The sequence below is a fragment of the Psammomys obesus genome, unplaced genomic scaffold (genome assembly GCF_907164565.1).
Source record: "Psammomys obesus unplaced genomic scaffold, mPsaObe1.curated_primary_1811, whole genome shotgun sequence".
Lineage (NCBI taxonomy): Eukaryota > Metazoa > Chordata > Mammalia > Rodentia > Muridae > Psammomys > Psammomys obesus.
The window spans coordinates 4151034-4223122 of NW_026585687.1; the positions used below are offsets into that span (position 1 = coordinate 4151034).

The 72089-nt window shown below is 37.1% G+C and overlaps 1 protein-coding gene across 1 annotated transcript; it reads left to right on the plus strand.

The window, feature by feature from the left end:
- Nucleotides 1-18868: 18868 nt before the first annotated feature.
- On the plus strand, nucleotides 18869-31342 carry LOC129665860 (putative P2Y purinoceptor 10). Its single transcript, XM_055592753.1, has 2 exons — nucleotides 18869-18919; nucleotides 30307-31342. Exon 2 carries the CDS (start codon nucleotides 30356-30358, stop codon nucleotides 31340-31342), a length of 987 nt encoding a protein of 328 aa, XP_055448728.1. The 5' UTR covers nucleotides 18869-18919; nucleotides 30307-30355.
- The last annotated feature ends 40747 nt before the right edge of the window (nucleotides 31343-72089 follow it).

Sequence of the window (72089 nt, forward strand, 5' to 3'; positions counted from 1 at the left end):
CTAATACAAACTTAGAGGACAGAAAAGAAAGAAATAGATTGTCCTAACTTGTAAAAGGAATTAACTGTGAACCAAAAAATAAAAATATTTTAAGAGAAGAAAAAGAGAACCAATGACCACCAGGCCAGCCTTAAGAAGATGATTAAGAGATTACTATAGCCAGAAGCAAAACTTAACTATTTTCAGAACATACATGAAAATATGAAAGTCACTGAGAATAATCAAGCCTTCAGATGCTATCTTCACAACCAGGCCCAACTCCAGACACTCAAAAGCTTCTGTTACAGCTAAAAAACTTTATTGATTGAAGGGAAAGACTAGGAGAGAGTCTTTCCCAACCATACATCTGACAGGGTATTAATATCCATAATCTATAAAGAACTAAAATAAGAGAATCAAGAAAATGATCTATGAATTTGAATAGAGTTATCAAAAGAAGAAAAAAGGCTGCGAAGCATCTCAAAAAGTGCTCATCATTCTTAGCAAATAGGGAAATTCAAATAAAAACAACTTTGAGATTTCATCTTACAATTGTCAAAATGGCTGAGATTAAGAAAGCAACAAACAATAAAGGATGTTGAAGATGTAGGAAAAGGAGAACTCTCATTTACAGTCGGTGGAATTGCAAACTGCTGCAGGTACTTCTGTGGAGAGTTCTCAAAAAGCTAAAAGCAAATCTTCCTTATGATTCAGCTAACTTCTGGCATACGCCCAAACAATTTCATATCCTACTTTATACATACTTTGTAGACTGTCCTCATTGTCACTCAAGTTAGGTGTGGTAGTTTGAATAAGAATAGCCCCATAGGCTCATATATTGAATACTTGATCCCCAGTTGGTAGAACTGTTTGCAAGGATTAGGAGGTGTGGCCTTGTTTGAAGAGGTAGGTTGGAGGAGGTGTGTTTCTGAAGATGGTCTTTTCAAAAGACTGGAACCATTCCCAGTGTGTGTGTGTGTGTGTGTGTGTGTGTGTGTGCGCCTCTTACTTGTGGGTTAAGATGTAAGCATCCAAATACTACTGCCACTAAGTCTTTGCTCTAACACCACGAACTGGAAGTCCACCTTAAACATTTTTTTTTAATCTTATCATTTCATGTTTATTAATCTAAACTCAGTGCTGGGCTGTATATACAAATAAATGCTATTGCATATTTGGGTTTTTTTGCATCTTTTTTTCTCTATTAATTACACTTTATTCACTTTGTATCCCCCCCCATTGTGGTTCCCTCCTTCCTCCTGTCCCAACCCTTCCCTTCCTCCACCCTCAGCATGCATGCCCCTCCCCAAGTCCACTGATAGGGGAGGTCATCTTTTCCTTCCTTCTGATCCTAGTCAATTAGGTCTCATCAGGAGTGGTTGCATTGTCTTCCTCTGTGGCCTGGTAATGCTGCTTCCCCCTCAGGGGGAGGTAATCAAAGAGCAGGCCAATCAGTTCATTTCAGAGACAGTCCCTGTTCCTATTACAATGGAACCCACTTGGATACTGAACTGCCATGGGCTACATCTGTGCAGAGGTCTTAGGTTATCTCCATGCATATTCCTTGGTTGGAGTATCAGTCTCAGGAAAGACCCCTGTGCTCAGATTTTTTGGTTCTGTTGCTCTCCTTGTGGAGTTCCTGTCCTCTCCAGATCTTACTGTTTCCCACTTCTTTCCTAAGATTCCCTGCACTCTACCCAAAGGTTGCCCATAAGTCTCAGCATCTACATTGATAGTCTGCAGGGCAGAGCTTTTCAGAGGTTTTTTAAGTTGCCTTGGTTTTGTTGTCATATTACAGCAAAAAAAAAAAGTAACAAAGACAATAGGAAATGGAAACAACACAAATGTCCTTCACTAATGAATGGATAATTAATATGTGGTACATACATACAATAGAATACTAGTCAGCTATAAGGAAAGATGAAATATTGAAAATTAAAAGTAAATGAATGGAACTAGAAAATATATTGAGTGGTATAACTTAGACTCTGAAAAACGAACACTGCATGTCTTGCTTGTCTGTGGTTCCTAACTGAAAATGCTCATATGTTGAGTATATAACCTAGATTAACCACGGAAACCAGGAATATAGAAAGGGACCTATATTAAAGGAAATAGCAGGATACAGGTGACATGTAGGGGAAAATGCAAAAAATGATTAAGCTTTAATTAGAGAAGAGGAGGGAGGGCAATACAGAAGGAGAGAAAGAAAAAAAGAGATAAGTAAAACTAAGGATGTCTGGAAAAGTTACAGTGAATCATTTTATACTTATGTAAATTTAAATATAATACTCACATATATTAATTAAATGAAATTTTGTCACTTGCGATGATAAGGCCTCTTCCAAGAGCCATAGACTATCTAATGAAACTCAGGTTATGGGCACCAGATATCTTCTTTTGTGTTGTTCAAGAAGGTCTAAAAGACTAACAAAACAATATAGGCTATTGCTGTTATCCTTGGTTTTCTCCCAGAAGCTGAATGTACTCAGTATTTCTTCCCAGTTGTGATATTTACAAATGACAGTAGTGGCCATTATAGCAACATATCTCTAAAAATTCAAAAGTGGCACCTATATCTTGACAGTAACTAATAGCATTCTAACTAAACGTAAAGCCCATTTAACAGGAAGGAAATAATATTTGGTACTGGAACCTCGCCCAATTGTGCAGGCCTAGTATTGTCCTGGATCTTAGAGGAGGACCTACTACTGCCACTTTCCTAAACCAATATCATTTCTATATGTATTCTAAACACTTATGTTTATATTCACCAATGAGTATAGCTTTCACCTCTCACCAAAGAAGATTCTTTTTTCTTACAGAAAACCAAAAGTAGCCATTAAGTTCTGGTAGACAACCAAAAGCAGTTACAATAGCCTGTACCATTTTGGTAGGCATCTCTTGAACCTCTAGATAAAAATAAAACTCAAAGGGAGGTATACTATACCCAGATTTGGGTTTCGTTTTAAAGCCTATGATTTCTGGGAGGAGTATTATCTTTCCATTCAGGGTATTATTTTTTTTCAGATTTGGTACTAGGAATAGAGTCTTTTGGTAATAGGCTTGACCAATCTTTTGTTTGGAGGAATGTAGACTTTGGGATTTTTTTTATTAGAAAAGCTGCTGAATGCTATAAGTAGGGCTTAATGGGCCATCCTAGTAGGAACATGGAAGACAATGGTGCTGAGGGTGATTAGAACTCTGGGGGCCTGGATCAAGAGGTTTCAGAGGAGTGGAATGTTACTATGTGACCAAGAGATCATTTTTTTGTGAGAATTTGGAGGATAATGTGGCTGCTTTCTGCCCTTGTCTAAAAAGTCTGCCTGAAGCTATATTGAAGAATTGCATATTCAGAGGAGAATTCAAAACAGCCTACTACTTACTGTGATGAATGATTATTAGTGTCCATGCTTGTGCAGATCTATAATGAAAAGGAGCAAACTGAGCAAGTAAAGTTACAAAATGTACAGTTTGAGGAAAAAGGGGATTCCAGGAAATAGAATGGAGCTAAGTCCCATGTTCCAGGAGATAAACAGATTAAAGAAAATCCTGATGTTAAATAAATAAATAAATAAATAAATAAATAAATAAATAAATAAATAAATAAATAAATAAAAAACCAAAGGAGCGGAGACCTCATGGCAAGATCTCACTCAACTAAGCTTCCAACTTGTGAAATGGAATTAAAGAAAATTTTAGAGCCTGGTGTGATAGTGCATGGCTTTAATCCCAGTGCTCCTGAGGTAGATTCAGGCAGATCTCTGAGTTTGAGGCCAGCTTAGTCTACAGAGCTAGTTCCAGGAGAGCTGAGTTTGGGCAGTGAAGGAAGCCATTGAAAACGGCTGAGGTAGAGGTAATTGAATGAGGGGGTCATGGTCCAGCCACAGCCAACAGTGGAACTTGGCAGCTTTGACTACATTGTTCTGGCTTTAGAGTCAAGAATATGAGAAAGGGATTATAGAATTTCTTTCTGTGGCTAAGAAAAGTTGCTGAGGCAAGGCATGTGTCAGGTGTGTCTTAGAGGCCATTATGTAAAGCTGTGAAGGTGAAGCCTGGATTTCCTTGGAGATCTTCAAATGTAGATGCCAGAGTCATGGGATACTTGCTGAGGAGAGATGCTAACAGGAATTTTAAACAGACCAAGAGAAAGAAGGGTGTTGCTGTCAACGAAGCTGAAAGGAGTTGGAGATGTGAAGATAGCTTTGATATCAGACCTGGAGATACAGTTGGAGTTTGCCTTGCTAGAGTTCCATCTTGCTTTGGTCCAGTATTTTCTCACTATGTTCCTTTTCCCCCTTTTTGGAACAATAATATATATTCTGTTCCATTATATGTTGGAAGTATGTTATTGGCTTTTTGATTTTGATTTTACAGGGTATTATCGTTAACATGAGTCTCAGAAGAAATTTTGGATTTTGAAATAGGACTGAGACTGTTATAGACTATGAATGGGACCTTTTGAAGTTGGAGAAAATGCTGTTTGCATTGTGGTACATGTTTAATTGTATACTCAAAATGCTTATGTTGAATGGCCTAGGCAAAATAGGCTATTATCATTCAGCTGTTCTGCACAGTGGGAAGTTTTAGCTAAGGGTTTTTATTTTGGTTTGCCTTGTTTGTTTGTTTTGGTTGGATCTGAGATAACAGGAAGGAGGCCACAAGTGCGGTATACTTGTAGGGTGCAGTGTTCATGGTGGTTACAGGCACAGACCCTGAGCTTAGAGGTTTTGGGAACTACGGCAACACCTGGAACTTAAGCTGTGCATTTACTTTCTAAAACACAACTGGATGTATATAACCCACAAAACCAAGGTCTTTGATTCTGAGGCATACCCTAGCAGTTGAATCTAGGAGGTAAAAATGTAGCTGTAGCTGACGTTTGAACACAGCAGTGATACAGCACTGAGAAAGATGGAGTGCCCCAAAGCTGTTTATTTGGGTCCCAGAACAAATAGTACATAGTGGCAACTTAGGCACATGGGATGAGCCACCACATAGTGGTAACTTACTATATTGTGATACTGTGACATTGGTAGTAGATCATGTTCTTTGAGATTAAATAGAGTGACAACAGAGACTTAATGATAGAGTGCACCTGTGGTTTTGGTGCTGGCAGGCAGGCAACAACACAGTGATGACCTTATTTTATGGTGAAGTAGAGCACCCCAACCACTCAGCCCCTGGAGCCAACTTCATCCAGTGAAGCAAAGCATCCCAAATATTTGTCACTGAGGGTATGGTGGTCCCTCGCATAGATAATGCTTTGCTTATCTGGGAACTGAGACAATGCACAAGTTTCCCTAGGAAGGTACAATTGTTCAATTGGACCAAAACAACAGTTTCCTTGGAGGCAGAATACTGTATCAGCTCAAGAACCAGGTCAATAGCTGTTTTCTTCAACTGAGGCTCTGGCTCCTCAGAATGTGGGTCACTGCGTCAGCTAATTGGGCTTTGTATTTGATGTCTCCTTAACAATTATAACTTAAAATTACATATCAACATTCATGACATATATATGAATGGAATAAAATGTGATATTTTAACACACACATACATCATGAACTAGTTAAATCTAGCCTTCATTTATCTACCCAGCCCAACATTGCCCCAGATATTTAGTAATCATATGTAGTTTGCATACATGTGGAGGCCAGAGATAGACGGCATCAGATAGAGGTCTGCTCTATTGCTCTCCAACTTACGCTTTGAGACTAGATACTTCATTTTCACTAAACCTGGAGCTCATCAATTTAGCCGGACATGCTGGCCATAAAGGTCCAAGTATCATTTTGTTTTTACCTTCCCAGTGATCGGGCTACAGGCATGAACCACAAAACTGAAGGGCTGTTTTGCTGTTTTTGTTTTTACATGGCTGCTGGATATCTAAACTCACGTTCTTGCGCTTGTATCATCTATCAAGGCCATAAATTTTCATTACTCATCTGTGTATGATTTGCTAAACTCATTCTCTGTCTTAGTTCTTACAAGTAGTCTTGCAAAAAAAATGGGTATACAAGTATCTTTTTTGTGCGCTTATTTCAGGGACTTTAATTTATGCCTAGAAGTAGGATAATTAGACCATATCACAATCCATTTTTAGTTTATATAAACTCCCATACATTGTCTGTAATATACTTATTTACATTTTCCCAATAATATATAAAAGTTTTTTTTATTCATGTATTCAACGGCACTTACTATATTTGTTTTGATCATAGCAATTATAACTGGCATGAGATACTATCTCTCACAACTGCATCTAAGTCTACAGTTGGCTCAAAAGTATTTTTTAAAACCACCGTGACCACATTACTATAGCAATGAACCTTCAATAATTCTCCAGTGCTACCCACGCCCACAGTGTTGAGACTGCTTGGTGTGGTACTTAAGTTCCTCTGACAAGTCTCAGTCTCTATTGCTTTTCAGTTTGTGTAAATTATATTCAACCCAGTCAAACCTTATTAATGTTTTTGTAGATTCATAAAACTAATAATCATTATCCAGCCATTGTTTCAAGAAACCACAATTGGTACTCCTGAAAAAAATACAGAATGTCCAAACAAAACTGCTAAGATTGAAGTGCTAATATCTTTGTCGGTTTCACTGTTTCCCTTTCCCTTACCTTAAATGGAACAGATGTTGGTTGAAAAGTTCTTATCTAGTTGAATTATTTCATATTAAAGATGTAGCTAATTTCCGTATTTCTTGGCACATGTGTTCAGGTTCCCTATTAAATTATTGTGATTTCACTTCCTGCTTTACAGTACCAAAATAAATATTCTCATCATTATTTACAGCCTGCTCTATCCTGTTTCTGTGTCTTTGTTTAGGCCCCTATCTTTACACATATGTAGTTTCTGATGAGAAGTGGTTACTTTCAAGATTTTTGTTTTATTTTATTTTTTGCTTAATCATGCTGATATAGTCATGTATCTCTATATTTATCCTACTTAGAGTTTATATAGCTTCCTGCCATTTTTTCTCATGAGATTAATGCCTTCTGCCATTATTTCATCAAATATTTACTTGAAGACTTTTTGCCCCCTCTTTTTTTCCTTTCTGAAATTCCCATTATGTACACATTGGTTTGCATAATAATTCTATGTATTTTCTTGATTCTTTTATTCTTTCTTTTTATTGTTGTTTATTTAATTAACTATAGGATTAATTTTAAAAACTGAAATACAATCACATCATTTCCCCTTTTCTGTTCATCTCTCTAATCCAGCCTGTATGCTTCCCCTTTCTTTTGAAAAATGTTGTTTTACAAAAGCATATAACACACACACATACTCACAAGTAACAAATACACAAATTCAAGTTGCCCAGTTCAATTAGTGTTACTTAGACTTTAGAGCTGACCAATTAGGGGGCTAATCTCAGTGAGAACTGTTGAGATTGGCAATCTCAATCATTCTATCTCAAATTATACTGATTCCTTGATGTTTTGAATCTTCTTACTTCTATTTATAATGAGGTGTACTTCGGTTTGTACTTACACTTTTAACATTGCATTTGACTTTTTTGAAAAGTGTTTCTTTGCTGATGTTGTGCCTTTACTGCGATATTATTTCCATCCCTTTAGGTTTTAATGAAATGATCCTCCTTGAACCTTTGAATATATTCAAGCTCTCTGCATAACAAAGCCACACTCTAGGATTCCTTTATTTATTTATTTTTTCTGGTTTTCCTCCTGAGTCCCATGTTTTTTGCTTCTTCACATTTGGCATTTTTTTTTTCTTGCGGAACTACTACAATTATACAATGCAAGAATTCTTTTGTTTTTTTATTTTTATTAATGACAGTTTATTCACTTTGTATCTCCCCTGTGTCTCCCCCTCCTTCCCTAACAATCCCACCCTCTCTCTTCTCTACCCATGCCCCTCCCTAAGTCCACTGATGGGGAAGTCCTCTTCCCCTTCCCTCTGATCCTAGTCTATCAGGTCTCATCAGGAGTGGCTGCATTGTCTTCCTCTGTGGCCTGGTAATGCTATGCTGCTTCCCCCTCAGGGGGAGGTAATTAAAGAGCAGGCCAATCAGATTATGTCAGAGGCAGTCCCTCTTCCCATTACTATGGAACCCACTTGGACACTGAACTGCCATGGCCTACATCTGAGCAGGGGTTCTAGGTTATCTCCATGAATAGTCCTTGGTTGGAGTATCAGTCTCAGAAAACACCCCGCCTAGATTTTTTTTAGGAATTGGATTCTTGTTACGTCCCACTAGTGTCCTTGTTGTTCCTTGCGCTTTTGTTTCATTGACTTCAGCTCTGAGTTTGATTATTTATTGCTATTTTGGGGGTATTAGTACTTGTTTTTATTTTTGAGTTTCAGGTATGTCACTGAGTTACTAATGTGAGTTCTCTCGAAACTTTGTGGAAGTACTTAGTGCTATGAGCTTTCCCTTTAGAACAGCCATCACTGTGCCTCATAGGTTTTAGTATACTGTGTTTTTTTTCCATTCAAATATAAAATGTTTTAAATTTCCTTCTTTATTTCCATCTCAACTCATTTTTACATTCAGTAGTAAGTTGTTCAGCTTCCATGAGTTTGTGAGTATTTTGCTATTTCTATTGTTTCTGATAGCCGGCTTTAATCCAAAGTGGTTAGATAAGATGTAGGGTGTTATTTTGATTTTTAAAAATATCTGTTAAGACTAGCTTTTTTAAATTAAATTTTTATTTTTTATGTTAATTAAAGTTTATTCACTTTGTATCCCAGCTACAGCCTCCTCATTCATTCCCTCCCAATCCCACCCTCCCTCATCTCCTCCCATGCCCCTCTCCAAGTCCACTGACAGGGGAGGTCCTCTTCCCCTTCCATCTGAGCCTAGCTTCTAAGGTCTCATCAGGACTGTCTGCATTGTCCTCCTCTGCGGCCTAGCAAGGCTGCTTCCTGATCAGGGCGTGTCCTGATACACGGTCAATATTAGAAAAAGTTTCAGGGACTGCTGATAAAAAAGTATATTTTTTAGTATGTCTCTAGTTGTGCGTTAGGTGCATTTTATTTATGATGCTTTTTAACTTCAGCATTTTTCTGTTTAGTTTTTGTCTGAATAACCTGTCTTTTGGCGACAGTGTGGTGTTAAAGTTAACAACTGTTGCCATGTTAGTGTCAATATAGAATTTTATCTGTAATAGGTTTTTTTTTTCTTTTTCTTTTTATCGAAATTTGGATGCTCTTGTGTTTAATGAATAAATACTTAAAATTGTCATTTCCTCTTAATGAATTTATTCCTTTAATGACTATATACTTACTTTTCTTTTTCTTATTTTTTGATTAGTTTTGGTTTGAAGTTGTTTTGTCAGATGTCAAAGTATATACATCAGCTTGCTTCTTGATTTCATGTACTTGAAACACCTTTTCCATTTTTGTAACCATAGATAATGATGTGTATTTTTTTAAATAATAAATTTTTATTTTTTATTTTTGGTTTTTCGAAACAGCGTTTCTCTGTGTGTAGCCCTGGCTGTCCTGGAATCACTCTGTAGACCAGGATAGCCTCAAACTCATAAAGATCCATCTGCCTCTGCCTCGCAAATTATTTTTTTTTCATTTTTTTCTTTATTAATTACACTTTATTCACTTTGTATCCCCCCTGTGGTTCCCTCCCTCCTCCTGTCCCAATCCCTCCCTTCCTCCACCCTCTGCATGCCAGCCCCTCCCCAAGTCCACTGATAGGGGAGGTCTTCTTTTCCTTCCTTCTGATCCTAGTCAATTAGGTCTCATCAGGAGTGGCCACATTGTCTTCTTCTGTGGCCTGGTAATGCTGCTTCCCCCTCAGGGGGAGGTAATTAAAGAGCAGGTTCAACCATGTTTGTAGCAGCCTTATTTGTAATAGCCAGAAGCTGGAAACAGCCCAGATGTATCTTTTTTTAATGAAGCACAAATATGGATATCCTTTCTAATCCAATCTGGTAGCCTATACTTTTTTATTATGGAAATAAGACTATTAATATTGAGGGGTATTATTGAGCAGTATTTATTAATTTCCATTATTTATTGTACTGTGTTTTCCCCCTCCTTTGACTAACTGTTATGGGTTTACTCTTTGACATAGTTTACCTTCTCTTCAGATTGGAATATGTGCTTCTAGGTAATGCCTTCTATAGAGCAGGATTGGTTGAACAACAGTTGTTTAAATTTGTTTTACCATGAAAAGCTATTTCTTTCTTCATCAACTGTGATACCTAGTTTCACTGGATATAGTAGTTTGCACTGGCAGCTGTAGTCTGAATTTGTGGAAAAGCTTCTATCCAGGAACATCAAAATTTCCATCAAATTTTCTTTCCATCAAAACGTCTGCTGTTATTCTAACGGCCTTGCCTTTGTATGTGTCATGGGGTTTTACTCCGTAACTGTTAATATCTTTTGTTTGTTCTGTTTATTTTGTTTTGATCATTACCTGTAATGGAAAGTTTCTTTTCTTGTTCCAGTTTATTTGGTGTTCTGTGTGTCTCTGTATCTTGATAGTGATTTATTTTTTTTAGGAGGAGAAAATTTTCCTCTTTGATTTTGATAAAAAATATTTTCTGTGCCTTTGACCCTTCTTCCTCTGTGTCTAATATATATATATATGTTTGATCTTTTAATGGTATCCATATTTCCTGGATATTTTCTGTCTGGATTTTCATTTAAATTTATTTTTTTGCTTGATGGAGCTGTACATTTTTTCCACCTTGTCTTTAAGACCTGAATCTTTTTCTTCCATGTCTTTTAATCTGTGAGTAAGGCTTACTTCTGAGGTATTTGTTTGACATTCTGGGTTTTTCATTATTAGTTTTTAGATCAGTTTGCGCTTTCTTTATTGATTTTATTTTTTTGTTAATGTTTACTTTAGTGTTTTAACTTGTTTTTTAAAATCATTTCATTTAACTGCTTGTGTTTTCAATAAGGCATTTATTCATATCCTCTTTAAGGTTTTTGAACATATGTATGATTGCTGTTTTGAAATCCTTGTCTTGTGCTTTGGCCAAATTGTTTCACTTGGAGCCTATCATAATAGGGTTTCTGACTTCTGGAAGAGGCACATTGTCTTGGTTGTTCATGTCTGTGTTTTTGTACTGGTACCTCGACATCTGGAAAAACAAAACAAAACAGAATTGCTTAAACAATCCTCTACAATAAAAGATCTTCTGGAGGTTTCTCCATCCCTGATCTTAAACTGTACTATACAACAACAGTAATGAAAACTGCATGGTACTGGCATAGAAACAGAATGCTGGATCAATGGAACTGAAAAGAAGACCCAGAAATAAACCCACACACCTATTGATACTTGATTTTTGACAAAGAAGCCAAGACCCTGCAATGGAAAAAGACAGCATCTTCAATAAATGGTGCTGGTCTAACAAGATGTCTACATATGGAAAAATGCAAATAGATCCATACTTATCACCCTGCACAAAACTAAAGTCCAAGTGGATCAAATACCTCAAAATAAAACCAGATACACTAAATCTGTTAGAAGAAAAAGTAGAGAAGAGCCTTGACCTCATTGGCACAGGAGACAACTTCCTGAACAGAACACCAACAGCACAGGCTCTAAGTCAACAATCAATAAATGGGATCTCATGAAACTAAAAGGCTTTTGTAAAGCAAAGGACACTGTCGTCAGAACAAAGCGACAGCCTACAGATTGGGAAAGGATCTTCACCGGCCCTATATTTGACAGATGGCTAATATCCAATCCAGAATATATATAAACACTAAAGAAATTAAAAAGTAACAAAACAAATAATCCAATTAAAATATTGGATACAGAGCTAAACAGAGAATTCTCTGTAGAGGAATTCAAATGGCAGAGAGACACTTAAAGAGATGCTCAATGTCCCTAGTCATCAGGGAAATGCAAATCAAAAGGACCCTGAGTTTTCACCTTACACCCATCAGAATAGTTAAGATCAAAAACTCAAGTAACAATACATACTGGAGAGGATGTGGAGAAAGGGGAATCCTACTCCATTGCTGGTGGGAATGTAAACTTGTACAACCACTCTAGAAATCAATCTGGCACTTTCTCAGACTATTAGAAACAGTGCTTAATCAAGATCCAGCTCCACTACTCCCCGGCATATATCCAAAAGTTGTTCAAGTACACAACAAGGATATTTGCTCAACCATGTTTGTAGCAGCGTTATTCATAATAACCAGAACCTGGAAACAACCCAGATGCCCCTACACTGAGGAATGGACACAGAAATTGTGGTATATTTACACAATGTAATACTACTCAGCTATTAAAAACAAGGAAATAATGAAATTTGTGAACAAATGATGGAATCCAGAAAAGATCATCCTGAGTGATGTATTCTAGAAGGAGAAAGACACACATGGTACATACTCACTTATAAGTGGATATTAAACATATAATATAGGATAAACATGCTAAAATTTGTACACTTAAAGAAGCTAAGCAAGTGCACCCTGGGAAAAGATGAGCAATCCTCACTAAGAAAGGCAATTGGGATGGATATCAAAAGAGGGAGAAAACAGGGAACAGGACTGGATTATACCACAGGGGGCCTCTGAAAGACTATCCAATAGGGTATCAAAGCAGATGCTGAGACTCATAACCAAACTTTGGGCAGGGTGCAGGGAATCTTACGAAAGAAGGGGGAGATAGAAAGACCTGGAGGGGACAGGAGCTCCACAAGGAGAGCAACAGAACCAAGAAATCTGGGCCCAGTGGTCTTTTCTGACACTGATATTCCAACCAAGGACAATCCATGGAGATAACCTAGAAACCCTGCACAGATGTAACCCATGGCAGCTCAGTATCCAAGTGGATTCACTAGTAATGGGAGCAGGGGCTGTCTCTGACCTGTACTCAGTGGCTGGCTCTTTCATCACCACCCCCTGAGGGCGATGGGCAACCTTACCAGGCCACAGAGGAAGACAATGCAATTAGTCCTGATGAGATCTGATAAACTAGGGTCAGATGGAAGGCGAAGAGGACCTCCCCTGTCAGTGGACTTGGAGAGGGGCATGGGAGGAGATGAAGGAGGGAGGATGATGTTAGGAGGTAATGAGGGAGGGAGCTACAGCTGGGATATGAAATGAATAAACTGTAATTAATATAAAAAATATAAATTAAAATTTAAAAATAGTTTGAGTCCCAGGGCATGGGTTTGGGCTGGAAAGAAAGCATGCTGTAGGCAGTTAAATCCGGAAAGGCGGGAATGGAGGACTGGAAGGAGGATGGAGATCTCCCACCTGAATCCCAGAGTCATGTGGCAGCTTTGGATTTTGGGTTGGGGTGTGGTGGTTCTAGTGGAGTCAGAAAAGATGGTGATGAATTAGAAAGAAAGGCTGAAAGAGGCCTCTAGGAAGAAATAAGAGAGCCTGATGGCCAACTGACGGGCAGAGTGAATGGAATTTTATGTAAGAAGTGGGAAATAGTAACAGCTGGATGCCTCACATAACAAAAGACAGGTTATCATTTTTTATGTTTTTACCTTCAGTGTGTTGTTTTTGCTGTAAAACTTAAGAAATATTGTACGGATCTCACTTCAAAAACATGTCTTATGGGCATGATGGATTTATTATTTTGACTAGATTAATAACTGTTTTTACAATGAATATGGTAACTACCAAAATGTAAGATACAAACAAATAAGTGACTTATTTGTATCCTAAATATTTTTATTTATTTATTTGCTTGTTTTTTGTTTGTTTGTTTTTTGAGATAAGGTCTCTCTTTGTAGCCCTGGCTGTTCTGAAACTGACTATGTCGAGCAGGATGACTTCAGACTCACAGAGATCTGCCTGCTTTTGCCTCCCAAGTGGTAAAATAAAAGGTTTGTAACACCATACCCAACTTTGGATCCTAAATGATTTTTATGAGTAAAATATTGTAAATTCAAAACTGTTTAGAGCTAAAAAATCTTGGTCAAGAGGGGCCTGCAGAGACTGATGTTCCAACCAAGGACCATGCATGGAGAGAACCTAGACCCCTTGCTCAGATGTAGCCCATAGGCAGCTCAGTCTCAATGTACATTCCCTAGTAAGAGAAGCCGGGGCTGTCTCTAACATGGACTCAGTGGCAGCTCTTTGATCACCTCTTTCTGGGGGTGGGGTTTAGGTATAGCCTTTCCAGACTACACAGGAAGATGATGCAGCCAGCCCTAATAAGACCTGATAGGCTAGGGTCAGATAGTAGGGGAGGAGGACCTCCCCTGTCAGTGGACTGGGGTAAGTACACAGTGGGAGAAGAGGGAGGAAGGGTAGGACTGGGAGGAGATGAGGGAGGGGGTTACAGCTAGTATACAAAGTAAATAAATTGTAATAAATAATAAATAAAACAATTTAAAAATTGAAAATGCTTAGTGATATCAATAAATCAAAAAATGCTACTTGTAGGTAACTGAAATTCTGGACCCTCGGAATACACACTGTGTTATCAGTGTCAATTCTAAAAACCTTTCTTTTAGTGTGAAAGATCCACTCAGGCCATTATTGTTATTATTCCATTACCAAATATTAATTGTTCAAAATAATAAATTTCACATTTTTATGCAAAATATGGTATCTGCCTTTTCTGTCTTTCCATGTAAAACAATACTCTTTAAATGACAGGAACACAGAAGAAAAACATTATCTTTCAAAAGAAAAGTAAATCAAACTTTTTCTAATGAAGGTGATGAAGATATACAGTCTCCCTTTATTGTGTAATTTCTATAACTATCAGTTTCATTTACAAATGAATGTTTTTTTTCTATAAAATAAGAAAGTGGGACAAGATATAGTGTTACATTTCTCATCCTTAAGAATTTTGCTCATTGTTCATAGGTTTGTATGATAGGAAACTAAATAGAATATCCAGAATCAAGTAAAAATTAATCATTCTGGGTGATTTACAGCACATATACCAAACTGGTCAGTTGTGTTTCTTAATGAAATAATTTCTCCTGAAAATCCTCTGATTTCAGATAAAACTACTTTAGTTCTTATGACAGCAAGTTCCTCAGAGGAGGTCTCAAAAAGTGTTCCTGTGCTATTAAATATCTCTGAAGCAGTCCTCTGGGGTTCAGGAAAATGAACCACTCTTGTAGTTATTAATTATATTTTTCTTCCTGAAAGAAGACACTTCAAGGTACAATTCAAAACCTTTTAATGGAAAATATGCAAATATCGACTCCCTTCAAAGACTGATTTATTCCTATTCATGAGGGTTCATTTCCTCTTTCATTTTACTGATTATAGTTTTAAGAGCCCATTAGAGAGAAATAATCCTTTTAAAATTATTCTTCATCATCATTTGTATTATTGTTGTCCTAATCCACATTCTTTTTACCTTATATGTAAATTACTAATATGTCCTCCAAAAGAGTGTTCATCATCCATTTTTGCCTTCGAAGTGTTCTTGTATGGAGTTGTAGAGGCAAATAAAGTTGGGCCAGAATATTGCCTTTCCTATTTACTTGCTTTTCCATCTTACGCAATTAATTACTCTTCTGTGTTCCAATTCAGTAATGTGCAAGGCAGGAAATAATATCAGTTCCTACTTCATAGGAAGTATTAAATGATATGATAAGTACAAATTAGGTATAATGCTGACAGTATACCAAAAGTATTCATAATACTTTTCATTCCTTTTCGCTGGTTCTGTTTAAAACCTATCTCATAAATTCCTAGATTTAATTACTTCCATGCTCTAAGATGCAAAATTTGTCTACTGAGCATCGAGTCGTTACATACTTTCCCAAACAAATCCATACTGTGTTCACACAGTTTAATAGCTAATTATATACTATGCTATGCTTTCTAGTTATTTTTAGGAATGATCAACATTTCATAAATCATCTCTTGGAGAACAGAAGTTATATATTATGCTTCTAAATTCCATCACCTTCATCCAGTAGTACAAAAAGCTGAACAAAATAGTTCATTAAGTATTTATTGGGTAACTAATTATAAAATAGTTCACAGTGATATTCTATGGGTATATAGACAGAAATCAGAGCCTGTAAAATAGTTTATTCAAAATAGTTTGTGTTGACTGGTTCTAATAAAAAAATGATGTCACAATTCACATTTGTGTTGTATTTTTTACTCTTTTTTAATTTTAATTTTTTATATTAATTACAGTTTATTCACCTTGTGTCCCAGCTGTATCACCCTCCTTCATTCCCTCCCAATTCTACCCTCCCTCCTTCAACTCCTCCCATGCCCCTCTCCAAGGCCACTGGTAGGGGAGGACCCCTCTCCTTCCATCTGACCTTAGCCTATCAGGTCTCATCAGGAGTGGCTGCATTGTCTTCCTCTGTGGCCTGGTAAGGCTGCTCCCCACTCAGGGGGAGGTGATCAAAGAGCTGGCCACTCAATTCAGGTCAGAGACAGTCCCTGTTTCCCTTTCTAAGAAACCCACTTGGATACTGGGCTACTTCTGTGCAGAGGTTCTAGCTTATCTCCATGCATGGTCCTTGGTTGAAGTATTAGTCTCTGAAAAGACCCCTGGGCCCAGATTTCTTGGTTCTCTTACTCTCCTTGTGGAGCTTACTCTTTAGTTGACAAAGTATTAATGCTAGTTTAAAATAATACATACTATAGCGTATTACTACAAACTACAAATAAATGTGAAATAACATAGAAATTCAGGCAAAGACCTAACAATTGAGTCGCAAAAATGATTAACCTAAAACGACACACTATAAAAAGATTCCTTTCCCTCACTATCAGTAGAGTTGAAACTGCCTCCTTGTTTTTTAGTAGACTGTGAAAGAGGAACATGTATATACATAATAATTAAATCACACTAGTCGCTTAAGAAAAATTGAGGTTTTTTTCTCATCTTAATTTCAGGTGAGTTCCCTTAGAAAATAAAATATTTTGGTTATTTATATTATCATCCATAATAGCTATTATTATTTATTGAATGCTACTTTTAGAGAGCCTAAAATCCTTTGAAGCATTAATTGTAAACTTTCCCAAGCCTAGGGAATATACAGTGCAGTGAGCAAGAAGAAAGGAAGCATCCAGATTGATGTGTAAAGATGGAACAACTACACTAAATTTAGTCTGTTATGGTTGGCATATTGATGGCCCAGACCACCAACTGCACTCAGCAACTGGTTAGTTAGAGATGATTGCTAAGTTATTAGCTCTTTTTGTTTGTCCAAGCCTTTGTTCCTTCTAGTTAACCTACAAAATTCCCTGAACTAAATTGTTTTTTTCCTGAATTGGGTCACTAATTTCTGATTTGTTCTTCTCCTTGTTACTGCCAATGATACTTGTACACAAGAGAGATTTGAGATAAGTAGGCAGGCTTTCTTCTAGCAACATTAAAAAGTTGTCTGTGAAATGAATGTGGTATGTGGCGACCTTGGTCACTTGTCAAGAAAAGGTTTCTTTCTTCCTTTATCCCAGGCTTTGGATTCAAAGTTCAAAAGGTCTAGAACTATATTTTTTTCAGAGAAGATAATACTCTAGAAAACTGGCTCACACTGCTCAAACTAGCAAGGGACAGATTTGTATCACAAAGCCAATTTAATAGTTTATAGTAGAGAAGAGAACTGCCAAATGGACTGAGATGCATGTTGGCCTGTCAGCTTAGTCTCTTTTCAGTCCGGATGCCAAGTCAAAAAATAAATGAACAACAATTGGAGCTGGATGAATCAGAATTAAGTTGAGTACTTCAAGGTTGTTTGTTGTGTTTACATAGTTCAGCCAGGAAGAATACCCTGTCCCTTGCCAGTCCTCACAAGTCATGATCTTAGCATCAATCAGACCAGACTCTTAGTTTCCAATGCTAAAACCATTTCTTCTTCTCCCTTGAAGCCCCTGTGATTTTTATTGGACATCCCTGAGTGCTGGTCCTATCTACACCTAGGTCTCTAATAGTTGTGATTTTATAAGATGCATTTGCTACAAAATGAGCTGTTGCAGTTCCAGGTTGCCCTCCTACAAAGACTTGGTGTTCCATTTCCTTCTTTAATCAGTCTTATCTGTGAATCAAAATGCTACTCTTTGACCTAACCCACAAGTATTTATGTTTTTCTTCTTTACTATGGTTATTACCCAGAAGGTTCTTTGCAGCTCTAGGCTGCAAATTTTGAGTGTGGTTCTTTTATATGCTTGTAGAGGTTTATACTATTTTGTAAACCTAGCTTCTCAGAATTATTGTGAAACTCAGCTGAAAATGTTGTTTCTAAGTGTGTGGTATTTACACGCATCTTTCTGAAAATCCCATAGACACAATGCGGAATCATCAGACTATTCTTATACTACTGTAGGCATACTCTGCAATCAATCATACCTTTTACTTATTTACATGTGCATTCACCCATTTTCTTAATTTTCCTTGACACAACATTCATGAAAATCCTTTGTTTGGAATACAGAGATAATCTAGACATATTAAGGGCACAATAAATACACAAAACAACTCCACTGCATATTAAAATATGAACCTAGAGATAGATCAAGATGAGGATAATCCAGATTGGGTGGAAAATGTAAACGAAGACAGTCTTGTTATTAGTTTTCACATGTGTTTTGAAGTTTCCTTAGCCTTTGCCTCCTGGAATTGAAAAAGCAGCAGCTTGCCAGCTCTTAGTTAAGCTTTCTTCTTCTTTGGCTAAAACATCTTTTCTTGACACAAAACCTACTGCAATATAGTAAGAAAATAATTTGGGTTGTGGTGGAAGAAAATAAGGTGGGTAACAGTTATGAAGGCAAGGTGTATTAGTTGTTTGTGCAGCACCAGTGAAATAAAGAAGAAATCAAACTTGACTCGCGTCATCTGCTCAAGGGACTTACCTTCGTTCTGCGCAAGTAAGGTTTCTGTGGTGAGACAACAATGTGCTCAACTTCCTCTTTCAAAACTAATTTTTTTTTCAGTTATCAGCAGGATATTTGTGTGCTGCCCAGAGTTGTATTTTTTTTATTCCTGTCTCCTTGCAAAGGTACAAGATTCCTTATCCCAGCTCAGCATCAAGGTAAGTTCTAGCCCAGCACCTATAAGTTTGAGGTTCCGTTTGGGAGGATTGATGGAGACAGGAAGATCAGGACAGGAAAGGACCTGGAGCTAGTGCTTTGAAAGAAATGCTCTCTGGTTGTCTCAGGATTCTTACAGAGGGAACAAATGTGATTGCCTTTGAGTCTAGGCAGAGTTCAAAATGAAGTTTAATGTTATAAGCCTCCACTGTCACAAGAACAGTGTGTAGTGTGTGATATAAGTCACTGATTGCTAAATGGACTTTCTGTAGGGTGGATGCCACAAAGAGTAAGTACAAAGTTGCATTTAGTCTCATTTGGGACAGTTTGACATACATAGGCAATAAAAGAGGAATTGAACTTCTGCTGTATATAATTTATCCGGTTACGTAGGACAAGTTTTAGATTTAAGCTCTTAATGGTAAGCTTAGCTTGCAGAGATACTGAGACAAATAGTATTTTCCTTTAGGATCAAAGAAGAGTGTCAGATGATGTATTTCGGAGCCAAAATAGCTGTACAGATAAAAATCTCATGATTTTCGCTGTTGAATTATCTGAGTCAGTGGGGTGAAACCGTTTAAGACTTTTCAGGTAGTTAGTGGAAGAATTACAGCTAGACACCAAGTCTTAAAACTCATGTTCATTTTCCTGTACAGAAGCCTGTGTCTCTCAGAAATATTGTAAATATGCCTCTGACCCTTTAGATGTTCATATTAGGAAAATAATGTATTAGACAATTCCAGAGTTTGTTCAGAGATAATCCCTGATTCTTTAACAGGCAATTTTTGTCTTAACCTCAGTCTTTCTAGATAGAAGTCCAAAAAATGGGACACATCTTTTCAGTGATTGGTCTTAAGAGTGGAGCTAGCAGTAGTGAGCCAAAAGCAAGCTTATCTGGGGAGTTCTCCACTGTAGACTGTGTTTAGCTGATTCCAGAATTAGTCTAGATACAATGGTGATAGGTTTGCTTTGCTTTTTTGGAGAAGACAGTCTCAATTCTTTGAATTCTTCAAATGAGTGTATCCTTATTTTGCTCGTTTAAATGAGATGAGGTGAGTCACTGTTATTTGTATTACCTGAGGGATTTATCTATGCAAAACTAAAACACAGGGTACGGTATGGAGGTAGATGATATGCAAATATACTTAGGTTGCTAATTGTATAAACTGTACTGATAATCAGGTCATACATTTAAGACAGTTGCTATTTGTGATGTCTCCTGTTGAATACAGTCCCTTTTTTGGTCAAACAGAGTTCTTTTTAGGGTCTAACATAGAAAGTTGTTTAGTTCAAACTGTATGGACTGCTATATCCTAGTAGTGGAGGAGCAAAAAATGCCAAGTGAATGAGCACTTTTTTTTTTTTTTTTTTAGAAGTTTGGGGTGGTGCTTGGTGGCTATCTGTGTTTGAGATAAGTAAGTTAGCTTCCTATGAAGTCTGTGTCACGGTTCTAACAAAGAACACAGAGATGTTTGCTGTGAGATCACATAATAGACAATTTTCTATGATCATGGAAAATGGTTGGGTGGGGCGTTCTACCTTTTATTTAATTAAATTTTCCAAAAAGTTTATTTAAGGTTCAGATCAGAATTTTAAAGTGATTGTTTCTTTCAACAAACAAACAAACAAACAAAACAATGTAAGGTTGCTGTTGATTGTGAAAACCAAATCCTGGACTCAGAACAATCTACCCCATTGCACTGGTACTTTGCAACTATCGTGTATCCAGTCACCAAAAATCATGTGGAGATCTATAATTTCAGCAGTTTAATTAGGACAAAAAATTTGTTTTTTTCTGACATGTATCTACTTCTTTCTCTTTTTAAATGTCTCTTCCTTCATGATGACAAACCCACAGACTTATTATTATTATTATGCCCCTATTATTAAGGAAAATAAAAGTAATATTGATAAACAGGTTTGTTAAGCTGAGCTGGTTTCTTAATAACAAGAGATTAAAAAGAGGAGAGCTGAGAGGGTGAGGACTCACAGCCATGGTACTTAGGGGATGAAAAAAACTTAATTCTAGAACTGAATTTCCATACTTTGAGTATGCACCTTAATAGCTTTAGGGAAATGGGACTTATTATTTGAGTCTTAGTATCCTCAACTTTCAATTAGATGGTATTATTTGATATGATTATTTGTGATTATCATTCAAAAATGATTTTTGACAATTACATACATGTCTATAATGCTTTAAGTTTATGTGCTCATAAGGGGTAATGGCTGCATTACAATTGCCAGATGCTGATGGCATCTAGTGGCAGTGCTAGTAGTGTTAAAGTTTGTGTACATACAGACAAGGTAAGTTAGTACTTAGAACAGAGTTAAAGACCATTGAATTCAATTGTCTTATTTTAATAATAAGGCAATGAAAGGAAGGGTCTTATTACAGCAACATAGAGAATTTGTATTTGACTTTTAGAATCAAAGTCTCTTTGATTTAAATGCAGTATTTTTTTCAAAATTATGGTCTACTGTTTTCAGTGTTCCCTATCCTACAAGTCTGGCTCGACTCAACACTCCTGCTATCAAAACTAAGATTAAAATGCCCCCGATTTTCTCTCTGCAGTCTACGATGATTTGAGTCCAAAAGAAAAACTTCATAAAAACCCTTGATTTTGATATGACAGTACCCAGATGGGCAGTACCTTGATGACCCCTTATAGGTAGTCATTTGCCATATATGCATAGTGCATATAGATTAAAGTGCTAGAACTAGAGAAAGAAGTGCATTGTTTTTATCTTTAATGAGAGTATATTCCATATAACAGGCATCTTAAAATATTTTTTTTACATGCAAAAATTTGTTTGGAAATGGAGAGTTTCAGCCTTCTCTAGTTTTATGAAGAATCTTATTACAAATGAAGTTGCAATACCTCTTGGACTTGGAGAAAAAAATTTAATACTGCTGAAAGTCAATTTCCTGATCTGTTGAGGGTATAATAATAAAAATCCGAATTCTTACACAAATTATTTATATACATAAGGATAGCATTGAGTAACTGATAGGAAACATAGGGAGTTGTATTTAGTAGTTTACTATGATTTAGGGACAAAACTGGTATTATAATTATATAGGTATGCTGGAGTTGTCCCTTTGTGAAAAATGAACATTAATATAGTTTGTTAGGAAGACAAGCTGCTTTTTTGGTGTCTATTAAATTCTAACCTCAGCATTAGTGAATCAAACTCAAAATCCTTATATAGACATTTGTTTTGAAACAAAATGTAATTGTTTCTACAAAAATATAGAGAAAGTGATGAAAGTCTACTTAAGCATTTGAGATTCTTGTTAGAAATAGTAATCTGGAATTATAAGATTTTAATTTCTTAGGTTTCCTGATTTTTTGGCACTTCACCTCATTTATTTCAGAAAAAGAGGTTGGAAGATTATGGCTGTTGACTGAGAAAGTAGTTCATGGGATAGACACAGGAAGTAAACTTTCTTTATGTGTTGCTAAGATACACCTACATTAAACACTCTTGCCTGTATAAGTTTCTAATGCTTGTCTAAACCTTTGCTGAAAAAAACCTAAATTATATATACAAGCCTAAGATACAGAATCTTCCTATACAGAAAGTGCATTTTCTCTGTGAAATCTGGAAACACAGTAAGAGTTTGCAGAAGAAGAAAGTCAAAGTATAGTTGCCCTGTGCTAGAAAATTACTGAGGGTTGAAGTAGGCCCTTGAGAAAGGAGGAAACTCTTGAACCCTGAGATGATAACTAAAGAAAGGATTTTATCATGGGGAATATAAGTTCATTTGACACATCTTGGACAAGTTAGCATGGTATATTTTAGAGTGGAGTTTAGTGTTTATGTTGGAGACAAAAGTCCATGGAAGAGACAGAAATTGATGAATCTTGACAGAAAGTCTAAATTTCAAAGGGACCAGTGTAAGAAAGACGTAAAATTTCATAACATTTAGGATCTAGCAGGAGGATTATCTGATTTTACTTGAAATTTCATGTCTTACCAAGTTTAGAGCTCATTAACACCTCAACTGCTGTAGTAGTCAGGAGGAAGAGTTCTGTTGACTTGGTCTTTTGTGGTTTGGGTACTGAATATAGCATATTCGACACATTTCTGGCAAGCCTGTTGATCAGCTTACCTCCACCAAAATGGCTTAGATTTCTTGTTGTCCCATCTTTTGAAACTAATTTCCATAGTTTTGCCACAGGGACACGCTGAACTTGAAGTTATAGTTATATCAGGATCCTTATCAGCATCTTTCAAGGATTCTATCTTCCCCTCAAATGACTTAAAATTATCTGTTTATTCATCTTACCCTTAAACTACCTTCTCTTATTCCCCATCATATAATCTAATCTTCTTTTTCTAAATATTTTATTTTTATTTTTTTATTAATCACAGGTTATTTACTTTGTATCCCAGCTGTAGCTCCCTCCCTCATTCCCTCCCAATCCCACTTTCCTTCTCTCATCTCCTCCCTCCCCCTCTCTAAGTCCACTGCTAGGGGAGGTCCTCCTCCCCTTCCATCTGACCCTAGTTTATCAGGTCTCATCAGGACTGGCTGCAATGTCCTCCTCTAGGACACTTGATTTTTGAGAGCATCAAAAACCACACAATAGAAATATATATATATATATATATATATATATATATATATATATATATATTCTTCATCATATGTTGCTAGTCTCACAGGATGTTTACTTGTACAAAAATGCAAATAGATCCATATTTATCAGCCTACACAAAACCAAAGTCCAAGTGGAACATAGATCTTAACAAAACCAGGCACACTAAATATATTAGAAGAAAAAAATGGAAAGGAGCCTTAAACTCATTTGCACAATACAATCTAATCTTATTTACTAGCTTTGGTAGAATGACTGATTTTATACCTTGGGAATTTTGAATGTTATTCATTCTCACTGAATTATCTCTCAAGTTCTTTTTTCTCTTACATTCTGCTCAAAACTGCATGTTGAAATCACCTTATCCTTCAAGTTTCAATTTCTGACCTTTTCTATGCAACCTTTCTTTCTGTTTCTACAGAAATATCCTTGGAACATCTCTCATGACTGTTCTTAAATTCTATTATTGTGAATTACTCTTATGTTCTCTCCCACATGACTACAAACATCTTTTTAAAAGATTCTTTTATTATTTTAAGTTTTATGTGCTAGTGTGCCTGTGTACCACATGCTCTCTTTGTGTATGTGTAGGTAAGAAAAAGGCATTAGAACCCTGGACCTAAAGTAATGTATGATTGTTAGCCTCTGTGTGGCTACTGAGAATCAAACTCAGGATGTGTGCAAGAACAAGTGATCTTAACTGTTCAGCTGTATCTTCAGTCTAATGACACAAACTTCTTTTTTTGAGATTTTAAAAATTTAATCTGTTTACAGCCTCATCCCAGCCCCCTTCCTCCCCTCCTTCCAGTCCTACCTTTAAGCCCTAAGCCTCCATTTCCCCCTCTCCTTCTTAGAGAAGGGCAGGACCCCAATGGGCACCAACCCACCCTGGCTCCTCAAGTAGCAACAAGATTAAGTGTCGATGCAAACTTCTTGAGAGTATTAACCAAGTACATTCTTCTCCAGAATTTATCATTCAACTTCCCTGTCCTCAGTAATTAGTATAGATGACATACACATAAAGAAATATCTGTTTGCTAGATTAAATTGCAAATCAAGTCTCAGATTGATATCATTAATAGTAATCAGTTCATACTGGCATGATTGTGGAAGTCTTTATTGGAAAGATGGGACTAGACTTAAGTTTTGAAAAACTGCTACAATATAAAAAGTAATCAACAATTCAGGTGAGCTAAGTTTGACTTTATTTTTTCCCCAGATACAACCTCAGTTTTCCTCCCCAACCTTGTTCTTGGAGAGGCCAATATGAAAGTAAAAACATCTCAGCACAAGGGCCACCCTCACTCAGTTTAGATACTGTGTATCCTAGAATTTCTTAGAAGCTGGGGAACATGGCGCAAAGATCAGTAAGAGGCCTATATACCTTATTTCTGATTCTAGTTCTGGCATAAAAAATCCCTGTGGCCTTGAACAAGGCACTAAATTTTTCTTAAATACATCATCTCATTACTTAAAACTATGGTATCTGTTTTACTTACCTCACTAGAATAAAGCTTTCTTATCACCCATGCCCTTCACCTTAATTGATGCCATACGCTGATTTTATTGATATTTTAGACCCTTTTCAGTGATTTCTCTAAAAGATTCCTCTAGCACATTTCATAGGGATATTTGTGAAGAGTCCATATTTTCCACAAAAAACATTACAGGACTCATAAGACTGGATTCTAGCATAGATTTCTCAGAAGTCCATGGGGGTTAAAGGTAAATATGCAGGGCCATTTCCCTTCTATACTTACTAAGTGTCAAGAACTTTGGAATCTGCAGATTCAGTCTTTCATTGCCAGTCCAAGTCCCAAGTGCATATGAGAAGCCATTTGCTAATAAAATGGATCAAGTGTACATATCTGTAATAGTTTTATAATTTGCAATGAAAAATAATGAAATAAAAGTATAAAACACCATGATAAACTTATTATAAAGACTGGCTTTTTCCTTAAGTCCAGCTGATGATGGATAGTCTGAGATCTTGGGATATGCTGACTTTTGCTAAAAAAAATGTATGTGGCCACTTGTGATTTCTAAATTGTTTTCTTTTTCTTTTAAACCTCTACAGACTTTCCTGAGCAGGAAAGGGTACATGCTAGGCAGACTAATAATCCAAATCAGAAGACAGAATTTGTAGGGAAGCAGCAGGAAACAAAAGTGTTCTAGTTGATACCTCAAGGTTTTTATTTTTGCAAATCTTTAAGATGGGAGATTTGTAAAATTTACATATAAAATTCTTTGAGTGCTTAGTAGCTACTTGGTGATGGACAAAACATCTTTTTATGACACCAATACAATTAATAACAGAGTGAACAAGGTGGTGAGTAAATGGTTAAGTGAATCTGTACATTTCTAATGTTGATGCTACAAAGATTAAGAAAGTGTAATTAATAAAGAATTATAAAAAAGAATAAAGAACAAGTAATGATAAATAGGATTACTTTGAAAGATCAAATGGTGAAGGCTTCTCTAACCCTTGAAACCAAGACTCAGAGTGGCTAGATGTATAAATGGAGGGGGTCATTCTAGATAAAAGGAGCAACAGATGCCGAAAAGGGAAGTACACACTCAGGAATGAATCACAAATTTCACATCTCTTTGTGAGACAGGAACTAGAATTATGTCTAGATTAAAGGTAAGCAATGGTGACAACGTAAGAAAAACGAACCAGAAATAGAGAGAGCAATTGAAAATGAGAGACAGGGGGTTAGAGAGGCACAGACAAAGCTAGAAAAATGGACATGATAGAGAACAGTAACAAATATGGAGACAAAGAGGGAACATGCTAGACATTTGTGGCTTAGTAGATTTTTAGATTACTTTTTTTTTCTCTTAAATTTCAGAGTGACACAGATTCTTCAGAGCAAGCTAGGTGTTCCTGTTCCAAGGTGTTACATTTCTGTTGAACCAAATGTAAATTCCTCATCTCTCCCCAGCATGGAGCTTTTTCACTTAATTTTTACTGAGAAGATTGAGGGAAACCTCTTTCCAGTTACTCTTCTGTTTGGAGAAGAAAAGAGGTTTCGTAACCATATCATGAGAATCTTTAATTTTGTGACTAATAGCGAATATCTGAGTTGTATATGTAACAGATTCAGAGGCACGCAACCCATAATAATAAAAGAAGATGCAAACTGGACTTGAGCTTTCTGTTTTGGCTGAAAGAGCTGTTATTTAACTCAAGGGTGTTATGAGAACATGCTCTGTTAGTAAGTGAAACTGTCTGCACCAATGAAGCAAAAACGAAATAGCCCTGTTTGTTAAGTGCAAAAGTGGAAGTGTGATTTGACTGGGCGTGAGCTGTTCTTAGTTCTTGAAATTTGTAGGGTGCTGGTAACTTCCTTTGCTCTCTTGTAGCCTCTGCATGGGTAAGACGTGACAACAGAAGCAATGGTAATGTGGAGGTCCAAGTGATTGTTGGCCAAGATTTACTTTTACTCAGTTCACGGTGGCAGAGAGCGTCCACCATGGTGGATGGAAAACAGACAGAAATGACCACCAGTGACACACATCATTAAGTTAGGCCTCACCTCCTAAAATTTCCAGAGCACCAAGAGCTGAGGACATAGAATTTAACACATGAACCAGAGGCTATTCTTACTGAATCTGTGAAAATACTGTGTAAGCTAGCTACATTTTAAAGTCACACGTAGCTGCAGTGAGGCAACCGCCAAATTGAAAATACCTTAAGACTTGGAACAACCCTGCGAAATGGTATGCTTAGCTTTGTTATTTCAATGGGGGTTTGAATGTCACCCTCTTAGTCACCAAGACTGGAAGTGTTTGGGAAGGATGAGGAGTACTTTGCTGAAGTATGTGTGACCTTGTTGGAAATGGTGTGTTACTGGGGATGCACTTTGAGATTTCAAAAACCCATGCTAGGGCCCAGTTGTCTCTCTCTCTTTCTCCTATCTCTCCTTGATACTTGTCAATCAGGATAAAGGCTCTCAGCTATTGCTCCAGCTTCATGTCTGTCTGTTTTCTACCATGAGGAGCATGTACCAACCCTCCTAAACTGTAAGCAAGCCTCCAATTAAATGAGTTCTTTTATGAGAGTTGCCTTAGTAATGGTGTCTCCTCACAACAATAGCACATGGACTAAGACAATCTCTATAGTCACTAAATTTCTCTGAAGGTCTCTTTTCCCATCTGTGTTATGATGGAAATAATAACAATGTTATAATATATAATAATAATTATTAATTTAATAATAAATAATATTTTATACACGTGCATTAGATAAAACACGTGGAGACTTCTTTTGTTGATTCTGGTGTACACCTTCATGGTTAAAATATAATTTCCTTCTTTTCACCTTTGAGCACCTCTCTACGCTAAGTCATCTATACACATACAGAATGAATACATTACTCTTTATGATAAATCACTGATGAGAGGCCAAGTAGATTTGTATGTGAAAGAGAAGAGCAGGGAAAGTGAAAGTGCTTGGATTCTTTTCTGTCTGTGAATCATCACTTGGGGTTTTGTTAGTTTATCCCATCTCTGTGTATTGCAATGGCACTGAAAATTCTATCAGATGCCATTCCTCCACAAACAAAGAGAACTTAAAACTACAACACAACTACAACATTGTAGTAATTATTCACACACCAGAATAAAAAGTAAAAAATAATAAGCCACTTCATATCAGGAACTAATCTAGGGCATGCTTGCTTGCTTACCTCTTTCCTTCTTTCCCTCCTTTCTTTCGTCCTTATTTTTGTACCCTTGAATCTTTGACTAAGATAATTATCCTTGCAATCTTATAAAAGGGATACCTGTGTAAATTGTTGTGGGGAGGAAAATGAAGATTGAGAAGAATATCTGTAGAGATTAAGACACTTCACATTTGAATTCTCAGATTTTTCATTTATCACTTTTTTTCTTCCTTGCTTCCCACTCCTGTATTATATATATGCTGAAAAAGTGATTTTCAAAGGGTCATCCTAATCTGAGATTTTGTAAGGTAGTTATGTTAAGATGATGAGTCTGTTGCTGCCTCTCATTGTTTTCTGCAGTTAACCTGTACAACTCTGCAGAACTTTAGAAGCCCTACAGATTAGTCTACTTTTTTCTGTACTCCGACATAACACATAACTGAAACCACAGTGATTCATCATATGATATTAAGTGTCCAAAAGTTTTATTCTTATGTTGATTAATTTAATGAATATAAAATCAAATTTTAAGTTGTTTTCAAAAAATAATTTGGATGGCCTGTTTTACTGGTACTAGGGAAATGTTCATTGTGACTGTTGGATAATGTGTCCTCTACCGATGTTGCACTAGTATGGGATACTTTCAGAATTTTAAATTATTTTTGAAATTATAATACAGTTATATCATTTTTCCTTTTATCTTTCCTTCCTCCAACCCCTCCTGTGTATCTATTTTACTTTTCTAAAATTCATGGTCTTTTATTTTATTGTTGTTGTAGTCTCTGTGTGTGTGCTCCTAAAATATATAAACATAATGGGTTCTTCTCATTCCATGTAATGGAGTCTTTCTTTCTCTCTCTCTCTCTCTCACACACATATATCCTCATGACTTTTTTCCCCTTCCACAGTAGCATGTCTATTGGTGGTTTCCCTGTTCGGCTCATATTTAGGCAGTAATGCTGACTGAGACTTCATGGGTATCTATTCTCCAATGTTTCTAAGAGATACAATCTCATAGCTAATTTCTTGTTCCTATGGCTCTTACAATCTTTCCACTCTCTTTCTCAATGATCTTTGAGTCTTAGATTCAGTTGTACTGTAGAAGTATCCCTTAGGATTGGGGTAGAAAACTCTGTGTTTTTTATTGCTTCTGGCTTTCTTTAATGGCCTCTGTTTATTGCAAAAATAAATTTCCTTGACAAGGGGTGAGGGATTCACTTATATTTAGGTAGGACAAATGTTTAGCATATAGTTAGGGATGATGCTGGTTTAGTAAAATGTCAACTGTAGGTTTTCCTCCAAGATTCATGAGTTCGCTAGCCTGGATAGTTGGCTGGTTTTCAGTACAAGGCATGATTTCTTGAGTGGGCATGGCTTAACCTCAGGTTAGAAAGCTGTTAGTTACTACCAAGGTGTGCATTCCAGCATTGATGTCACCCTTGGGATTCTGTCTCATGCTCGTTGTTTCTGTGATTCATAGGCATCATAGCTATCAGTTGCTTTATTCTTCTGGAAGCTATGCATGCTGCCTTCTGGTACTGTTGAAAGCTGGTCCTGACAGAAGAATCTTGAAGGGAAGATACAGAATATGTTCTCTGGGTCCTGTGTCCAAAATGTATGGTGTCTTCAACAATAAGAACTTAGATTCCATCTCTGTTAAGCAAGGGCAATAGCAACAGCCTATAATGTTTTGGAAGTCTCTTGAACATTCTTAAGCAACAACTGAAAATAGTATTCTCATGCATGGCATTGGGGATTTGCTAGATAGTTTATATCTCTTGGTGGAGTGGTGTCAGCCTGGATAGGAAGATTTCATTTAAAGTATATTTGTAGATGTATACAGACTGATATGTATACATGCTGGAGAAGCAAGTTAAAGAATATATTTAAATGCCACAATGTCTTTGTTATGGTAAGAATACAATACATCATGTCAAGGCACATTTCCATCATATCTTAACTGATATAATGTGCAATGTTGGGTCAATAGTGCATCTTCTTTGATCCTCCACTTACTGAACTGTGTGTTATCTCTAATTGTAATATTTATCTCAATGTAAAATTATTCACTAAAGTAGTAGTTAACCATTGTGCTTTTTATTTCTATTGGGGCAGGAGTCATAATTCCACAGTTTACCTTGATGAACACACTGAGATATTCAAGATGGGCAGCAACAGTACCAGCACTGCTGAGAGTAATTGCAATGTCACTCATTTGACATTTCAGTACTCTCTGTATGCAACCACGTATATCTTCATATTTATTCCTGGTCTCCTGGCTAACAGTGCAGCCCTGTGGGTTCTGTGCCGCTTCATCAGCAAGAAGAATAAGGCCATCATTTTCATGATCAACCTCTCAGTGGCGGACCTTGCTCACATCCTATCCTTACCTCTGCGGATTTACTATTATATCAATCATCACTGGCCATTCCAGAGAGCCCTTTGCCTGCTGTGCTTCTATCTGAAATATCTCAACATGTATGCCAGCATTTTTTTCTTGGCATGCATTAGCCTTCAGAGATGCCTCTTTCTCCTCAAGCCATTTAGAGCCAGAAACTGGAAGCGTAGATACGATGTGGGCATCAGCGCTGCCATCTGGATCATCGTGGGGACTGCCTGTTTGCCATTTCCCATCTTGAGAAGTGCTGGCTTAGCCAGTAACAGTGAATTCTGCTTTGCTGATCTTGGATACAAACAGATGAATGCAGTGGTTCTGGTCACCATGGTTACAATTGCTGAGCTTGCTGGATTTGTGATTCCAGTGATCACCATTGCATATTGTACCTGGAAAACAACTGTATCTTTGAAAGAGCCACCGATTGCTTTTCAACGGATTAGTGAGAGGAAAAAAGCTCTGCGGATGGTTTTTATGTGTGCTGCAGTCTTTGTTATCTGCTTCACTCCTTATCACATTAACTTCATTTTTTACACCATGGTAAAGGAAAGCATCATTGCCAGTTGTCCAATTGTCAAAAGCACACTGTATTTCCATCCTTTTAGCCTGTGCCTCGCAAGTCTCTGTTGCCTTTTGGACCCAATTCTTTATTATTTCATGGCTTCAGAGTTTCGTGACCAACTATCTCGCCATGGTAGCTCTGTTACCCGTTCTCGTCTCATGAGCAGGGAGAGTGGCTCATCAATGGTTAACTAAGATGTCATAATTCTTCAGTTATGATTCACTTTATCTATGTTCTTTCGCTTGTTCCAAAGGTGGAATTGCCAGGCAAACAATTTCTTTTATTGAGCCTTGGAAATAAAAGAAATAAGTTTTATTGTATGATGGTGTGGTGTCATGGTTATGCCTCCACATTAGATGGAGGAACAATGTAAAAACATGTGGAAGAAGAAAGGAAAATAGGATACATCTGCTTTCAATTCCAAATTCATGGCATTTTATTAGTCGTAAGTCCCAGATTAAATTTTAAAAGATGTTTCCAACTAAATATAAATTGAATGCATGCATTTAAAGTTGTCTTCTGTAAATATAATCATACTGAGGTGCAAGCCATGTATTAATCTTTACAGAAAAGTAAATGTCTTCCATGGAAAATTTTTATTTCTGAATGGAGTGAATATTTCAAGTATTTTAAAAACATAACACAAAGGCAACGTGACAGAAAAAGTTAAAACAATGTGTGAATGACTTTTACCACTGAATTCTTGCTACTGAATGGAGGGCATGAAAATCCACTCTTTGAACATTTATAAATGTCTCTCATTTTCTGGATTGGCACTTTGCTATGTATTTTTTATAAAGAACATCTCATCTTAGTTTTATAATATGTGATGATAAATATGGAAATTACAAATACAAATGAATAACTGTAACAGCAAAAAGGTTAAGCAACATGCCTCAGTATTAACAGTTAAGTATACACATGACACATGCTTATATAATTTTTCCTGCTTATGTTTTTTATGTATTAGGTCAATACTGAGTTTGAGTTGAATGCTGCAGGCACAAACTGAAGATAAGCATAGGAAATAAAAATTATTTTAACACAATTTTCTTGGGGTCATCAAAAAATCCATAGGTTGGGTATTAGTATGATTCTGGCTACAGAGTCTTTTATAGTAAATATATTGTCCTAATACTGTAATAATCTGTATAGTCTTAATGAGAAGAAGCCAAATAGTTCATTATTTCCAAGTCAATTTTATGACTTAATGTAAGCCATGCAAATCCTATTAATAGAAAGCTATAAAACTAAGCCATGTTTTAGAAAATGTAGTTTTTCTTCCAAAAACTTTACTGTTTTTTTTTTAATTCTTAAACATTACTACACGTCACTAAGCAAAATCTCAAGAAGTTTTCAGTTACAACTCACAAAATTACATTAGAAACAGAAGTATTATCACATTTTGAATAAATATGGGAGAAATATGTGAGCTTATTTTATTTTTCTGAAAGTTGTGGGTATTATTTTAAGTGTCTTGTAGTGCAGATAAATATGAGAGACATTTAAGCTTCTTAGGCTGACAATTCATTGGTATTTAGGTCTGAAATTTACATAGCATGGACATTTGGTGTACAGGCAAGAAAAGGAAGTGGTAGTCCTTAGAACATATATTTGTATCGACTAAGGAAGAGGAAGTGGCCACCAAAGGAAGAATTAAAAAGAACATTTCTGGGTTTCTTGGGCATGAGATAATTCTGTAACTATAAAGTAATAAAGTGTTTTTCTTTTTAATCTGGAAATGTGTGTTTTATTAACCTGAATCTGTAGGCACTCCTTCTAGAGGGTTTGCAATGTATTTGGGATTAATGTTAGCATTATCCCAATCATTGTACAGATTGTCTCACTCTAAAGAGATGGCTTTTCAAGAAATACGCTTGGAAGAAGCTAAACAACAAGGAAGAACTTAGGGAAAATGCTCAATCCTCATTCAGAAGGACATTGATAGACATCAGAAGCAGAAGAAAACAGAGAACAGGACAGGAACCTACCACAGATGGCCTCTGAAAGACTCTACTAATTGAGGTATCAAAGCAGAGGCTGAGACTCATAGCCAAATTTTGTGCAGAGTGCAAGTCATCTTATGAAAGAAGGAGGGGATAGAAAGACCTGGAGATGACAAGAGCTCCAAAAGGAGATCAACAGAGCCAAAATAAAATAAAATAAAATAAAAATAAAAATAAAAATAAAAATAAAAACTGGGTACTGTGGGCCCTGCAGAGACTGATACCCCAATCAAGGACAATGCATGGAAAGGACCTAAAACCCCTGCTCAGATGTAACCCCTGCTTAGTCTCCAAGTGGAGTCCCTACTAAGGGGAGCAGGGGCTTTCTCTGGCATGAACTCAGTGACAGGTTCTCTGATCAACTCCCCCTGGGGGTACAGCACTGCCAGGCTACAGAAGAAGATAATACAGCAAGTCCTGGTGAGACCTGATAGGTTAGGGTCATACAGGAGGGGAGGAGAACCTCCCTTATCAGTGGACTAGGGGAGGGGTACAGGGGTAGAAGAGGGAGGGACGGTGGGATTGGGAGGAGGCAAGCAAGGGGGCCACAGCCGGAATACAAATTAAATAAATTGTAAGAAATGATAATAAAAAATTAAAAAAAAGAAATATGCTAGGAACTACATGTCCTACTATATCTTTGGAGAGAAAAGAAAAATTGGCTCTCAAAGTTTGTACTTTATATGTCTGTCTCCTTGCAAGTATTTGGTAAGAAAATAGTGGGGTTTTTGTAGTTTGTTGAAGATAGTGTAAATTAAACCAAATACTTTCCAATTTGGCCTTCATTTAAAAGGAATCTGGGCTGTTACATTTGTGAATCTCTAATGTGGTCATAGTAAAAAGATAATGTCTAAGCAAACAGCGATTGCTTTTAGATTTCTAAGGCTGAGAAACCATACTTAATTCCAAGGAGGATATTGATGGTGATTGAAATGACGAGATTAACTTTACACAAGGAACCTGAGATCCAAAAGAAGATAATTACAGTTAGTAATTCTTCTATTATAACTTTCCATGTTCAAATAAAAAGTAACTAGCAAGAATATTTTAAGGCATTACACTGGATAGTAACTATGACAGTTATGATTATGTTTGTCACAGAGATATGAGGTCAGAAGAAGTGGACAGCAAACCATACAGCTTTGAACTGGCTCTTCAAAAGACAATTCTAGTTGGAACTGCACTAAAATCCCCCAAATCTCTGTAAGATAATTGTTAAACTCTAGTTAGGAATCATATTGAATCCTATAACATTGAGTATTTCCAATAGTTTTGAAAAAGCTGCAAAGAATATAATTTAAAATTTATATGCATTTAAATGCAACTTCTGCATCATTAAGTATGCTGTTTATTTTTTTTAGAAAAAAAGTGATTTTATTTGTATAAATAATAAAATACTATTCTATATCATAGAATAGTAAATTCCGGAAAATCATATAGGTATATTTATCAACTCACTATGTGAGAACAACAACATTTTTTTTTTGACAATTTTTCCTACACCAATGTCAGAAAGAGAAGCTAGCATGGAGTGCTATAGTATTTTTCTTTTCTTTCTTTCTTTCTTCCTTCCTTCCTTCCTTCCTTCCTTCCTTCCTTTCTTTCTTTCTTTCTTTCTTTCTTTCTTTCTTTCTTTCTTTCTTTCTTCATTCATTCATTCATTTTTGGTTAGGAATTTAAAAAGGAAAAATTTATAAGAGCAAGTTATACTTAAGCTATAGCATATGCTACTACTCACAAGGAAACCCACTTCTTTGTATGCTAAATGAAAAAAAAAAACAAACATTAATGATAGATCAAAAGAGGTGTATATAGTTAATAAGTGATGTGCTAAGATTTTTAATTCTGGAATTTGGAGTTTAGAGTTTATGTCCTTAATCATTATACACTAGACAATATCTTATTATAACTGAATTAATTTTATAGGAAATGCTAATTTGTTTTTGAGGCAGAATTTCATACTGTGTAACTCTGGCTGGTCTGGAACTTGCAGATTTTCACTATATAGGCTATACTGGTCTTGAACTCTCAGAGATCCAAATGCCTCTGCCTCATGACTGCAGTATTACAGGCATGTACCACTATGCCTGCGAATATTCATTTGTATTTTAAAAGTATTTTTATCTTATTTTATTAAAAAGCCATACAATTAGAATGCTGTAATACCTGTTTTGCAGTTTCATTCACATTTTCCAAAATCATAAAATTTCTTTTTTTTCCTCCTTTTTTTTTTTTTTCTGGAAATAAGAAGTGTGGGTTACTACATGCAGCTCATAAAATTTCTTTTAAAACACAGACACGCCCAGAATGGGGAATGAGAGATGACTTGGGGGGGAGGGTGGGGGATAGAGCTAAGAGCCTGTACTGCTCTTAAAGAGGATATGTTTGGCTCCCAGTACCAGTTTCTGTCAGCTTACTACGACTTGTAATTTTAGCTCCTGGGGATCTGACACACTTGAAGTCTCTTCAGTCTTCAGGCATCTGCACGCACACACACACACACACACACACACACACACACACACACACACACACAAAACTTATAATATAAAATAAAATATAAAATAATAATTTTCCATTTTAAACTTAAAATATTTTCAGTTAAAAATTTAAATGTCATTGTATGATATTAAAAGAATACCTATCTTTATCTTTTATGTGACAACAAGTTCTAGACATTTGATGATATTTGTGGCCTCAGTTTTAGGATGCTCAGTTTTAGGATACATGAAATCTGTTTTTCCTCTACATTTTTTTTTATTTTTATTAATTAGAATTTATTCACTTTGTGCCCCACCCCCGTGCCTCCCTTCCTCCTCCCCTCTCAATCGCACCCTCTCTCTCTCTTCCCTACCTGTGCCCCTCCCCCAGACTACTGATAGGGGAGGTCCTCTTCCCCTTCCATCTGACTCTAGTCTATCAGGTCTCATCAGGAGTGGCTGCATTGTCTTCCTTTCCTCTACATTTGAATACAGAATTTATTTGAAAATATGTTTTCCTACACTGGTTGCATAGGGCTATATTCTGGTTTTCAGTTTATTTTTTCTCTTATGGAATATAGTTTTTTTTCTTACATTTTTATATTCTGATTACAGGCTCCCCTCCCTCTACTCCTTCCAGTTCCTCCCCAGGTCTTCTATCTGAATTCACTCCCTTTCTCTCTTTCGTTAGAAAACAAAAGGGCTTCTAAGCAATGATAATAAAATAAAATGAGACGAAACAAAACTAACACATTGGAATAGGACAAAACAAACAAATGGAAGAAGAAAAGCCTAAGAAAAGGCACAAGAAAACAAATACAGATACAAAAACCCAGTTATGAGCAAATTCTGGAATCCCATAAACTGGAAGCCATAATACATACATAAGGATCTCCAGGGTAAAAGAGTAAAATTTATAAATTAAAGACAAAGAAAATTTAAAAATATATATATTTTTTAAAGATTTATTATTATTATTAATTACACTTTATTCATTTTGTACCCCACATCTATACAATGGAGTATTACTCAGCAATGAAAAATAAGGAAATCATGAAATTTGCAGGTAAATGGTGGAACCTGGAAAGGATCATCCTGAGTGAGTTGTCCCAGAAGCAAAAAGACACACACGGTATATACTCACTCATATATACATACAACATAGGAAAAAATATATTTTTTTAAAAGAAGAAAAAATCTTTGACATCATATTACAAGACATGGAACTTCCAAAGACACCACTGAGTTAATTTCCTGTTGCCCATTTACTGTTGGGCATGCAACCTACCCTTATGAGCAGATTGTTGCAATTGTGAAGAGTTTTGTTTCCCTAATTTCTTTCTCAGCCCATTTGTCTTTTGTATACAGGAGGGCTACTGATTTTTTAAGTTAATTTTGTATCCGGCCACTTTGCTGAAGGTGTTTATCAGCTGTAGGAGTTCCCTGGTAGAATTTTTGGGGTCACTCATGTATACTACCATATCATTTGCTAATAGTAACACTTTGGCTTCTTTTCCGATTTGAATTCTCTTGATCTCCTTTAGTTGTCTTATTGCTCTAAGACTTTAGGTACTGTGTTGAAGAGATACAGAGAAAACAGGCAGCTTTGTCTTGTCCCTGATTATAGTGGGGACAGGAGCTTCACAAGGAGACCAACAAAGCTAAAAATATCTGAGCCCGTGGTGTCTGGCAGAGACTGATGCACCAATCCAGGACCATGCATGGAGATGACCTAGACCCCCTGTTTAGATGTAGCCTATGGCAGCTCAGTCTTCATGTGGGTACCCAAGTAAAGGGAACAGGGTCTGCCTCTATCATGAACTGCCTGTTTGATCAATTTCTACTGGTGGTATGGCCTTGCAAGGCCACAGAGGAAGAGGATCCAGGCAGTCCTGATGAGACTTGGTAAGTTAGGGGCAGATGGCAGGGGAGGAAAATTCACGCTTTCAGTGAGTGGACTTGGGGAAGGGGATAGGAGGAAAGAGGGAGGGAGGATCTGACTGGGAGGACTTGAGGGAGGGGGCTACAACCAGGGTATAAAATGAATATATTGGAGAGAGAATATATTGGAGAGAGGGAGAGAGAGAGAGAGAGAGAGAGAGAGAGAGAGAGAGAGAGAGAAAATTGCATATTGCTTCTAGGTTAGAGTTTGGGGCATATGACCATTTCTTCTTTCAGAACTCAGGCCCCATCTGGTGAAGAACCTTGCAGACTTTATGCATGCTGCCTTGGCCTCTATGAATTCATATGTACATCAATCGTATTCATTTAAAAGGTCCTGTTTTAAAGGTCCTCTCTCTTCTCTGGATTGTGTACTCTTTATTTCTCCTCCTTCACAGGATTCACTTAGCTCTGAAGGGAGGGATTTGATAAAGACTATTTATTTATGGCTGACTGTTCCTCTTTTTCTGTGCAATGTTTGGCTGTGAATCTATGTTTGTTTACATCTGCTGTAAGAAGCAGCTTCTCTGATGATGCTGAGAAAGGCACTGATCCTTGAGTAATATTAGGTGTATCTTCTCATTACTCCCTCCCTCTTCCCTTGTCTTCCTCTTCTTACTTCTCCACACTAGAGCCTCCCATTCCACTTTCCCCTCCCTATGCATCCATAACTGTCTATTTGATTTCCCCTTCCTCAGGCAATCACTCTGATCCCTCATTTTCTTACTTTAGACTTAATTTCTATGCTTCTACATATTGTAGTTTGGTTATCATTGACTTAGCAGCAAAAATATCCACATAGAAGCAAATCCATACCATATTTGTCTTTTATAAAAACTTGGAGTGAGGGTTAAATGGGATGATTTTTTTCTAGTTCTATCCATTTACCTGCAAATGTCATAATTTTGTTTTCTAAATGGCTGAAAAAATTTCATTGTGTAAGTGTACAACATTTTCTTTATTCACTCACCTGTTAAGAGATATCTAGGTTGTTTTCAATTTCTGGCTAATATGAATAGGTCACAGAGCAAGTGTTTTTGTCGAAAAATGAAACATCCTTTGAATGTGCAGTTAGTAAAAATGTTTTTCCACTCTATAGGCTGCCATTTTAATATAATGACTTCTTACTTATGTTGAAGGTATTAGATTATAAATATAATTACTTTTGATCTAATGTTTCTGAAATTTTCAAAATTTCTTTGGTGAAAATATTTTATCTATCTATCTATCTATCTATCTATCTATCTATCTATCTATCTATCTGTTTCTGTTTAGGGTTTCACTGTGCAGCACAGATTTACCTCCAACCCAAGACCCTCCTGCATTAGTGCTGAGATTGCAAAGATGTGGCACCATTTTAGGTAAATATATATATATATTTTTTTCTGAGACCATTATGCTAATTTTCTCTTTATTTTTGGATTTTTGTTGTCATTATCTGTGTGTATTTTAATTGTTTATACAAAATGTATAAACTGTAATTAATATAAAAATTTAATTAAAAATTATAATAAAATTATACCATTCCCTTTCTTCCCTACAAACCTTTGCATAAACTCCTCCCTACTCCCTTTCAAATTCTTGGCCTCTGTTATTGTTATCTTATCTATATCCCTAAATACAGAAGTAATTTTTTTTTTTGGTTATACAAATCTAACCTGCTCAGTCTGTATAATGTTACTTGTATGTGTTTTCAATGCTGATCATTTGGTATTGGATAACCAATTGGTGTTCTTTTCCCTGGGGGAGACTATTTCTTCCTCTGTTAGCATTCCTTAGTTTCTTGTAGTTCTTTGTGTAAGACTGAAGCCTCCCCTACCCCAAGTCAACATTAGTATGTTTATTATTGCCCTTGTTCAGCTTACATTTGGTAGTCAGTTTGGTGAGACAATATGATGTAGTTTCTGAACTTCCTAGGAGACATAGTCTCACAGCAAACTCCCTCTTACAATCTTTCTTCTGCTTCTTTTGCAATGATTCCTGACCCTTTGATGCAAGAGCATTATTATAGATGTATCCATTTAGACTTCGCCCACAATTCTGCATTTTGAATGGTTTTGATATTCTGTAGTGGTTGTAAAAAGTTTTCTGAACGTGAGCTTAAAACTACACTTATCTAGGGGTATAAATAAAAATATTTAGAATAGAGTTAGGGATTATTATGGTTTAGTAAAATGGTGGTTGTAAGTTCTACTCCTCCAAGATCCATCACTTCAATAGCCTTGTGCAGTTGCCTAGGTTTCGAATACCAGATGGGATTTCCTTCTTGTTGAATGGGTCTAAAATCCAGTTAGAGATTTATTGGTTATCTACAAAGCATGTTTTCTACTATTGCACTCTTAGAGTGATTGTGCCATGTTGGTAGAAAATAATTTTTATTACTGGAAACTGTATAAGTAAAAAGAAAAATAATTGTTAAAGGCACATTGTTTTGGAGGTGGACTGAAGCAATAAAGTTCAAAACAGAATTATTGAGCATAAAACTACTTAAAATGTAATTGTGACTTTTGAAGCATCTATGGACTGTTGTCAATAGCCTATTATGCACTAGATTATAAGAATACATCTAATACAAAATTCAATAATTATAAATAGAACATAAAATGATAGAGAATAATGGACCTAAGTTAAAATAAAAAATACCTTGGTAAATCGTTTGTGTTATCATACATCTATAAACTTGGCTATTCAGGAGGTTTGGGCAAGAAATTACAGATTCAAAGCCAGTCTGGCCTACACAGCGAGTTTGAGGCTATTCTAGGTAAGAAAAATTGAGACCCTGCCTCAAAAATAAAAGTAGAAAATAATATTATGTAATTGCTTAGTGGTAAAGTAGTTTTGGAATATGTGCATGACTCTGGGTACAATTTAATTCCTACCTCTGAAAAACAAACTAAGAAAAACAAACTCATGACAATCTATCCAGTGCAAATAAATATGAAAAATATTTTTATTCATAATTTTATCTGTTCTTGGCAATTTTATGCAACATATTTTGATCACATTTTCCTCTCCCCCACTCCTCCCAGATGCATCCTCCATTCCTTCCTCATTCAACTTTGTATTCTTTTTCTTTTTTTAACCCATCAAGTATAGTCTGCAATGGTCATACCCCTTTGGTTTGTGGCTTTCACTGCAGTGTGGTCAATCTAACAAGGGCTACACCCTTAAAGAAAACTGTCTCTCTCTCTCTCTCTCTTCCCAAAGCTTGAAATTGCCCATAGCTCCCTGGCTAGGCCTGAGCTTTCATAACAAACTCCAGTCTTCATGCTGATATGCTATTGGCCTTGGGCCTGGACTAGTCTTGTGTGTTCTGTCACAACTGCTGTCATTTCTTATGTGAAGCTGGTCTGCAGTATCTGAAAAACACTGTAGTCATCCACTGTTGGAAATCCTATTAGTATAGATGGTTGTATGTAAGAATTACCAAAATGAATCAAGTTTAAAAATTGATTAAATAAAAGTTATGAATACTTTTGAATTTCCCCTGAGGACAACAGGCTATACGTGATGTACATTTAAAAACGTCCGATGAGCACATTACTGTTGATGTTTTTTATAATAATTTACAAGGCTAAAAATAAAGCACACAACAAAGCTTTTTCATGTTCTGCTGTACTTGGATTTTGTTTTCTTCTATTTCTTTATTCTACTATCATATATTATATCTTGACCACAGTTTACCCTCCCTCTTCTCCCAGTTCTTCCCAAAACCTCCCCTTCTTCCTCAGATCCACTCTTTCTCTCTTTCCCTTCAGAAAAGGGCAGATTTCCAGCGATAACAACCAATCACAGCATAATAGGCTGCAAAAAGACAGGCACAAACCCTCAATATCAAGGCTGGACAAGACAATCCCAGTAAGAGAAAAAAAGTTTTCCAAAACAGTCAAAAGAGTTAGAGATACCTCACTCCACTGTTGGGAGTCCTACAAGAACACCAAGCTACACAACCATAGCATATATGCAGAGGTCCTAGCTTTGACCTATACAGGTTCCCTGGTTGTCACTTCAGTCTCTGTGAGCCCCAAAGAGCCCTACTTAGTTGATTCTTCAGGTCTTATTCTTCTGGTGTCTTTAACCACCATGGCTCCTTCAGTCCTTCCTCATTCTCTTCCATGTGAGCGTCTGAGCTCTTCCTACTAATTTTACTGTTAATTTTTTGGGTTGCTTCTAAAATGCATAAACAGACATGTATGAAATCATCCTGTGTGTAATGGTATCCTTACTTTGAAGTACATAAAATGAATCAAAATCATCTACAAAAATATGATAAAAATTTAAGATAAAATATTGACAAATACAATTCACTACATTAAAATATGAATATTATTGTACTTAGGTAGAATTTTAATGGAAAGCTTATTTGAGTTTAGTGTTAACAGACTGGTAAGGATAAGAAAAACTCGATAAACACCTATTCAACTACAAATAAACCTAACAAAATCAATTTGCTCTTCCTTTTCTTTCCCAAATAAAAATGAAATTGAGTTTAAATGTCTTTTATTCTATGAGGAATGGATCAGTAAAGCTTTCTTAATTGATTGCCATTAAATAGTTAAGGAGGCCAAAAACACATCTATGCCACTTGATTATTAACATTTGTTCAAAATGGAAATTTGATAATGAGTTTGACTCTTGAAGTTCCAGAGTAAGTGAAGTCTACAATATTTCCAAGCACTTGCAATACATAAATGCTTGCTCCATGAACAGTAGAGCACATCTCAGAAAGTGTAAAGGGAGTCTTATGAGTGAGGAGAAAGTAATATTTGCTACATCTCGACAGACAGTCTCTGTCCATGCTCATGGGCAAGAAAATTACATACTATAGATATGAAAAATATAAATAAGGCATTAAAACATAATCTAAATTGCCTTTTCAGGCATGTGGAAAACTTTTTAAATGAAGAACTGTTTTATGAAACAGTAACAACAACTATTTTTATAATATAATCAGTAGGCCATAAAGAAAGATATGATCTCATTTTTTAAAATAATTATTTTGGGGGATAGTCCAAGATGGCAGCAATCAGCACGCACCATATCTGAGGGGGACAGGAGCCAAAACTCCAAAATTGGTGAGTGGAGGGGCAGCTGAAACCAGAACATCGACACTGAGGCTTCCTAGGAGAGAGGTGACAACCTGTGACCTGGGGCAATTTGGATCCACGTAACCAGCAAATGTCTCCAGGGACTGAGAGTGGCGAATTTCAGCACCCCTGCACTTTCCCTTGCCCGAAGTGCAGGCCTCATTGCTAGGCTCCAGTGGTTGTCCCAAGCACGTGAATGAGAATACAGAGGTGGGCCCCAAGGCCAGCAACTGCTATGTGTTGATGTATTGGTTCCCAGGTCCATAGCAACAACTGGGCAGCTACTAGCCCAAGCAGGAGATACTAGCCCAAGCAGGAAACTGTGTTCTGTGATGCAGACTGCAGCTTCCAAGTGCAGGCCTCCCTGCCCTTAGGCCAAACAGTGTACAGCAGTTAGCTGACAGATCTCCTATACTCTCATTTGCCCTGCAGGCCAAAATCTAGGAGTTAAGAACAGGGGAAACCCCTGTGCTTTCCAATTAAGCCTGTAAATGAGTGAGGGCACCTTCAAGTAAGTGCTTGCAAAGCTCCAGATCCAGGGTCCCTCTACACTAGCAGGCAGATATTGGATCCCTTCCACGCACACACCTACCGTGGGCCAAATAGGGTTCCATGGGACAGCATTCTCAACATTGAAGCCCCTGTAGGTCTACCAGTAGAGTCCAGGCAAACAATTCCTGGAGTCCAGAAAGATCTGAATACAAAAAGGAGAGTACAACAGGCCTGTAGGCCACTGAGGTATTCAGGTCACCTGCATGCATGTTGTACCTATGAACAGCGCCAGGACCGCCACCCCCACCTGTGCTTAAGCTCCACCCTTCCAGGCATCTACACACTCTAGCACCCTGTCCTTCAAGGCACACTTCCACTCACACACACCCACGCTTGCTCAGAAGCACCTGCAGCCTTCCTCCTTTAGCTACAGCTGAAACACCAATATCCACTCTCAAACCCGTGGGCATCCTTCATCTTCCTAAAGAATACTCCAGACTCCATAGAGAGAGGGACCCAGTCTGAAGTACAGACTCCAGGAACAAACAGTGAAGGTTCCAGATAAGCAGATTTCTAGAGGGCGGCATAAGAATCCATCCAACAAAAATCAGGACATCATGATTTTAGCAGCAATGTATATGCTAATTCATAGGAAGCACATGAAAATTATCTAAAATCTATGCTTATCTAGTAATTAGAGGCACATAAAGAAGAAACAAAAATAATCCTTCAAAAATTTAGGCAAATATAGCCAAACAAATAGAGGCACATATAGAGGCACAAGTAGAGACATATAGAGAGGAAACAAACAGAGCTCTCAAAGAAATACAGGCAAATACAGCCTAACAAGTAGAGGCAAAAGGAGAGGCACAAGTAGTGGCATATAGAGAGGAAATGAACAACAAAAACAAGAAAGCTGAGGCCATCATGGAAAGACAGGAATCCACACTCAGAAAGATGAAGAAAATGGTGCAAGATATGAAAATAGAATTGGAATCAATAAAGAACACACAAACAGAGAAAACCCTGGAACTGGAAAACTTAGAGAAATGATAAGGAACCACAAAGATAAGATCACTAACAGAATACAAGAGATGGAAAAGAGAATCTCAGGCACTGAAGATACAATTGCAGAAATTGATACATCTCTTAAAGAAAAAGTAAAATCAGAAATGTTCCAAACAAAAAACAACCAAGAAATCAAGGATGCCATGAAAAAACAAATTCTACGTATAATAGGAACAAACAAAGAAGAAGATTCCAAGCAATAGGTTCAGAAAATATTTTCAGGAAAATCATAGAAGAAAATTCAACAACTTAAGGAAAGAGATGTCCATAAACAAATCAGAAAGGAAGAAGTCAAAGTAACACTATTTGCAGATGATATGATAGTATACATGAGTGACCCCAAAAATTCAACCAGAGACTCCTTCAACTGATAAACACTTTAGCAAAGTGGCTGGATACAAAATTAACTAAAAAAAAAGAAATCAGTAACCCTCTTGTATACAAAAGACAAAAGGGCAGAGAAAAAAATTAATGAAACACCACCCTTCACAATAGCCACTAATAACACAAAGTACCTTGGTGTGACTCTAACCAAGCAAGTCAAAGAACTGTTGAAAATAAGCTTCATGTCTCCAAAGAAAGGAAGAAGAGTTCAGAAGATGGAAAGATCTCCCATGTGCATGGATCGCTAGGATTAACAGTGAAAATGGCCATCCAGCCAAAAGCAATCTACAGATTCAATGCATTTTCCTTCAAAATGCCAAAACAATTCCTTACAGACCTCGAAGGTACAATTCTCAATTTCATATGGAAAAAAATTAAAAAAAATCAGAATTGTTAAGACAATCATGTAGAAAAACAGATTGTCTGGAGTTATCTCTATCCCTGATCTTAAATTGTACCATTGAACAATAGTAATAAAAACTGCATGGTATTGGCATAGAAATAGAATGGTGAATCGATGGAGTCGAATAGAAGACTCAGGAATAAACCTACACACCTACAGATACTTGATTTTTGACAAAGAAACCCAAACCATACAATGGAAAAAAGACAGCATCTTCAAAAAATGGCACTAGTCTAACTGGATGTCTACGTGGAGAAAAATGCAAATAGATACATATTTACAGCCCTGCCTAAAACTAAAGTTTAAGTGGATCAAAGACCTCAACATAAAACCAGACACACTAAATCTGTTAGAAGAAATATTCGGGAAGATGCTTGAACTCATTGGCACAGGAGACTACTTCCCGAACAGAACACCAATAGCCCAGGCTCTATGATCAACAATTAATAAATGGCACCTTATGAAATGGAAAAGCTTCTGTAAATCAGGGAACACTGTCAGAACAAAATGACAGGCTACATACTGGGAAAGGATCTTCACCAACCTTATATCTGTCAGAAGATTTATATCCAGAATTTATGAAGAACTCAATAAGTTAAAGAACAACAAATGAAGTAATACAATTGAAAAATGGAGTACAGAGCTAAACAAAGAATTCTCAACAGAGGAACAGAAAAACACTTAAAGAGATGCTCACCATCCTTAGTCATCAGGGAGATGCAAATCAAAACGACCTGAGATTTCACCTTATACCCATCAGAATGGATAAGGTCAAAAACTCAAGTGACAATACATGCTGGAGATGTTGTGGAGAAAGAGGAACCCTCCTCCATTGCTGGTGGGAATGTAAACTTGTACAACCACTTTGGAAATCAATCTGGTGCTTTCTCAGACAATTAGGAATAGTGCTTCCTCCAGATCAAGTTATACCACCTCTAGGCATATATCCAAAATATATTCAGGTATACAAGGACATTTGCTCAACCTTGTTCATAACAGCTTTATTTGTAATAGCCAGAATCTAGAAACAATCCCTATGTCCCTCAATGGAGGAATGGATACAGAAATTGTGGTACATTTACACAATGGAATACTACTCAGCAATTAAAAACAAGGAAATCATGAAATTTGCAGGGAAACAGTAGAAACTGGAAAAGATCATCCTGAGTGAGGTATCCCAGAAGCAGGAAGACACACATGGTATTCACTCACTTATAAATGGATATAACACATGTAACATAGGATAAACATAGTAAAATCTGTACACCTAAAGAAGCTAATCAAGAAGGAGGACCCTGTGTAAGATATGATCAATCATCATTCAGAAAGACAAACAGGATGGACATTAGAAGAGGGAGGAAATAGGGAACAGGACAGGAGCCTACCACAGAGGGCCTCTGAAAGATTCTACCCAGCAAGGTATCAAAGCAGTTGCTTAGGCTCATAGCCAAACTTTGATCAGAGTGCAGGGAACCTTATGAAAGAAGGTGGAGACAGAAAGATCTGGAAGGGATAGGAGCTCCACAAGGAGAGCAACAGAACCAAAATATCTGGGTAAAGGGGTCTTTTGTGAGACTGGTACTCCAACCAAGGACCATGCATGAATATATCCTAGAAACCCTGCACAGATGTAGTCCATGGCAGCTCAGTCTCCAAGTGGGTTCCCTACTAATTGGAACAGGGACTGTCTCTGACATGAACTCAGTGGCTGGCTCTTTGATCACCTTCCCCTGAGGTAGGAGCAGCCTTACCAGGCCAGGGAGGAAGGCAATGCAACCAATTCTGATGAGACATGATACGCTAGGGTTAGAGGACCTCTTGTATCAGTGGACTTGGGGAGGGTCATGGGAGGAGATGAGAGAGGGAGGGTGTGATTGGGAGGGTATGAGGGAGGTAGCTACAGCTGGAATACAAAGTGAATAAACTGTAATTAACAAAAAATATAATAAAATATATAAAATATAGTAAAAATAAGAATTTTTCTAACTATTCAAGAATCATGAAGTGGGAGAGGAATTTATTCTGTTTTTCTTTGGAAAAATTAAACTTACTTTAACCAAGATTTGCTGAGCTTCATTCTATGTTGTCTGCAAACCATAGCAGTGAATCATCAGTTCCTGACACAGTGTGGCTACACTTGGACTTTTGATTAGTTTCTCTAGATGCCTTAGACACAAATTCCTTTCAACCACAGATTGAAGCAGGATGCCCAAGTACTCTCTGTGATGAAGAACACATACACAAACCATAGCAGGGGCACAAGAGAATAATCATATTTTTACAAGGAGAGCAACAGAACAAGAAAATTTGAAAACAGGGAACTTCCCAGAGACTCATACTCCAACCAAGGACTATTCATGGAGATAACCTAGAAGTCCTGCACAGATGTAGCCCATGGCAGTTCAGTGTCCAAGTGGGTTCCATAGTAATGGGAACAGGGACTGCCTCTGACATAATCTGATTGGCCTGTTCTTTGATCACCTCCCCATGAGGGGGGAGCAGCCTTACCAGGCCACAGAAGAGGACAATGCAGCCACTTTTGATGAGAACTGATAGACTAAGATCAGAAAGAAGGAGAGGAGAACCTCCCCTATCAGTGGACTTGGGGAGGGGCATGCATGCAGAAAGGGAGGGAGGGTGGAACTGGGAGGGGAGGAGGGGGGGCTTATGGGGGGATACAAAATGAATAAAGTGTAATTAATAAAAGTTAAATAAAAATTTTAAAAAAATGATGTTATAAAGAAGAGGAAACAGCAAGGTGTGGGAGGAAATCAGCTTGAGCTTTTACCATGCTTTTTTTTTTTTTTTTTCTGCTTTCTATCTTTTTCAGACTTTGCTCAATTTTGGTTGCACAGTAGCTGCAATCCTGTATTTTCCTCTTCTCATAGCCTGTGTGCTCTTATTCTTCTCTCTACCTTTTCAAATAACCAGAGGAATTGGTTAGAGAACTATGGCTTTGGGGTAAAATAGACTAATTTTTTAAGCTCCTACTGGTTCTACTTACTGTTTTTTTGACAATAGGTAAGTAATTTTACCTTGTTTGACTAAGAATTTTCGAGCCTTAGTTTTTTAACATATAAAAATAGACTACCAATACTTCTGTGTTAATAGTATCATGAAAATTAAATAATAACAATTAACAGGCTCCATAAATTGCTATAGTAATAGTTCCCATTAGTGCTCATTCTGTAATGGAAGATACTTTTTCAAAATTTTAGGGCATTCAGAGAAAGAAGACAATCTCTCTTTGAAAGATTGCACTAAAATCTGGGCACATCTACTTTACATCTTTTCATATACATGCATGTTTCACAATCTAACTTGATTCATGTCATATTACCCCAGTGTTCCCCTTCAGGTTTGTCAAATTAATAAACTAATGTATGATGATGTGCTTTTGCCTCCTGGGAGCACTATGGATTACACATCAGAACATATGATCATTTAAAACAGAACTTTAGAAGATTATATGGCAAACAGAGGGATGACTAATAGAAGGAATTTCAAGTGTCCCACCCTCCTGAAGTTCAGCTCTCTGTAGATCACATGTGGAACTGGTTTTGTGTGCTGATAAAGTGTGGGAGAACAGTTTTACTAATACTTTACTGAAATGTAAAAATATATCTTGTTTTATTAAAAGCAATTTGGCAAAGTGTTATGAAGACTTGAAAATATTCATATATTTTGAATTAGCAATAATACTTTGAGAACTCCTTGCTGAATTAAAGTTGAAAAAGTGCTTGTGACAAAAATTCATTTTGAGGTCATTGAAATGACTCAGTGTGTACTCATTTGCCACTAAGCCTGATTACCTGAGTTCAAGCCCCATCTTCCACATGGAAGAAGGAGAGAACTGAATCTGTGTTCATTTACATATACAATCACATACAATATGTAAATAAAATATAAAAAGGGAAAGATCACTTTAGCAAAAATATTTGCAAATAGAATGAATGATCAATGATGGAGGAAAGGTGTTTAAATAAATTGTACTATAGACACCTGTGTTTAATTACTTCTTTATTGTTATAATACAATATTATGCAACTTATTTTTAAATTAAATTTTTATTTATTATATTAATTTCAGTTTATTCACTTTGTATCCCAGCTGTAGTCTCCTTCTCCTCCCCTCCCAATCCCACCCTCCCTTTCTTATCTCCTCCCATGTTTCTCTCCAAGTCCACAGATAGGGGAGGTCCTCCTCCCCTTCCATATGACCTTAGCTTATTCGGTCTCCTCAGAACTGACTGCATTGTCCTCCTCTATGGCTTGGCAAGGCCGTTCTCCCATCTTGGGGAGGCTGTCAAAGGGCCAGCCACTGAGTTCATGTCAGAGTCAGTCCTGTTCCCCTTATTAGGGAATCCACTTGGATCCTGAGCTGCCCTGGGCTACATCTGAGCAGGGGTTCTAGGTTACATCCATGACTGGTCCTTGTTTGGACTATCAGTCTCAGAAAATACCCCTGTGCCCAGATATTTTGGTCCTGTTGCTATCCTTGTGGAGTTCCTGTCCTCTCCAGGTCTTACTATTTCCCCCTTCATTCCTAAGGTTCTCTGCACTCTGCACAAAGTTTGTTTATAAGTCTCAGTATCTGCCCAAACTTATATTGGAAAGGGTGCCATTTATGGATATGTCATTATGGTTCCGGAGAGATAGAGTCCATAATGGTAGGAAAGTTATGGTAGCAGTTGACAAAAGGAGGAAGTTTACTGATCATATTTTAACTCAACACAGGAAACCAAATGAAATGGAAGAGGAACACGGATATAAAAACCCAAAGCCCAACCTAGTGATATATTGTCTTTAAAAAGTCTTCACTTTCTAAACATTCTGTGACCTTTCCAAACAGTGCTACCAGTTGGAGACCACGTGTTCAAATATATGAGCCTATAGTGGGCATTTCTCATTCAAACACCTCACTCTTTGACTTAGTCTTATAGAACCATTAAAATTATGTGATGAGTCATATATGGCGACATTCATCTGAAATCCTAATTATCAGGAGGCTGATGCAGGAGAAAAGCAAGTTTGAGGGCAGGATGGGCTTCATAGCAACTCGTATGCTAGCCTGAGCTACACACTAAGTTCCTGCCTCAAAAAGTAAAAATTAACAACAGCTCCCTCTTCCTAAACTCCCCAGTTATTTCATTAATATTCGAAGTAATTATTTACAATGTTGATTAAAATAAAATGCAAGGTTGCATTTGGCTTGAACACACAGACTTCTGTATGCAGTTATGAGCGTATTCAAAATTCATGTTATAAAAATATATTTAGAAAAAAAACATTTCCTTGGAGATTAGAGAGACAGTTCAACAGGTGAGCGCCCTTCTGTACAAATTTGAGATCCTGAGCTCAAATCTCAAGCACCTACATACAAAGGTAGGCATGATCACACATGCCTCTATAACCATTGTAGGGCCAGTGATAGGAGGATCCCTTCAATGTGGTGGCTACCAGCCTAGCTCCAGATTCAATGAGAAACTCTGTCTCACAGAATAAGGTAGAATGTGTTATAGTAAGATGCTTGAAGACTCCTCTGGTTCTTGTGTGTGTGAACAGGCAAGCAAAACCACTGACATACATATAGGTGGTGCATCTACTACATACATACACAAATATGTTCTCTAAAAATATATTTATTTATTTGGAAGGTATATATTGAACTTTATGCTTACTAGGTTCTTACAAGACAGTTGACAAAGAAGATAAAGATATCTGTGACCACAGATTGTAGAAAGTAAGAAAAGGACCTGTTAATTGTGTCAAGTCCCATAAAGTAAACACAATTATTTTTGTGAAGCATGATAACTTAGAAAAAACCTAGGTAGTAATAAGTGGTCAATAAATAATTTGGCGATGTATTTGTGCTGACACTTGAATAAGATGAAAGGGATAACCAAAGGGTTAGTGAGAGTCCAGGAAAGAGAAATGACATGGGCATAAAGCCTACAAAGGAAATTGACTTATAATATCCATATATGAAATACATCATATATGAGGGAAACACTAGTGGCAGTTGTTCCTTCCATATTCCCTCCTCTACCATGCATTTTCTCCCCAACCCCAATTTAACCATTCCTGTTCAGGAAAAGAATGCTCAGCTCTAAATGGAATATATATACCACAGCTCCTCCTCTGAAGACTTGAAGATCAGTAAGGAAGAGGGAGAGGATAGAATGTGAGAGTTAAAGGTGGTAGATGAATACAAGGAAACATTATTTTCTGGACACAGAATGAAAGCCTCACATATGAATTCACATTAGTTGTAAAAGCCCAAGTCAGGCTAATCCCCAGATTGGACAGGAGAGTTGGACATGAAACCCCACTTTTAGCCATAAAGCTGCTTGGCAAATGTTATATTCTGGGAAAGATAGAGTCAGTTTTCTTTAAGAATAAGGCTTCACTAGAAGGCCACACATACAAGTATATTTGGACTGTACAGAGTTGTCTTGATGGTCTTTAAAAAAAAGAGGACACACAGTTGGGTGGATGGTGAAGGAAAGGCAGACCTGTGAAGATTTTAGGGAGGGAGTGAATATGCTCAAAACTCATTGTATACGATTCACAAAAAAAAATAATAAAAAGTTTAAAATATGAAATAAAAATTAAAAACACTAAAGCAAATAATAGTGAACAAGGAGAAATGGCATGTTATAACTATGAAGATAAGAATGAACCAGATTTATTTAGTCCTGTAGCCATGCTAAAATATTTGGGTTTTGTACTGAAACTGTTACAAAAAATCCTTTAGGATTACATTTGAATAAATAGGTATAGGGAAGAACATTCTGAGCTGAATTCCAATAAAACAGTGAATTGCCCCACAAGTTAACAAGCAAGATTAAATGAAATTAGCACATTTCTGCACATAAAGATAATAAGACAGACTATAGAATGGGAGAAAATGTTTACCATGTATTCTGCAGACAGGAGTAGAGACTGCAAAAATAAAAAACTAAAATTTTCTGCCCATCAGCAAATGAGCTAAAGAAATTACCAGTCATGTCTCAAAGGAAGATTCAAGAAAGATTCATAAATATATTTAAAGTGTGCAATATCTTTAGCCATCACAGAAACATAAATTAAAACTATCTGAGATAACAACAAATGCTGGAGAAGCTATGGAGAAAGAGAAAGACTTGTACAGTGTTGGTGGGAGTGTCAACTAACACAGCCTTTATATAATTAAATATGGAGGTTTCTCAAAATTTAAAAGTAGAACTATCACATTAACTAGCATTTAATTCCTTGGCTTATATCCAAAGGACTCTGTATTCTACCACAAAGATACCAAGACATCCATGCTACAATAGTGAGGAATGAAAACAGCCTAGATATCTTTCAGTGGATAAATGAATACAGATAACACACACACACACACACACACACACACACACACACACACACCCCACATGGGAATTTTAATTCAACTGCAAACAGTGAAATTATGAAAATTTCAGGGAAACGGAGGTAACCTAGACTGAGACAGATACTATATGATTTGTCTTGTATGTGGATCCTATCTTCAAATACATATGTATGTGTATTTGTGAGGGGTGTGCAGGCATAGGTCATATAACAAGAAAAAGAATAAAGAGGGAAAAGAGGTGTTGAGAAAGAAGGAAAGTAATAAGACACATGTGATATGAAACCTCATAAAAGGCTAATGGAGACAGAGGGTACAGGGGGTCAGTCCTGCAGAGACCGATACTCCAACCAAGGACCTTGCATGGAGAGGACCTAGACCCACTGTTCAAAGGAAGCTCATAGACTGCTTAGTTTCCAAAATGGGTTCCCAAGTAAGGAGTACATGGGCTGTCTCTGACATGAACTCAGTGGCTGAATCTTTGATCACCTCCCCCTGGGGGCTGCAGCCTTGCCAGGCCACAGAGGAAGATGATGCAGCCAGCCTTGATGAGACCTGATAAGCTAGGGTCAGATAGAAGGGGAGGAGGTCCTCTCCTAGGGAAAGGCAAAGGGGGAGAAGAGAGAGGGGGCTGTGGTGGGGATATAAAATGAAAAAAATTGAAATAAATAAATAAATAAATAAAAATAAACCCATGACAAAACCTGTGATCCAAAAATTATCCTGCCTATGAGAAGTGCAAGGATAATGAGGGAACAAAGATTAAAGGAAAGTCTAAACAGTATTTAGCCCATTCTGAGACCCATCCCACTGTACAGAGACAGCCCCTGACACTACATGATGACACGCTGCTATGCTTGCAGACAGGAGCCTAACTTGACCAATGTCATCTGGGAGGCTCCAGCCAACAACAGATTGGGACAGATGCTGGACCTTGCAGCCAAGAGTGAAGCGTAGCTCCGCAGGTCCTTTGGAAGTGTTGGGGGAAAGATAAAAGAACTTGGAGGGGGCAGAACCCCACAAGAAGACTAACAGAGACAACTAATTCAGTTACATGGGACCTTTCAGAGACTGAGACATCAGCTAAGAAGCATGCATGGTCTGGACCTAGGCCACCTGCACAAATGTGGTCAATGGGAGCATGGTCTTACTGTAGGTTGCCTGATGAGTGGACAGGGGACAGGGAACTGTTTCTAACATGGACTCTATTGCCTGTTTTTGGATCAATTCCCCCTAGCAGGACTGCCGAGCCTGGCTTCATGGGATGAACATATACTCAGTCCTCATGTGACTTGATGCACTGGGGAAGGCTGATATACAGCCCAGAGAAGGGGCCTCTCCTTTAATCAGGGGAGAGAGGGAGAGGGTAAAGGAAAAGGGGGGACTGGGAAGAGAGAAGGGGGCATCCTTGGGATGTAAAGTAAAAAAAAAATAAATTTCAAAAAATAGCACTAAGTTGGGTGAGTGGTGAAATGGGAGTGGATTTGGAAGGAACTGAGAAAGGGCTACAAATATGAGTAAAATAAACTGTATGAAATTATAAAAAAACTTAAAAAGTAACTTAAAAATACCTAAAATAAAAAATGTCTTGCTAATATTATAAAAATGGGTTTCTGTGCACCTCTAAAAAATTAAGAACAGATATTATTATGTAATTATTACTTCCCAATTCAAACATTCCATTTTGAAGGGAGGAAGGACAATGACAAGACTGGAAGTAAATGAAATTTATGAAGCTCAGAAAGTTCATGAAACTAACAAAATTTACAAGATGTGACACCAAGGTTTTCTAAGGAAAGAAAACCCTAGAGCTGACCTGGTTACCAACAAGATATGTAGAGAATCCCTGGATTGTAAAATTTATCAATTGGTGGACTTTTTGGTAATATGTCTGCCATTGAATTATCCATGCTGTCTACATCCATACCATCCTGAACACTCCCAATCTTATCTGAATCATCCATGTTCTGGTGGGCTTTTTTTTTTGTGATATAACTGCCTTAGAATCATCCATGCTCCTATAAATAACCTTTCACCTATTTTCATGTAAGTAACCCAATAAGCTCACAGATTCGCTAAGCTAGACTTACATGGAATATTTTCTGTGGGCTGTTATCAGTTTTCTAATGGGATGAATAGATTTTGTGTCTTTCCAGGAAAGATCATGTAACAGATATACATCTCCTAACAGAGGTAAAAACCTCAGCATAGTAAATAAGAAAATATAAAACTAGAGGAAAATACGATTCATTGAAAAGTTGGTAATTCCATCACTATTCAATAAGTTAATCAAAAAATATCAAAGTTTGTGAAATGACAGAAAAATAATTTAAAAGACAAGCTTTAACAGTGGTCTTTAAAAAGTGATTTTAATTACTGTTGCTCTGTAGTACAGCTTGAGATCATGGATGAAGATAACTCCAAACGATCTGTTGTTGTACAGGATTGCTTTAGCAATTTTGGGTTTTTTGTTTTTCCATATGAAATTGAGAATTGTTCTTTCAAGGTCTGTAAAGAATGGTGTTGGTATTTTGATGGGAATTGCATTGACTCTGTAGATTGCTTTTGGCAGGTTGGCCATTTTCACAATGTTAATCCTACCAATCCGTGAGCATAGGAGATTTTTCCATCTTCTGAGATCTTCTTCAATTTATTTCTTCAGAGACTTGAAGTAACAGTTCTTTGACTTGCTTGGTTAAAGTCAAACCAAGGTACTTTATGTTATTAGTGGCTATTGTGAAGGGTGTTGTTTCCCTAATTTCTTTCTCAGCCCCTTTTTCTTTCATACACAGGAGGACTACTGATTTTTTGAGTTAATGTTGTATCCAGCCACTTTGCTGAAGGTGTTTATCAACTGAAGGAGTTCTCCAGTTGAATTTTGGGCGTCACTCATGTATACTATCATATCATCTGCGAATAGTGATTCTTTGACTTCTTCCTTTCTGATTTGTATCTCCTTGATCTCCTTTAGTTGTCTTATTGCTCTAACTAGGAATTCAAGTACTAAGTTCAAAAGGTATGGAGAGAGTGGGCAGCCTTGCCTTGTCCCTGATTTCAGTGAGACTGATTTTTAATTTTCTCTCCATTTACTTTGATATTGGCTATAGGCTTGCTGTATAATGTCTTTGCTATGTTTAGGTATGTGCCTTGTATCATACATGCTGGAGAGGATGTGAAGAAAGGGGAATCCTCCATTGCTGGTGGGAATGGAAATTTGTACAACCATTTTGGAAATCAATCTGGTGCTTTCACAGACAATTAGGAATAGTGCTTCCTCAAGATCCAGCTATATCACTCCTAGGCATATATCCAAAAGATGCTCAAGTACACAACAACGACATTTGCTCAACTTTATTCATAGCAGCTTTATTTGTAATAGCCAGAATCTGGAAACAACCCAGATGTCCCTCAATGGAGAGATGGATACAGAAATTGTGGTACATTTACACAATGGAATACTACTCAGCAATTAAAAACAAGGAAATCAGTACATTTGCAGACAAATGGTGGGAACTGGAACCTCACTACATCCTGAGTGAGGTATCCCAGAAGCAGAAAGACACACATGGTATATACTCACTTATAAGTGGATGTTAGGCATATAATATAGGATAAACATACTAAAATCTGTATACCTAAAGAAGCTAATCAAGAAGGAAGACCCTGGGTAAGATGATCAATCTTCATTCAGAAAGACAAACGGGATGGACATTAGAAGAGGGGGAAAACAGGGAACAGGACAGGAGCCTACCACAGAGGGCCTCTGAAAGACTCTACCCAGCAAGATATCAAAGCAGATACTGAGGTTCATAGCCAAACTTTGGGTAGAGTACAGGGAATCTTTTGAAAGAATCGGGAGATAGAAAGACCTGGAGAGTTCAGGAGCCCCACAAGGAGAGGAACAGAACCAAAATATCTGGGCAAAGTTGTCTTTTGTGAGACTGATACTCCAACCAAGGACCATTCATGGAGATAACCTAGAACCCCTGCACAGATGTAGCCCATGGCAACTCAGTCTCCAAGTGGGTTCTCTAGTAATGGGAACAGGGACTGTCTCTCACATGATCTCAGTTGCTGGCTCTTTGATCACCTCCCTCTGAAGTGGGTTCAGCCTTACCAGGACACAGAGGAAGACAATGGAGCCAGTATTGCTGAAACTTGATAAGCTGGGATCAGTGGAAAGGGGAGGAGAACATCCTGTGGATGTTGGACTTGTATCAGTGGACTTGGGGAGGGTCATGGGAGGAGATGAGGGAGGAAGGGCAGGATTGGGAGGGATTGAGGGAGGAGGTTACAGGTAGGATACAAAGTGAATAAAATGTAATTAATTAAAAATAAATTAATTAAAAATAAAATACAAAAAAGTGATTTTTAAAAAGGATCCATCTGAGTGATTGAGGAAGACAACACTAAATACTTTTTTCTTTTCTTTAGCTCCTTTTTTATATGTTTACATGTTTTCATGTTTTATTTTTTAAATTCATATATGGGGGATAATTTAACTTGAAAGTGAATAACTTTTATTACTAGAAAGTAGTTATTTCCAAGTAAAGAAAATTGTTTTAGTAGAGAAAGTAGTTTAAAGAAAAAAATGAGAAAGGATGCTAATGAAGATAATATTTAACAACATACTTGGAAATGTCTTAATCACTGTTTTCTTTCTGACATTTAAAAGCTGTTCACTAGGAGTTTCCTGCTCAATAGTCTAATCAGGAGAATTTATCAACAGAAATCCTCTTTCATGATGATCCTTTTTATCCTCTTCAAGCATGAGTACATTATAATTAGTAATTTCTTTCATTTTTACCAACACCTGCTTAAACTAATGTTTAAAAAGTGTCTTCATTTTGTTGTTCTTGACAGCTATTGAGAATAGAACCAATTTATTTTGATGTCTTCCTTTGACATTGGTTAAAAACAAATAACATCAATAATGTGTAATACAAAGCATATTTGGTATGAAGTCTTTCCTCCTCCATCTTTAATAAATGTGAAAGCTTCTCTTCACAGATATTTCTATTTTCATATATTTAACTTCTATTTTCAGATATTAGGCAAATCCTAATGGATGTTGCATTTTGTATGTTAATATCTCTAGATTCAAAAATTATAAAATGAGATATTTCTGATTATTTCCTTCATCAGATGCTGGATAATATAACAGTGAATATTTTAAATATCTGAAAACTGGACAGCTGGGAAACATATTATCTCCTTAGCCCAAGAAGCTAGAATCCTCAAAAGAAGTTGGGGAGGAGGACTGATGTTGCAACCGTAGTGAAAATCTGAAAGAGACAGTGCACTAATTGGACTCAGTGCATTAAAAGTATAAGTAGAAAAGGGGAACACAAAGTTGGGATGGTGATACGAGTCTTGGTGATAACTGGAGCAGATAGGTGAATGGCGAATATAATCAAGATATAATATACGCAGGCATGAAAAATTTAAAAGGTAAATAAAAATGAAAAGAACATTTAATTGCCTCTTGTGTTAATTTATCTTCAAAGGCTAAAGCAGATAGATTCTGATGTCAATAAACAATGGTAGGAGCAGAAACATTGTACATGTTGTGAAGAATCAGTCTTGCACACAGAAGAAAACTTTGACCTCTGTTGTTACATGTGGTCTGGAGTTTGTTTGTTTGTTTTTGACAGTGCCATTCACATTCAGGATTCATTTTTTTCATTCAGGTCACTAATCTATATTCCAAATGTCTCTGGAAACACCCCAATAGACACAAACAGAAATGTGTTTTTAATATGTTTTTAGCTGTTTCTTTTTAATTTTTTTTTAATTTTATGTGCTTTAATGTGAAGGTGTCAGATCCCTTGGAACTGGCATTACAAACAGTTGTGAACTGCCATGTGGATGCTGGGAATTGAATCCGGGTCCTTTGAAAGAGCAAACAGTGTTCTTAACCATTGAGGCATCTTTCCAGCCCTTAAGCTGTTTCTTAATGTAGTCAAGTTTACAAAGAAGATTAATCATAGCAATAGGAAAAGAAGCAAAATGGTTTTCTATAAAATTCATCACTCTATCAGCTTGATCACCAGAATTCTTCTCTGATTCCTTTTTGTAGTTTTCATGATATACAAATACTTTCATAGTTTTCATCTGTTCAGAGCAGTCTATTTATATAACTGTTTCTTACTATTTTTTCTTATCAATTTTCCAACTATGTTCCTTCTAAGTCCTTGAACTTTTGGTCAAACTAATTGGTTTACAATGTTATGTGTGAATATTGCTAAACTCTTAATCTAATCATACCATCTGTACTTCCTACATATTAGAATTACAGATATGCAACACCATGATTGAATATATATCTATGTAAACACACCCAGACATTTCCATTCATTATCATACTTCAGCTATGTCCCATACATAACTTTTAGTACTTTAGCTGTAGAGTTTTAAAAACTGTTGCATATAATATTCATAGTCATATATGTTTTTGATAAAATCTAATTCTTATCTTCAGCTTTCCAAATTTTTTCCTCTCCTCCCCAACACATTTTGCTCTTAATTTCATGTAGCCTCACTTTTTAAGTACACTCAGTGAGTCTATTTATTATACACATTCCTGCATATGCATAGGTGTGGGAGCATCTACTAGCTAACAAGTTGGAGCAAGGTTCAACTGTGCTTTCAAATGCTCATTTCAGTGCCTTCAGATCTGGTTACAGCCCTGCCAAGGACATTGTTATGAATGGTGAATTATCTCCTTTAACTATGTGATGATAATGAATATTCCTCAGTTATCCCTGATTGGCTAAATAAAGATGCTGAAGCCTACGACTGAGATGACTGAGCAGTAAAGAGGTAGGTGGAGTGTTAAGTTCAAGGGCTTGGGTTTGAGAGAGGAGAGAGGCAGAAGGTGGAAGAGCAGTTGGAGGAGAGGAAGCTAAAGAGAGGGGAGTAGAGAGAAGGCAAGATGGCAATGAGCACATGGCTGTAGGACCAAACTGATGGAGCAGAAGCCACCTCGGGAGTCATCAGATTAGCAAGTAATTGTTTTTTTATGTGGCTTTCAAAGATACTAGTATTAGAGTAGCTCAGAATCTGCCCATCATAGTCTTTACAGCTTAAAAATAAATTGTAGTATCTCTGTGTCAGTCATTGGAGAACTAGTTGGTTAAAGGAAACTAACACTGTAATATTTTACTGTATTGATACATATAGGAAGAATAATTCTTCTTTCTACAATGATGGGTAGTTTCTCAGGGCCCAAATCCCTAATGAAAACCTATTCTCTCCCCATCAGCCATCAATGACAAAATGCTGCTCTTCTAGGTGTTGAACATAAGGAGCTCCCCTTAGGTATATTCTGATTTTGGTTGGCTTGATTTTGCGTAGGTCTTGTACATGCAGTCATAGCAGCTGTCAGTTTATGTGTAAAACTACTCTCATGTTTGGCAAACAGGGTTTCACTGTAGAAATACTCTACCTCTAGCTCCTAAATATTTTATTCCTTCTTCATAAGACCTCTGAGTTTTGCTTGTGTGTGCATGTGTGTGCGTGTGCATGTGTGTGTGTATTTGATATCTTATTTATGCCACAGTATTCCACAATCTCTTTGTTCTCTTCACATTGACTGGATATGGGTCTTTGCATTAATTGCCATTTATTGTTTTAAAAAAAAAACTCTGGGGTTGGGGATTTAGCTCAGTGGTAGAGCGCTTGCCTAGCAAGCGCAAGGCCCTGGGTTCGGTCCTCAGCTCTGGAAAAAAAAAAAAAAGAAAAAAAAAACTCTGTCGAAGGTTGAGAGAAGAAGTATTCTAAGGTCATAAAGACAAGCATTTGGGGTAGTTTATTACTACGTCCTGTTAGGGTTGATAACTTAGCCAGTCATAGATTTTTGAGTGTCATCTGCATATCATGCAGAAGAAACTATAAATCAAGTTTCAGTACTCTCTTTTTCTGTAAAATGATGTTTTAATTTTTTTTTACTTTTTAATTTGTTTTTCTTTATAACAATAAATTTATTGTTATAAAGACAGTATTGTTTATAACAATATTGTTATAAAAACAATATTCACGTTATATCCTGGCTATAGACCCCTCCCTCATCTCATCCCAGACCAACTTTTTCTTCTTCTCCTCCATGTTCCCCTTCTAGTCCACTGATAGAGTTGGTCCTTCTACCCTCTTATCTGACACTAGCCTATCATGTAGCCTCAGGACTGTCTGGATCTCTTTCTCTGTGGCCTATTAAGACCACCTAGCCAGGGGAAGGGGATTAAAGAGCCAGCCACTGAGTTCATGTCAGAGATAGCCCCTGCTTCCCTTACTAGGGAACCCATATGGAGACTGAGCTGTCCCTGTGCTATATCTGATCAGTGGATCTAGGTCCTCTCCATGCATGGTCCTTAGCTGATTCATCAGTCTCTGCAGCCCTCAACCCCGGCCCAGATTTTTTGACTCTGTGGGTCTCCTTGTGGAGCTCCTGTCTCCTCCTGGCCTTTCATAAGGCTCCCTGTGATTTGTCCAAAGTTTGATGTTAAGATACTCACAGAACTAAACAGAGAAATCTCAACAGAGGACCACTGAATGCCAGGAAAACACTCAAAGAAATGTTCAACATCCTTAGTCATCAGGGAAATGCAAATCAAAACGACCCTGAGATTTCACCTTACAACCACCAGAATGGCTGAGATCAAATACTCAAGTGACAACACATGCTGGAGAGGATGTGGAGAAAGGGGAAGCCTCCTCCATTGCTAGTGGGAATGTAAACTTGTACAACCACTTCGAAAATCAATCTGGTGCTTTCTCAGACAGTTAGGAATAGTGCTTCCTCAATATACAGCTATAGTGCTTCTAGGCATATATACAAAATATGCTCAAGTATACCCAACAATGGCATTTAATCAACCATGTTCATAGAAGCTTTATTCGTAATAGCCAGAATCTGGACACAACCCAGATGCTCCTCAGTTGAGGAATGGATGTAGAAATTGTGATACGTTTTCATGATGGAATACTGCTCAGCTATTAAAAACAGAGAAATCATGAAATTTGCAGGTAAATGGTGGGACCTCGAAAAGATCATCCTGAGTGAGGTATCCCAGAAGTAGAAAGACACACATGGTATATACTCACTTTAAGTGGATATTAGACATATAATATAGGATAATCATACTAAAATCTGTACTCCTAAGGAAGCTAATCAAGAAGGAAGACCCTGGGTAACATGCTCAATCTTCATTCAGAAAGGCAAAAGGGACAGACATCGAAAGAGGGAGAAAACAGTACTGGAGCATACCACAGAGGGCCTCTGAAAGACTCTACCCAGCAAGGTATCAAAGCAGATGTTGAGGCTCATAGCCAACTTTGGGCAGAGTGCAGGGAATCTTATGAAAGAAGAGGGAGATAAGAAGACCTAGAAGGATTAGGAGCTCCACAAGGAGAACAACAGAACCAAAAAAATCTTGCCAAAGGTATCTTTTGTGAGACTGATACTCCAACCAAGGACCATGCATGAAGATAACCTAGAACCCCTGCACAGATGTAGCCCATGGCAGCTCAGTGTCCAAGAGAGTTCCCTAGTAAGAGGAACAGGGACTGTCCCTGACATAAGCTCATGGGCTGGCTCTTTGACCTTTCCCCCCTGAAGGGGGAGCAGCCTTGCCAGGCCACAGAAGAGAACAATGAAGCCAGTCATGATGAGACCTGATAGACTAGCCTCAGGTGGAAGGGGAGTAGGACCTCCCTTATCATTGTATTGGGGGAGGGGTATAGAAGAAGAACAGGGAGGGAGGGTGGAATTGGGAGGGGATGTGGCAGGGGGCTATATCTGGGATATGAAGTGAATAAACTGTAATTAATAAAAATAAAATATTTTTTTAAAAAGAGAAACTCACCATGAGAAAGACGATAGGGGCAAGTGAAATAGGAAAAACAATAAAGCAGTGGGAATCACTGTTGTTTGAGCCATTTTTTTTTTTAGTTTGTTATTTTTTTCTTTTTTATTACTATTATCATTCATTACAATTTATTCAATTTGTATTCAGGCTGTGGTCCCCTCCCTTGTCTTCTTCCAAATCCACCCTCCCTCTTCTCTGATAGGTGAGGTCCTCCTCCCCTTCTATTTGACCCTAGCTTATCACTTCTCATCAGGACTGGTTGCACTGTCTTCCTCTGTGGCCTGGCAAGACTTCCCCCCCCCCTTTCCAAGGGGGAAGGTGATCAGAGAGCCTGTCACTGAGTTCGTGCAACCATTTTTAATGTAACTTTCTTGTGTGCCAGGTTCTGCTTATGTGCATTACTTCCACTGAATAGTGGGATATTATTGTGCATATTCAATTATATAGCATGGTGGGTTATTTCTCAAATTGTACTTTCTCAAATTGTATAGCATGGTGGGTTATTTCTCAAACTGTAATTTCTCAAATTGTAATACTGAATGTAGTATTTTAGCTTACTGAGCCCATGCCGGTAAATGCAGCTTGATTCAATTTTATACTTTTACTTGACATTATATTTAAACCGTTAATATCTGTTCTCCAATATGTTCTTTGACTTTATATTTGTACAAATTAATAAGCCCAATGAATTGTATTGTGTCATAGTACATGTTCTATGGATCAAATTTTGTGCCTCACTTTTAGTTGTCTACTAGAACTTAAGGTTTCTAATCAGTCTAAAAGCAAAACAGATGATGAGAAGGGTGCATCCTGAGCATAAAAACTGTCATATTGCATGGTAACTGACTCAGAGAAGAGGCCCAGAGACAGGATCAGGCCCAGGTGGGAGCCACATCAAAAGCTCTCTTGGTAAGTCTGACCCGGGACCTTCAGTCTATGCTCCCCCTGGATGGTTAGGCACAGGTGGCAGTTATATCTGGGTTGTTGTTGTTGTTTTGTGACTCATTTTCTTCTCTCTTTATGCCTCCTTGCCAAGCTGAAGTGCACACAAGAGCCTCATCCATGAGCTATTCTTGTTGAGTCTAACCTAGGACCCTCACTGTTGCTCAATACCTACTGCCTCTCATGGCCAAAGACCAGGTAGGAGTGACATCTGCAAGCTCCCTTGCTGTGTTTGATAGAGGACTCTCATCTGGTACTACCTTCCATGTTGCCCTTCCAGGCTCAAGAAAAAGCCATTTTTTTTCTTGTTCCCTGGATCAGCATCTGTGCATTCTTTTGCTGAGTCTGACTCAGGTCACTGGACCTGTACTTCCCTCTAGGCTAAGGCCCAAGCCCAACCAGTAGCTGCATTCACATGCTTTCAGAGAGTTTTTCCTGGTCTCTTGCCCTATACTACTTTTCTATGCCAAGGCATAGCTGAGAGACAAACCAGTGGACATTCTTGGATTTCACTCAAGCAATATCACCTTCCCCTTCTGTCACACCAGTTACTGCTGAGTTCTAATCACTTCATCCTCTTCAGTGATCATTGCTGAGTGCTTATAACAGTAACCTGCTCACTCTTTTGATCTGACCTGAACTCAAACCAAATAAAGGTAATAGCAAAACTATTACCCTCTGCATCAGTAGAACAGGCTAGAAGTTCAGACCTGAAGTACAAACAGTGAAATAAATCCACTTCCTTCTAATCAAGGGAGATATTAACCAAGAAGACATAATTCTAAACATCTTTAGACCAAACAGGTATTATACTGGACTTCAAGATGTAGATTAGCCCCAATTCAATAATTCTAAGTGATTTTAATACCCTACTTTATCTAATCAACAGGTAATCTGAATTAAAGAAAAAACATTGTCATTAACAGATCCTATCCATCAAATGGCCTTAACATATATATGTGTGTGTGTGTGTGTGTGTGTGTGTGTTTGTGTGTGTGTATGTATATATTTACACCTAAACAACAAAAAATATACATTTTACTCAATAGACAATGGAATTTTTCTAAAATGGTCCGCACATTATGACATAAAACAAGTATCAGTGAACACAGAGAAATTGAAATGACTCCATGTGTCCTATCTGGTCACAAGGCAATAAAGGTTGAAATCAAGAGCAAAAGAATCTCTAAAAGTTCCACCAACCCATCGATACTAAACAACACACTGCATTATGATGAATGAGTCAAAGAAAACAGAAAGAAGGAAATACGAAAACTCCCAGAAAGGAGTGAAAGCACTGGGAAGCACTGCTGCTAAGAAGAAATTTATAGTTCTATGCATCACCATTCAGAAGTCAGAAAAAACACAATTTTATGACTTATTTGGTTTGTGAAAACACAAACCAAATCTAAATTCAGTAACAGAAAGAAATAAAACCAAGGGCAGAAATTAATGTCATAGAAAAACAAATGAAAAGTCAAACAATGATAATCAATGAGTCTAAGAACAGGTTCTTTGAACAAAATAACAAAACAACAGACACTTAGTTCAACTAACCATATAAACGAGGAGATCCAAATTAATAAAATTAAAGATAAGCAAAGAAACATTGCAAACAACAAACCAAGAAACTCAGAAAATCATAAGGGAATACTTAAGAAATCCATGTTACATTAAAATAAATGGATGAGTTTCTTGACACACTTAACCTACCAAAATTAAATGGAGAACTCAAAAATTTAACCAGACACAGAACAATGAGAAGACTGAAATAGTAAGAAAAATCCGCCCAATTAAAAGAAGCCCAAGTCTAGAGAGACACACAGTCAAATTCTTATGGTCTTTCAAGAAAGAATTACAACCAAAACTTTTCAAACTATTGAAAAAAAATGAATTGAAATTATACCCATGTCTATCTTCATGCACAATAATCACATTCACATTCTCGGGTACCTTAACCTTTTGTAAATTTTCTCTTTCTAATTCTAAGTATGATCTGTCACCCACATTTTTGTATTCAAACATAAGAACCTGTAAAACTTCAGCAAATTCTCTGGTAGTCCCTCTACACTAATAACACCGAAGGTTCCACAAATACATAATGGATAAAATATAGCCTCTTTAATAAAGTTTGAAAAAAAGTAATACACAAAAGGATGCCACTGTATATTTTTCTTTTGTCACACATAAAATTAATTCAAATTAAATAAAGACATAAGGCTTGGAAATACAGAATACTTAAAATGAGAAGAGGTCTTTAATAGTGGCATTGGAGAGGATTGTTGGATTTAACACCTGAAGTACAGACACAAAAGTGAAATTCGGGAAGCATGAATACCACATCTACCTGAGCCTGGCTCGAGTTTGGAGACCTGTCTTTAGCTTCTGACTTAAGAGGCACCACTTCTTGGCAAAAGTGATTCAGCATATCCGCCTTAGTGATTCAGCATATCTGCCTTAAAATTAGCCCTGCCTGGCCACTATTACGTGGAGTTTTGTCGCTGGCCCACCTCTCCTTGCACCACTTAACCTCGCCCTCTGCATTGTCTTACCTCACTTCCTTAACCCTGCCCCTTCACTCAAACCTATAAAAGGGGCTGTTTAATTTAATAAACTGAGTTCCTGCTTCCACAGATCTCCGGCAGATATGCTGAATCACTAAGGCGGATATGCTGAATCAGCTCCACTTACATATACCATGTTCCTTGGCTCCTAGGAGTGATATACATATTATATTTAGAATTGAGCATACAACAATCACTTATTTTCTGCTCTTTGTCTAGTTGTTCTCTGCATATACCATTATCCATTTCAAGATGATTCTCTAATTTATGCCAAGGTGAAGTGTAATCTAAGGTTTTAAATATAAACATCTAGAAAGCTGTTAACTACATATCCATTCAGCAAACCATCAGTAGTAATACATTTACTACTAGCACCTGTGACCTCCCATCCAGAGTACTCGGTATATATTTCCTCCAGTTAAGCAGGTCTCAAGTCCTACCAAACAGCAGTGCCTTGTCCTTAAAACAGTCATGACACTATTGCATTTATTACCTAACAGGTGAGTATTGTAGCATTCAGGGTTCACAGCTGGATAAGACCACTGAAGAATTTCTCTTCCAAAGGCCTGCACAGTACATTCTAGCCTTACAACAGCTAGTCATCAGAGAAGTGATAGCATCCTGGTCAGTTCCATTTTTATTTCTCTATGTTCTGTAAAACAGGAATGTGGTGTCTTCAGTAATAGGGTCTTACCACTGCCTTATGGCAGCCAAATAAGAGGTATGATATTTACATTTTTTAAATAATTTTTTAATTTTAAATTTTTTCACAATTTATTCATTATATGTCAGTTAAAGCCCCCTACCTCAAATCCACTCCATCTTACCTTCTCTCCCTCTTCCCACCTAACCGTTTCCCTTAGTCCACTAGTCTACAAAACTTTTTACCAAACAAAAAAGAATTTACCTTCTCAGCACCTCATCAAACCTTCTCCAAAATAGACCACACAGTTGGTCACAAAGCAAGCCTCAACAGATACAAGAAGATTGAAATAATCTCTTGTATCCTATCAGACCACCATGGACTAAAGCTGGACCTCAACAACAACAGAAATAGCAAAAAGCCTACACACACATGGAAACTGAGCAATTCACTAATCAATGACAGCTGGGTCAGGGGAGAAATAAAGAAAGAAATTAAAATCTTCCTAGAATTCAATGAAAATGAAGGCACAACATTCCCAAACTTATGGGAAACAGTAAAATCGTTAGTAAGAGGAAAGTTTATAGCACTAAGTGCCTTCATAAAGAAATTTGAAACATCTCATTTGAGCAACTTAATGGCTCACCTGAAAGCCTGAGGGGAAAATAAGCAGACATACCCAAGAGGAATAGATGGCATGAAATAATCAAACTCAGGGCTGAAAACAATAAAATAGAAACAAAGAGAACAATTCAAAGAATCAATGAAACTAAAAGCTGGTTCTTTGAGAAAATCAACAAGATAGAAAACCCTTAGCCATTCTAACTAAAAGACAAAGGTATACCATCAAAAGCAATAAAATCAAAAATGAAAAGGGGAATGCAACAACAGACACTGAAGAAATCCAAACAATCATTAGGTCCTACATCAAGAGCCTATATGCAACAAAATTAGAAAATCTGAATTAAATAGACAACATTCTTGGTAGATTCCATTTAACAAAGCTGACTCAAGATCAGGTAAATCAATTAAATTTTCCTATATCCCCTCAGGAAATAGAAGCTGACATCAAAAGTCTCCCATCCAGATGGTTTCAGTGAAGAATTCTACCAGACCTTCAAAGAAGAGCTAACACCAATACTCTTCAAACTATTCCACAAAATAGATACAGAAGGAACATTACCAAACTCATTCTATGAAACCACAATCACCTTGATATCTAAGCCTCACAAAGACCCAACAAAGAAAGAGAATTTCAGACCGATTTCCCTTTTGAACATTGATGCAAAAATATTCCCAAATTGAATCCAAGAACACATCAAAGAAATCATCCACTATGACCAAGTAGGCTTCATTCCAGGTATGCAGGGGTGGTTCATTATACAGAAATTCATCAATGTAATCTACAGTATAAACAAACTAAAAGAAAAAAAATCACATGATCATCTCCTTAAATGCTGAAAAAGCATTTTATAAAATCCAGCATTCATTCATGTTTAAAGTCCTGGAGAGATCAGGGATACAAGGCTCTTACCTAAACATAATAAATGCAATATACAGCAAGCCTATAGCCAACATCAAACTAAACTAAATGAAGAGAAACTTAAATTAATCCCACTGAAATCATGGACAAGGAAAGGCTGCCCACCCTCTCAATATCTCTTCAACATAGTACTTGAAGTCCTAGCTAGAGCAGTAAGACTACTGAAGTAAATCAAGGGGATTCAAATCAGAAAAGAAGTCAAAGTATCACTATTTGCAGATGATATGATGGTATACCTGAGTGACCCTAAAAATTCTACCAGAGAACTCCTACAACTGACAAACACCATCAGCAGAGTGGCTGGATACAAAATTAACTCAAAAAAATCAGTAGCCTTCCTGTATATAACAGAGAAAAAGACTGAGAAAGAAATCAGAAAAACAACACAATTCACCATAGCCACACACACACAACAACAACAACAAAACAAAACAAACAAACAAACACAAAACCCCAAAACTTATCTTGGTGTAACTCTAACCAAGCAAGTGAAAGACCTGAATGAAAAAAACTTCAAGTCTCTGAAGAAAGAAATTGAAGATATCAGAAGATGGAAAGTTTTCCCATGCTCATGGATTGTTAGGCTCAACATAGTAAAAATGGCCATCTTACCAAAAGCAGTCTACAGATTCAATGTAATTCCTATCAAATTTTCAGCACAATTCTTTACAGATCTTGAAAGAAAAATTCTCAACTTCATATGGAATAACAAGAAACCCAGAATTGCTAAAACAATCTTCTACAATAAAAGATCTTCTGGAGGTATCTCCATCCCTGATCTTACACTGTACTATAGAGCAACAGTAATAAGAATGTTGTATTTAGTTATTAATATTTGCTATTGTTTTATCTTCTTGTAATGCTGCTATTAATCCTCAGCAGCTGTAAAACCAAATCACTACCCAGAGACTGGGTTTTTAGTTAACCTAGAACACAATGCTGGGCAATATTTACTCCCTCCTAAACCTCCAAGCCCTCAGTTTCTTAACATTTAGATTTCCCACATTATACTTGCTTTTTGTGAAATCTTAGGTCTGGTTCATGCTCCAAGTCCTCTAAGCTCTCTCCTCCCGCTCTGCTCTCGTTGTGCTCTGCTCTCCTTGAGCTCCTCCTCCTTCTCACCCCTTCCTGTTCTCTAGCTCCTCCCCTCTTTCCTGTCCTCTGGCTCCTCTCATTGCACATTGTATCTAGTTGCTTTATTTGTGTCCTGTTTACACAAGAGTTGAGATAGGATGCTTATAGTGAGTATCACAATGCAATATCCAGATTGAAACCAGAGAGTTGGGGGTGGGGAAATCAGCATTTGAATTAACAAGGGTAAGGCATATACATTTTAAAAGAACATTATACCAACATAAGAACTTCATGGTACTGGCATAGAAACAGACTGGAGTTATAGTATTTACGAGTGTGTGGACATGCATATTGGCGGTAAGAAACCACCCTGAGAATGGTTGGAATAATACAGCTCATAAGAGCATCTTGGACCTCAAACTTGGAGTTTCATAAAGCTTACATTTTCTGGGAGTAGTATTATCAGTTAATAAAGTGTAACTTCTTTTAAACTGTTTTTTTTTCTTTTTCTTTTCTTTATTTTTTTTATTAGTTACATTTTAAGTCTGTATCCCAGCAGTATCCTGCTCCCTCATTCCCTCTTAAGCCCTCCCTCTCTCCGTCATCTCCTCCCTTCCCCTTTCCAAGTCCACTGATTGGGGAGGACCTCCTCCCCTTTCATTTGACCCTGTTTTATTAGGTATCTTCAGGACTAGCTGCAAAGTCATTCTCTATGGCCTAGCAGGACTGCTCCTCCCTTGGGGGTGGGGAGGTCAATGAGCCAGCCATTGAGTTCCTGTCAGAAATAGTCCCTGTTCCCCTTACTATGGGAAACCAATTGGTTACTGAGCTACCACGAGCTTCATCGTAGCAGAGGTTCTAGGTTATATTCATACATGGTCCTTGGTGGAGTGTCAGTCTCAGAAAAGATCCCTGTGCCCAGATATATTTGGTCCTTGTGGAGCTCCTATCCTTTCCACATCATGCAAACTCCCCCTTCTTTTAAACTGTTTTTTAATATAAATAATATTTTAGTTAATTTATACACTACTATAGGTTGCCAAATGGTTTTGTTATGCATGCTTAGTTTTGGTTAGCCTTCCCCAATCTTCTGCTTTTCTCTTTCCCTCTCTCCTACATTTTTATATCTTTCTACTCCTAGTATATCCCTGTCTCTATATATCATGTATATTTTACTATTCTCCTTGAGAACTATCTCCCTCTTTCACATACACACTCTTGTGACTCCTTTTTTGCTTTCTGGTTTCTACAGACACCCCATATTAAAGATGGAGATCTAAATTTTTGAAGTTAGTATCTAGTATCTACATATGATACTGAACACATGATATTTGTCTTTCTTGGCTGGGGTTACCTTTCTCAATATAATATTTTCCAGTTCCATTCATTTACTTTAAAATTTCATAATTTCATTTATTTTTAGTATGTGATAGAATTCCGTTTTTATATGTACCATATTTTCATTATCTAGTCATCAATTACTGAACATCTAAATTGAGTCCAAAGTTATTGTGAACAGAACAGCAATGAACTTGTATGTGCAGGTACCTCTGTGGTCTGTCCTTCAGTCCTTTGAATGTGGTATAATTCAGGAGTGGGATAGCTGATGAAATTTAAGTTCTATTTTCAACTTTTGAGAAACATCTACACTGATTAAAGAAATGAAATTTTTGTGCACTGTTGTGGTGGTTTAAATAAAAATGGTCCCCACAGACTCAGGGAGTGGTACTGTGAAGAGGTATGGAAATATTGGAGTAAGTGTGGCCTTGTTGGAGGAAGTGTGTCACTAAAGATGGGCCAGCTTTGAGGTTTCAAAAGCTCAAGCCAGACCCTTTGTCACTCTTTCTTCCTGCTGCTTGCCACTCTGGATGTAGAACTCTTGGCTCCTTCTCCAGTACCATATCTGCCTGTGTGCCACCATGCTTTCAATCAAGGCAATAATGGACTAAACATCTGACCCTGTAACCCAGCCCCAATTAACTGTTTTCTTTTTGTAAGTGTTGCCATGATCATGGTGTCTCTTCACAGCAATAGAAACTTTAACTGAGAAAACTGCTGAAAATTTGTGAGGCCAATACACATGTTTTGTTTGGAAATTTTTTTTGGTTTCACTGGTTTTGTGTTTGTTTGTTTGAATTTTTTGAGAGAGGGATATAGAAAGAGAAAGAAAGGTGAGAGAGGAGAATGAGAAACATGTATTTTGGTGGGTAGTGGGGAAGGACTGAGGATATGGGAGGAGTTGGGGGAAAAGAAACATGATCAATTTTTTTTGTATTTTTATTTTATTTTATTTTATCTTTTGTATTTAAGTTATTTAATACTAACAGTATACATTGAAATTAAGCTTTCTTAGTAGAGACAGCGTAGTCCTTTCTTCTCCTCAATTACACAGTGCACAAGAAAGTTAAAAAATATTCTGGTTTCAGACTTTTTTTATATAAATTCTCTTTCTTCCTTTTATTGAAAATAGATTTTTTTTCTAGGCTGAGGGTGTCCTGCAAGGACTTATATGCCAAGCAAGGACCATGCATGGATAGGAACTAGAACCCCTGCTCAGATGTAGCCATAGGCAGCCCAGTTTCCAAGGGTTTCCCTAGTAAAGGAAGCAGGGGTTGCCTCTGACATGAACTCAGGGGCTGGCTCTTTGATCTCCTCCGGCTGGGGAATGCAACTTTCCCAGGCCAGGGAGGAAAAGGATACAGCCTGCCCTGACGAGACCTGACAGGCTAAGGTCAGATGGAAAGGAAGGAGGTCCTTCCGTATCAATGGACTAGGGGAAAGGTCAGAGGGGGACAACAGAGTATGAGGGTAGAACTTGGAGGAGACCAGGGAGGGACTACAGCCAGGATACAAACTGAATAAATTGAAATAAATAATAAATAAGTTAAAATATATATATATACATATATACATATATATATATATATATATATATATATATATATATATATATCTTGATTATGGCTTTCTCTCCCTCTGCTCCTTCCAGATCCTTCCTACCTCCCTTTACATCTGGACCCACCCTTTTTTGCCTGTCATTACAAACTACAGGTTTCTAAAGGAAATAATAAAAGAAA

Coding starts and splice junctions, on each gene's coding strand:
- LOC129665860 (XM_055592753.1), top strand. CDS start 30,356: ATGGGCAGCAACAGTACCAGCACTGCTGAGAGTAATTGCAATGTCACT.